Source organism: Lichenostomus cassidix, chromosome Z, assembly GCF_008360975.1.
Source record: "Lichenostomus cassidix isolate B80296 chromosome Z, HeHo_3.0, whole genome shotgun sequence".
In the NCBI taxonomy this organism is placed as follows: Eukaryota; Metazoa; Chordata; class Aves; order Passeriformes; family Meliphagidae; genus Lichenostomus; species Lichenostomus cassidix.
The window spans coordinates 9979323-10051411 of NC_139511.1; the positions used below are offsets into that span (position 1 = coordinate 9979323).

The following is a 72089-nucleotide window of genomic DNA, read 5'->3' on the forward strand; positions in this document are numbered from 1 at the left end:
GTGAAGGTTTAGTTTCTAGCTGAAGATCTAGTGGTAGCTCTGGTCTTCTGGGAACCCAGTAGACAGGGCTAGCTCAGGCAGTTTTAAGGCTAGGTTATATCCAGGTGGGAACACCTGGCTCTTCTCTCTTGGGTAGAGCATCTCACAATGGGATGAGATAAGTCTATGAGTCACACGGTGGGTTTTTGATGGCTCATTGCCTGTCATGCGGGGTGGGTCGTTAGCAAGTGATAATAGCTAACGGATGGCCCATTGCCTGTCATCTGGAGTGGGTGATAGCAGCTAATGGCTCACAGCTGGTGGTAATAGAATACTTAACTACATCAATATTGCAACCTAGGACATTATCTACCCCTTATTCTATTACCATTTATACAGTTTTTACTTAAGATAAGGTCTCTTTGTGGTACACAATAGGTTTCTCCATTTGCCTTCATTACTTACTAAGTATAATTAGGTTTTTGGGCAAAAACCACTTTACGGATGGGTTTGCCTTTGCCTGAGGTGGGATTAATCTAAACAGTCTTTCTTAAGAAACTTCTTACGTGTATTACAGGGACTTTATCTCTATTTACTGTGTGCAAAGGTTTGGATTCGGCAGGACTGGCTCGATTGATAGAACTCTTTGTGTTAACCATTTAGGTGGCCTTTGCTAAGTTCAGTTTTCAATTTTTGAAGGTTTTCTCGCCAAGTGCCTTTAAAGTTGTTTTAAGTAGTTCGTTGTACCGTTCAACTTTCCCGGCAGCTGGTGTATGATAGGGGATGTGGTATATCTATTTAATTCTGTGGTTTTTAGCTTAGGTGCTTATGAGGCCATTCTTGAAATGGGTTCTATTGTTAGATTTGATTTTCTCAGGGGTACCATGTCTCTACAGGACTTGCTTTTTTAGACTCAAGATGGTGTTTTGGGCAGTAGCATGAGGCACAGGGTAGGTTTCTAACCATCTCGTGGTTGCTTCTACCATGGTTAACACGTAGTGCTTTCTTTGGCGGGTTTGGGGAAGTGTGATGTAGTCAACTTGCCATACTTCCCCATACCTGTACTTTGACTATCGTTTACTATACCACAGAGGCTTCACTCGCTTGGCTTGTTTGATTGCAGCGCAAGTCTCACAGCTGTGGATGACCTGTGAGATGTTGTTTATGGTCAAGTCTACCCTTCGGTCACGAGCTCACTTGTATGTTGCATCTCTCTCTTGATGACTAGAGGCATCATGGGCCCAACGAGCTAGAAATAATTTTCTTTTGTGCTGCTAGTTTAGATCTACTTGTGACACTTTTACCTTGGCAGCTCGGTTTACTTGCTCGTTGTTACGATGTTCTTTATTAGCTTGACTCTTAGGTACATGTGCATCTACGTGTCGAACTTTCACGGTCAGCTTTTCTGCTCGGGCGGCGATGTTCTGCTAAATTTTAGCGGCTCAGATGGGTTTTCCTCTGCGCTGCCAGTTAGCTTTTCTCTAGCGATCTAACCATTCCTACAGTGCATTGGCTACCATCCAGGAGTCGGTGTAGAGATAGAGCTTTGGCCATTTCTCTCGTTTAGCAATATCCAAAGCCAGCTGGATGGCTTTAAGCTTTGCAACTTGACTCGATCTACTTTGTCTCTCGGTAGCCTGTATAGCTTGTTGTGTGGGGCTCTATACTGCAGCTTTCTATTTTTGATCTGCGCCTACAATTTGGCAGGACCTATCGGTGAAGAGGGCATAGCGTCTTTCACTCTCTGGCAGCTCGTTATACGGGGGTGCTTCCTCGGCACGTGCTACTTGCTCTTCTGCTTTTTCTGAAGATAATTTAAAAGTCTCACTTTTAGGCTAGTTTGTTATGATTTCTAGAATTTCAGGGCGATTCGGGTTTCCAATACGGGCGCGCTGTGTGATGAGGGTAATCCATTTGCTCCACGTAGCATCAGTGGCATGGTGGGTAGAGGGAACCCTTCTCTTGAACATCCACCCCAGCACTGGCAGTCGGGGTGCAAGGAGAAGTTGTGTTTCTGTGCCGATCACCTCTGAGGCGGCTTGGACTCTTTCATAAGCTGTTAAGATTTCTTTTTCGGTGGGAGTGTAGTTGACTTCAGACCTTCTGTAACTTCGACTCTAGAATCTCAGTGGTCGACCTCGGGTTTTACCAGGCACCTTCTGCCAAAGGCTCCAGGATAGACCATGGCTCCCGGCTGCAGAGTAAAGCACATTCTTTACCTCTGGTCTTGTCTTGACTGGTCTAAGGGCTACCGCATGAGCGATTTCTTGTTTGATTTGGGTGAAGGCTTGCTGCTGTTTAGGGTTCCAGTGGAAATTGTTCTTTTTGCGGGTTATGAGGTAGAGAGGACTCACGATCTGGCTGTACTCAGGGATGTGCATTCTCCAAAAGCCTATGGCGCCTAGGAAAGCTTGCGTCTCTTTCTTGTTGGTTGGTGGAGACATCGTGATGATCTTATTGATGACCTCAGAAGGAATCTGACGCTGTCCGTCTTGCTACTTTACTCTCAGGAACTGGATCTCTTGGGTAGGTCTTTTGACTTTGCTTTTCTTGATGGCGAAACCGGCTTCCAGGAGAATTTTGATGATTTTTTCACCTTTCTCAAATACTTCCGTTGCTGTGTCCCCCCACACAATGATGTCATCAATATACTGCAGATGTTCTGGAGCCTCACTCTTTTCCAGTGCAGCCTGGATCAGTCCATGGCAGATGGTGGGACTGTGCTTCCACCTCTGGGGCAGTTGGTTCTATGTGTACTGCACACCTCTTCAGGTGAAAGCAAACTGAGGCCTGCACTCTGCTGCCAGAGGAATGGAGAAAAAGGCATTGGCAATATCAATGGTCGCATACCACTTTGCTGCCTTGGATTCTAGCTCATACTGAAGTTCCAACATGTCCGGTACAGCAGCACTCAGTGGTGGTGTGACTTTATTCAGGCTCCGGTAATCCACTGTCAGTCTCCATTTTTCACTGGACTTACGCACTGGCCATATGGGGCTGTTAAAGGGTGAGTGAGCCTTGCTGACCACCCCTTGGCTCTCCAGTTCTCGAATCATCTTATGGATGGGGGCCACAGAGTCTCTGTCAGTGCGGTATTGCCGGCGGTGCACTGTTGCTGTAGCAATTGGTACTTGCTGTTCTTCAATTTTTAGTAGTCCTACAGCAGACGGGTTATCTGAGAGACCGGGCAGGGTATTTAGTTGTTTTATGTCTTCCATCTTTACAGCTGCTATCTCAAAAGCTCAGCGATGTCTCTTTGGGTCTTTGAAATATCTACTCTTGAGATAATCTATGCTGAGGATGCATGGGGCGTCTGGACCAGTTACAATGGGGTGTTTCTGCCACTCGTTTCCAGTTAAACTCACTTCAGCTTCCAGTACAGTCAGCTGCTGGGATCCTCTTGTCACCCTAGAAATGGAAATGGATTCGGTCTCCACATACCTGGATGGCATCAGGGTGCACTGAGCACCGGTGTCAACCAAAGCCGTGTATTTTTGTGGGTCAGACGTGCCAGGCCATCGGATTCACACAGTCCAATAGATCCGATTATCCCTTTCCTCTACCTGGCTAGAGGCAGGGCTCTTCTAATCTTGTTTTTGGTGTACGATGTTCTTCTCTTGTAAATGTGTTCTTGAGGTCCCTTCAAGGGGATCAGTCATATTATCACTTCTATTTTGTCTGGAGTTTTGTCTACAAGAGACTGGGGCAGTGTTGTATCTAGATGAGCCTCCTGAAATGGATGTTTCCTTTTTCAATTTACGTACCCGGGCTGCTAAGGTGGAGGTGGGTTTCCTATCCCACTTCCTCATGTCTTCCTCATGCTCTTGAAGGAAAAACCAGAGGTCATGTCGTGGAGTTTGTTTTTTTTCCCTGACTGGAGTACGTCTGCTCCTGATGGCAGAGACTCGGGTTGGTTTTGGTGTGGCATGGAAAAATCTTTCTGTGAGCTCTTTCTTTAGTTTCTGATGGCTCTCTTCAATCAATCTCCGGACTTGCTCGGCCAGGTTTGTTTCTACCGATGAGACCTGGGTGCGTAGTGGAGCGGTGACAGTGTCCTCATAAATTCTCAGTTTGTTTGTTAACACGCTCACCTGGTCTTCACCTTCCTTCCACTGCAGTGTTGCCAGGTAACGAGAGTATATCTCTGGTCCGAGCCGCGCGAATCTTAGCCACATTTGTGAAGTGCACTGGACGTTATTTGGGTTCTTGGGGAATCTCTTGTTGTCTGAGAAAATGATCTCTAGCACGGCCAATTCCCTCAGGCATCGGATACCTTGTTCTATTGTGTTCTATTTTCTTTGGTGCATCTGGAGGTCTTCTTTGCAGAGGTATCTGTCTCGTATACTCGCTAGCAATCGCCGCCAGAGGCTGAGGGTTTCCTGGGTTTTCCCAATCTCCTGGTCAATAACCACATCCTGGGACAGGGATCCCAGTTGCCTGGCCTCACTTCCGTCCAGAATGGTGTCATTAGCGGCGGCATCTCAGATGCGGAGCAGCCAGGTTAAGATGGACTCGTTTGCCTGCCGGGTGAATTCCCTCCGTAGGTCACGCAGCTCCCCCAGGGATAGAGAGCGAGTGATGATCTCCGGCTCTGTCTCTTCTGCTGGGTGAGATGGTCCTGCCGCATCCTCATCAGTCGCTGTGCGGACTGATTTGTTCTTGGATTTTTTTTTCTGGACGGGGGCAACTGCTACAGGCTTCGGCTGTTCTGATTTGGTAATGGTCTGTGTTGAGACGTCCACTGCCCTTTTGGTTCTCTTCCTCTTTCCTGCTGATTTGCTTTGTTTCTCCTCCTCAAGAAGACAAGATATTGTTTTGATCTTTAGCATGAGGTACACAGTGCTGGTCAAAGAAAACAGAACTAACAAAAAGATTATGCCATCCCTAGCATCCAGAGAGAACTCAATATCTTCAAAAACAGCTGTGCCTGACCTGAAAGGCTGGAAGAAACCGCTCTCTCCTCCTAGCCCCAGAGGGTGGGTGCGATTGCCAAGGAGGTCCCAGACGTTGCAGCTCAGGTTAGGCCAGGCAGACAACGTCGAGTATATATTCTGGATGGTATTCATTGCCTCATAGGTTACTATGCAATAGGCATAATAAACCAATAGAGCAATTCTCATGCTATTCCCTGGTCGCAACAGGAGCAATATGACGGGTAGATAGTTTCCCATTTGAGGGAAGATATAGAGGGTAAGATACATTACCCACATAGACAGGCTGAGCATCATGGTGATAAGATGTTCTGAGTTTCCCCAGGTCGAGCCCCACGTTGGGCGCCAAAATATGTGTTGGTTTGAAAACAAACCAGTGGGAGATCACAAGTCAAGATTGAAATTAAAAATAAGTGAAATAATACAAGGAAAAGCACTGACAAAGTCAGATACAACCTAACACCCTGTTAGGGTGGTAGTAGCAGTCTAACTGAAGTAGTCTAGTTGAAGTGGTGATCTTGTGAAGGTTTAGTCTCCAGCTGAAGATCCAGTGGTAGCTCTCATCCTCTGGGAACCCAGTAGACAGGGCTAGCTCAGGCAGTTTTAAGGCTAGGTTATATCCAGGTGGGAACACCTGGCTCCTCTCTCTTGGGTAGAGCATCTCACAATGGGATGAGATAAGTCCATGAGTCACACGGTGGGTTCTTGATGGCCCATTGCCTGTCATGCGGGGTGGGTCGTTAGCAAGTGATAATAGCTAACGGATGGCCCATTGCCTGTCATCTGGAGTGGGTGATAGCAGCTAATGGCCCACAGCTGGTGGTAATAGAATACTTAACTACATCAATATTGCAACCTAGGACACACCCTCATCCTCCTGAGATCTTCGCGTGACTGAAGGAGCACCCAGCATTGCCTGCGCAGTTTCCTCTGCTTTGCTGTTGGGATCTTGGGCTTATCTCAGTTTCCCGTTGCCAGTCGTTTATTATTAATAAACTAATTAAGCATAAATGGTGTCTTGTCGCTTATCACAGAATTTAACAATTTTATAAAAAAACAATTTTATACAGAGAATTTTGACATATATGTAAACATGCATGCCTGCATGCATAATAATTTAACTAGAATAAAAGTATGATTTTCAGCTAATTTCTGCTGTATACCAAATATAAACTGTTCTGCTTGCTGGGGTTTTAAAGGTATGAGTAAACAGCAGTCAAAAATCAGTGCATCAGCCTATTTATTTTTTTCCTAACATGTAATTTTCTAACTGAAGCCACTTACTTCAGTGCAATATGCTTGGTTGTATACTAAATCACATTTACTCTGTGAAAACTTTTGTGCTAATTGTAGAAATAACTTCCACTACTAAACTTCACTAGTGTATGTAGTAGTACAGCAGCCCGAGGCTGCTGATCCCGAGTCCCAAAACATAGAGCTCCATCCCGTACAAGCGGATGTCTCTCAAGATAACATCTCCTGGGACTCGGAGGAGGCCGGGCTGTAGGCTGTGCTCTTCCTCCCTCCAGAAGTTTGTGTTAAGTTTATTGGTTCTAAGTTTGCTATCCCCTCCCCTGCTCCTCCCCTGTTGCCGCCTACCCCCAGAATGTTCTGTTGCTGCCCCGCTCCCATTGGTTCTGTGTACTCCCCGCCCCAGTTATATCTGATTTGCCCCTGATGATGTATTCCCTTCCCCGGTTGGTCCCGCCCCTGATCTCCGCCCCGGGAAACCCCGTGGCCCCCCTTAAAAGGTTCTGTCCCGCCTGTGCTGGGGGCTGCTCAGCACAGCAACCCTGTTGCTAGGGAACCCTCTCGTGCCTCGCACCTGGACTCCCTGCTGAGTTGCCTCGAGGGCTCGAGTGACGCACCTCCCCCGCCTGCTTTTCATCAATAAACTGGTGCCTTGCTCGCCTTCACCTGACTGGGACTCCTTTTACTCCGAGGGCATCCGGCCCAATTCGTCGAACTCGCGCGGCTGGCACTGGCCATTGCGCCGGGGTCTCCTCTCCCAATCGGGTGACCCTGAGGCAAACCCCACTGCCGCCCGGCTGCGGCTCGGAGAACCTGGACCGCCTGCCCGGGGAGCCTGCGAGGTCCTTCCCAGACCACGCCGGAGCCCCGAGAAGCCCGTAAGGGACCAGGCGCACGAAGCGGACTCTTTAAACATTATTAAGTGTAAAGGATCAGGATGGAAGCAGTGCTAGATATTTTGCTGAAAATGCCAAAGATTCACAGGATATCCCTTGTGGAAGGGATCCACAAGGTCATCAAGTCCAACTCTTAAGTAAATGGCCCATACAGGGATTGAACACATAACCTTGGATTTATTAGCACCATGCTCTGAGAACTGGTTGTCACTTTTTGAAATAAATGTGTATAGCCTATGTGAGAGAGACCAATCTGATTTTTATTTATGCCTCAAAATGTGTTATACATGAGGTGAAAAATTACTTTAGGAGTGGTGTAGGTGCTGGGAGCTCTGTCCCCGGGAAGGCTTCGCCTGACAGCCGATCAGGGCAGAGGAAGTTTCCATTACTGCTCTGCAAGCGATCCCCCCTTGCAGGTGGGGCAGAGCCCCGGATGGCCGGGAAAAAACGCGTGGAAAAACTGCGCGGGAAGTCACACTATAGTATAGAGCGCCAAGCATATCAAAGCACTGAACTACGACACAACCACCACCATTTACTTTGGGTTCCTTGGAGGGAGCGGGGCTCGCCTGGAGTGGCAGCTCGGCTCCCTTCTCTCCCTCGCCTCTTTCTCCCTGCGCTGCTGCTTCTCCCCTGGCTCCTTCCCTGCCTGCCCCTGCCCTGCCCTGCCCTGCCCTGCCCTGCCCTGCCCTGCCCTGCCCTGCCCTGCCCTGCCCTGCTGCGCCGCTTCCCCGAGGCAGCTCCGTGGCTGCGACACCATCGTGCTCTGCTGTTTGCTCCACGGAGCAGCGCCGCCGCCCCTCCCGCCGTGCCCCGAGCCTGGCAGCCGCAGCTGCTCCCCGGCTGTGCCCGGAGCCACGGCAGTCTATTCCTGTTCTCTTCCTGTTCTATTCTTCGCCTACGAGAGGGACACGCAGCTGCTGCTGTTTGGAAATCGCGCCCAGCCGCCACGGGAGCCACACAGACACCTCGCAGCTCGCAGCGCTCACACTCACTCCATCTGCCAAACTCACCAACGGGGCGCCCGGGCTGCAGCGGTAACGATCTGTCCAGTATTCTCCTTCGCCCTCTTGTCTCTCTTTTTTCCCTCTTTGTTCCTTTGTCTGCCCCTTTTGGTAGGAACACTTAGCCATCCTTATCACTAAACAGTATTCACATATAATATTGCCGCCTTTGCGCTCTTTGTTTTCGTCCGAGAAATCTACTAAGAATGCTTCCGAACTCCCCCTTTTTATAGCGGGACGGGACACGATGTCTCTGTAAAGAAACAGATCTGAAAATGTATCATCTCTCGGTGACGTGAGTGGTAAAACCTATTTATCCAAGGTTATAAGAGTAAATATGCATGCAAACTATACTTTTTGCAGAGATTGATTTAAAAAGACTCTGTTTATAGCAGGGGTTTAAAAGGTGACCAAAAGCCAGAAGCAGTGGTTTGAGCACATCAGATTTTAAACAATTATAATGTAATGAAAGAATGCCATTTAAAATGGTCTGAAGTAAGTAAAAATACAGTTTGTAGTACTAATTAAGTAGGCAGTGTTTCAAATAGAAGATAGTTTCTCAGCATTTATCTGTACTCAGTAGATGTAAAAAAGTATGCAGCTTTTGCCGTGTGATAGATGAATAAGCTGTGTACTCCCCAAGTACATAAGAACAAAACATACGGGCAAACAATAATTGCTTCTTTTGTATTTCAACAGGTGATTCCACTTTCAAAATAACCAAATTATCTGATTTTAAGCTCAGTTATAAAAGCAAAACAAAACAAATATGAATAGCCTTTTAGGATGAAACCTCCCTTTCCAACTTTATACACAAAGTGAAATTTTACAGCTTGATCAAAAAATTACGAAAACAGGAGGATTATAATGGAATTAGTGATAGAGCCTTAATTATTTAAATACTAGTAGTTTATAGCCATGATGCAAAATGCCCTGGAGAAAACATACAGGAAACCCCAAATGAAAGAACCAGCCCTCAACCCTCCCCCTCCAACCAAACCTGAAACAAAAAGCCCCAGGATTCAGCAGTCCCAGAAAGAAAATCTTAGGATTCTGGGATTTATTCTTGATGAAAAGGAAAAAATATTATCCTCTATACAACAGGGAAAACATTAGAAACAAAACCATAAAGGTATATAAAAAAATATTTCACTCATTCCTTCCTCATTGGTCATTGAGACATATGGCTGATGAAGAGCTCTGCTGGTGCAAAGCAGCTGTGTAAAGATTTTCTCAAGGGACATCTCAGGAACTCGATTGAAAGAGTGTAATAAGAAATTTGCTATAAAATAAAGCTTAAAATTGTTCTCAATTCAATCTCTTGATCTTATTCTCAAACTCATAGGAATAAGAATAAAGATAACCATCCAGAAGGATGTTGGGTTTAATGATGAACACTCACCAAGAAAAGAAAAAAAAATCCATGCTTTCCTTATTTTTCCCCTAATTTTATGTCATTAATTTGGTGGTATTTTTATCACAGACAAATATTTACTCAAGTTTGATTACTGTTTTGGTGTGCATATTTCCTAAAAATGAATACAGTGAGCACCAATTTCCCCAAGACAGAAGAACAGCTCCAGAAATGAGGTATCTGAACATTAAATTTATTTTCAGAATATTTTCCTTTCAATTTTTTTTGTGCTTCTGGGCTTTCAGAAACAGTGATACTATCTAATTGTATGATTTAAAAAAATCCAATTTCATTGATCTTACAATTCTACCAAACATTTTTCCTTTGAGGATCTTATACTCCCTCACAGTCTTATGGAAATGTGTCAGGTTACTAAAATTAATAATGTATTCTACAGGGAATCTGTATTCCTGGTTGAAAATTTAGAGTCTTGACACCATTGAATACTTATTATATGAGAAGAAAGCATTATCTCAGAATTTCCTGAGATACATACAAAAGTTAATTTTCCCCTTGATGTCAGAGCTGAGCACACAGTTTTTCAGTAACTTGATAAATGAAATTACTAGCAAGTCTGACTGCAGAACATTCATTCCCTGGCTGTTCTGTTGTTATACTCTATGGCATATTTCTCTCATGCAAGAACAGAATGTGACACACAAGAAATGCCAGCAGAAAACTTATATTGGTAACAGAAAAGGTAAATAGAACCATATCAGCTTTAATGTCAAAGTGGACTGTCAGAGTGATCCAGGTGGAATGGCCAGGATCCATATGAGAAATGCAGATTTATTCCTACAGTAATGTTGTGGATCTTTTTTAAAATTATTTTGGTCTTTAACTCTGTGTCTAAACTTTGTCTGAAATGGCAGAAAATGTTCCATGACTTCCTGGGATACAGTGGTCAGAGAATTTGGCCATAAAATGGTTTTATATGTGCTAATATTGTCAGACAAATGCTTGATAAAGAGGGAGTCCACCAGACTAACTGAATGCTTGTGAGTTAAAACATTTCCCACTTAAAGACACCTATGAAACTCATAGGAAAGATAAATGTGCCTAATATAGAACTATAGAGGAAATAAAATCTGTCCAGAGAGGTCTGGTCAGTGAGTTTTGGAGAATTCTCTAAGAAGAATAGAAGTAAATAAAGGAACCAGGTAGATTGTAATGACTGTTCACCTCTTAATACCACATAATGTTTAAAGTTTTAAGAGATATTTGGGTATTATTAATATGATAATGCTACACATACTATAATAAAAGGAGTCCCTGAATACTGACTTCTTATTTTACTTATTTTAACTGATTTTAATTAAACCATGTATTTATACACGCACACATACACACTGCCCCATATATATGTGTTCATATCTATTAATAATACAGGTTACAGATTTTTCTATAATAGTTACAGCTGATGAGACAAGTCTTGAATGTTTTTTCCCAATCTGAACAGAATTTTCAGAAAAATATCCCAAAACCCTAAACTGGAGGTTACAGAAAGAGAGCAGTAAAAAACAAGGAAATGTGACATGTTGAAACTTAACTTAACCTAAGTAAAAAGGAGAAAGTAAACTAATGTGCCATATTAACTTCTCAGGAGATTTAGCTTGAAAAGCAAGCTATATTACCAAAATTTATCCAGTAAAAATATTTACATTAATTGTTTTAAGGTAAATACCAAGTTACACCATGACAAACATTCCAAAATTCCATTCAAAACAATAGTAGTTAGATGTCTTCAAGTGGAAGTGCTATTTTTATTCAATCTCCCTTTCTTTCTTGTCATGGCTAAATTCTGCCATTGAAAAAATTCATTCCTAAATTTTATTTTTTGAGGGCTAATCTAAATTACCAAGATTTTATTTTGCCTCATTGATATGCAAAACTGTTGATGAGGATGAGACATCTTGGAGAGAATTAGCAAATAATAGAGGGGATATACCAAGTTGAACAAAAGAAATTCAGTGAGTCATAACCTCTGTAAGTTGATCAACTTTGCAGTAAAGAAGCTTGAAAAAGTGAAATGAGGTGAAAATACTTGGTTTGTCTTCTCCACTAAAGACCTATTACAAAGATACTGATGTTAGAGGTCAAGCCTGTTCAAGAAAGCAGTTACAATCCTAGGTACTTGTATGGTCAATTTAATAGTGTATTGATAGTCTTCACATTTATTTCCAAACAAAATAATTGAAATTTTGATTATGGAAAACAAAGTCAAGTGTTGAAATACATCACTGTTAGTAATTTTGTCCACCTGGAAAGCTGTTTCTAGGTTTGGGGTTTTTTAACAATTACTTCATAGAAAAGATCACAGAAAAATTTTGGATTGCTAATACATAGGTAGTTTTTCCTTCTGAATATGTAATACATACCTCTTCATTCCTACTGTGAAATTACTCTCCAATATATCTGTCACTTCTGGAAGTCAGTTAGACATACAACTAACAACACATTTGTAGAGATGTACCTACTACTGTTTTCAAGCTTCAGGTACGTCAACTTCATAGTATTTGTTGTCCCTCAGATCTTTACTCATGTACTTACTTTAGTTAAGTACCTCAATTTAATATTTTCCAAACCTTCTAAAATATTTCTTGAGCTTACTTTTTTTTTGGTTCCTCTATCAAATTTTTTCTCTGTCAGATTTACCATTTTGCTGTATTTACAACTAAAGAAATTTTATCATTCAACAAAGCTAAGCTCTAATTCTAACTCTTTACTGACTTCAGGTAATTACTTACTTAGTCCAAGATTTTTTAATCTAATCTCCAAACCAGTTTGAGGAGTTATATTACATTGAACTCACTCCACTGAAGTTGTTTTGATGCACCTGTTTTTTCTTTCTGCATTTGACTAACCTGATTGCTTTTACTCTAGCCAAGATTCCATTTTCCTCAGTGACATATCACAGCATAAAAAAACCATACTTCTCTACATCTCAGTGATTTTGTGCACGGAGACAGAAGTATCCCAGAAATGTCTAAGAGGTAGCATTTTGCTGCAGTCTACAACTGACTTCAGCAGAGCTAGTGTCTCACTCAACATAATTTTAAAAATATATAAAAAATTTTAATTTTAAATGCAGTATTTAACATGTCTTAGTAATATTTTTGAAAATGACAGTGTTGGAAGCATATATATCCCTTGTCTGCCCTGATTATAGTTCTAAAGTATAAGTGAGCAATAATCCCATTTTTCTACTATTTCTGGTGTTGATCTCTAAAATCGTACCAAACAATATTAACAGGACAGCAACATTACTTACCTATATGCTCATTCTGTATGCTTTTACATGTAATATGTCAAGAAATACAATCTAAAAAATCTCTGGTAGACATAATTTTAAAGATGAGTGGAAATACAAAATGAATGGGAAATACAAAATATTTCTGTTTATGGAGGCCCTGCAGTATCCCAGGATTCCTTTGGTCAAATTTTATTTACATGTCTCATTAGCAATAGCTTTATATTTCAAGCTGCATTACTCATTCTAATAGTTTCACAGTGTTGTCTGTTCTCTGTAATGCTCTTTTATAATGTAAATTATACTTTATAAGCAATATGTCTTTTTCATGATATATTTACTCTATTGCTTTCCTATTAGACTTTTTATAGCTTTCATAATACAAGCTAGAATATTTTAAATGGTCACAAATCTTTGTAGTAGCTGGCAACACAGGAAGTATCTTTCTACCTTTCAGTGACTGACATAAATTCAGTTACTTATATATTACATGAGAATTAAAACCAAGGACTGGACTAGAATATTGTAAGAGACCATCCAATGCACTAGAATGAGACTTTAGCAAGTCCATTACACATTCTACTATAAATTTCTTCTAGATGACATCTAAACTACAATGAATTTAGAAATGTCAGATATTATTCTTGCTGGTTTTTTATCCCAGTTCTGAGGACAAAATGCCTCTTTTGTGATCCTGGGTATATAATAATTGCATTAATTGATTCTTGCATATTCATTGCATCAGACTACAAGAAGTTACTTGTGGAGTGCAATACCCATGTTCTTATGCTAACTTAAAAGTTATGCCAAAGAAGAACTAGCAACACAGGAAAATAAACTGAAAACAGGATTTGAAATTGGTTTTGTGCGAATATTTGAGATAAAGGAAATGTTGATTCATAGAATCAAATGTCTCTAGGGCATATGAATTACGTTGCAAGAACAGTGCATGCAACTGAAGATTGTAACTCTTTTATGCTGGATATTTTAACATTCAGAGATGAATAGGAATCATGCTTATTCGATATAAAATAAAACTGATTCCATGCCAATGAGGTGTATTATTCTAGCTCACTATTCATTCAAAATGCTGATAAAACCTATAAGCCCAGGGGATTGAAAGAGCTCAAGAAATTGATATTGGTAAAAAGAAAATAAAATTGAAGATAAAGAAACTCATTTTTGCTTGTAGTTCAACAAGAAATTGTACTGCTTTCAAATGAACCTAAGAGAACAAGGTGATTTCACCTTCAGGAGGTAATTGTGGATTTCGGAGCTTCCTGAAATCATGCTCACCATGCAAACCACTTTCCTTATTGTATCACAAAGAAGTCAAATTTGTTTTTACTATCCCTAGGCATTGCTACTGAGACCTCTGTTTAGTCTAATATGTTCTCATTTATAAATACAGGTGTATTTTGTATGCACATTTAAAGAGCCTGGGCAGTTTTTGATATAGGTACCTCTGCAAATAAGTTAATGCTACTCCTCAACTTCTTAAAGGACAAATCATGATAATTTATATTAGTGTGAATGATGTGCTAACAGTTTGCCAAGTTATGCTTTTAGTACATGTCACGGTTTAGAACACTGGCCAAATGCCAGGCACCCAGGACAGCTGCTCACTCGTTCTTCCCTACCACAGCTGGGCAGAGAGGGAAAAATTAACACAAGGGTTCATGAGTTGAGATAAGGAACCGGGTGGAAACCCTCCAAGGACAAAACAGGCTTAACTTAGTTGCAAAGTGAATTTATTACTAACACTCAGAGGAGGACAATGAGAAGTAAAATAAACCCTTTAATACACCATTCCAGCCTGCAACCCCTCCCTTCTTCCTACTAATAGCACAGGAGGACAGGACGTGGGGGTTTTGGTCAGTTCATCACCAAGGTCTTTCTTCTGCTGCTTAAGGAGACGAATCCTTCCCCTGCTGGTGTCTCCCACGGGAGACAGTTCTCTGTGGACTCATCCAGCGTGGGTCCATCTCATGATGCACACACATGCTGCTGCAATGGGAGCTCCTCCCATGGGCAGACAGTCCTCCTGAAACTGCCACGGTGTGGGTCACTATCCACAGGGTGCAGACCTCCAAGGCCAGGCTGTTCCATCTTGGGAGCAAGGCCTCTCTCTCCATTGTGTCTCCCACCAGATCACAGCCTCCTCCAGGCATCCACCTGCTCTGGTGTGGGCACCTCCCCATGGGCTGTGAGTGAATCTCTGCATCCCCCATGGTCCCCATGGGCTGCAGGAGCACAGCTGCTTCACTATGGTCTCACCACAGCCAGCAGAGGAAACTTGGCTCCAGCGCCTGGAGCACCTCCTGCCTCACCTTCTCCACTGACCTTGCTGTCTCCATGCTGTTTTCCCCTCACATGTTCTCACCTACCCCTCCTTCTGTGGCTAGAAAGAGCTGAGTGTGCCCATTGTTTTGATTTCTTCTTAAATATGTTATCACAGAGGCGTTACCACCATCTCTAATTGGCCCAGCCTTGGCCACTGGCATGGCCATCTTCAGAGACATCAGCGACTGGCTCTGCTGGACATGGTGCTCCTCACAGGCGCAATCTTTGTGCCCCCGTTCCCCACCAAAAACTGGGCCAAGCAAAACCAACACAGTACATCAGTGTAAAAGTAATAATAAATGTATTAAATTCTCCATGGAACTGGACTGGGATTTAAGGGGAGCACACAGTTGATTCTTTCTCAAGACAATCCATTCCAATTCAATTCAGGAATTAATAATTTCTGTTACATTACTAGTTTTCTACTAAATGAACATCTGGGCTCTTGCACATTTTTGTGCACAATTCTTGTCCATTCACAGCTGAGGCATACAGTCATATGGCTATTTTTGTACATGTGTAATTTCAAAAATTGAGATTGTAATGGCATTGCAATTTTGGAAGGGCATAAAAGCTTTTATGGAAAATATGGAAATAGGAAGTCGTCTTATGGTTATGTGGGTTTGCACTTCTAAGATAAAAATACATGTTTTTTTTCCATATATGCCTGAGAGAGTTGAGTATGTGAGCTTGTTAATTAGGAAAAATTATTTCTTGATCTTAAAGATTTGTTAATATTTTCAGTCATATGTCCCATTTCTAGTTACTTGTGCTAATTTTATTTTAGTAGGAATTCCATTTTCATTAAAAGAATTTCCTCTACATTACACCAATGTGACTTGAGAAAAAATATTTCCTTTATATAGAGGTAGAGAGGCATTTATTTAATGTATAGAGCTACAATTTTGTTTTCATGCAAAAGAGAGACAATTAGAGATAAAGCAAGACTTTCACTTTTATGTAACATTCCAATTATGCCAAGTAGTATTCCCTTGGATGTCTTGTGCCTAGGAAGCAGCAAGAGGTCACTACTTACTTGACATCTGAATTTATTTTAGGTTTTCTTTCCACAAGAACAATTTATTGCTCAGGATTTATGCTGAAGATGGCCTTTTTTCTTTGAAAGATGAGATATTAGTATAATATCTCATTCTTTTATCTGTTAAAAAAGGAAATACTCTGTGTTATCATCTGATTTTGTAACTGAGTAGAATTTAAGTTTGGACTGTTTTCTGGTCCAACTGATGTTTAAAAAGTGAAGACAAGATGCCAAGGGCACTTGATTAAAGGAGCATAGGCATAATATTTCTATGTATCAGATACAGACATTTAAAACCACTTGCTCTACCACTTTGCAGTTAATTATGAAACTGAGGTATGGCGTTATGGACAAATTTTAAAACACACTCTTTCTCTGAAAAGAATTGGTTTCATATTTCCTGTTGACTTCCAAAGTACAGGTCTTTGGGCAATTTTTTATAAACACAGAACATTTAGAACATCTACAAAGAAAGCTGCAGTATCAATTAATTGAGTATGAGCTGTGTGTGAAATTGCTCACTATAACTCACTAGAATGCCTGAGACAAACTAGAGAAAATTATAGATGAAAGGGCATCTATTCAATAATGGTAAATTTTTGTCATATTTTATTTGCATTAGGAAGTGTAATATGAGTAACGCAGTCCTCTTTTTTTCATGCTTAACTTGAATTGTTCTGTTTGGAGTTTTTCTGTTTGCTGGGAGACTTTTACTTACAACAGATTTGACTGGGCTGAGCACATGCTTAGGCTGAAATATGTGCTACTGCCAAATAGCTTTGGTGTTTTAGAATTATTCAATTACTTTGGTCAACAGCTAAACTAATATATATATGTGTATATTACAAATCTAAGATAAGTAAGCGAGTTCTGAATTCCTGTTCACATTATTCTATTCCTATTTTTTACCATTAAATAGTAGCCATTAGTTCAAAACACTATTTAAAATCTTTCTCGAAAAATATGGAAATTATATTATTGTATTTTAGGTAGGATTTTTTATTTTTTTCTGAACCAGTTACTTATTTCTTCACAAAGTATTAAATGGAAATAAAGGTTGAAAGTGTACACAGTAAAATGAAGCAATGGAAGAAATGTGTTTTGGAAATTACAAGATTAGTAAATACTTAGGGAAATGTTTTGATTATATTTAACAGTATTGAAAAGTCAAACACATTCCCACCTTTATAGCTGTTCACAGATATCTATTACTTCTACTAGATAAAAGAGAAGGTTGCAATGTAGAAAAACAGAAAAATTAGTCCCTCAACTCCTTATTCAGTTCTAGACTGGAAGGTTGGAATGAGCATGAACAAATCCATTTATTTGTATCCATGCTTTGTATTACTTGTCACAAGCTTTCCCGATCACACATACTACATTGCTTTGTTGAGTCTGCAGCTATCTGATTTTTGTTAATCTTGATCTCTCTGTTCTGCCCCTGCCTGTCACGTGTGTGTATTTGTTCTGCTCCTTGTCAAGAGTCAGGTTTTGTTTGAATCATCCCTCTCTCCTTGTCCCTGCCTTGATCCCATGCCACATGTTCCAGCACAACTTACACTGGATGTGAAAAACCTATGTTGGATGGAAATCTTTTATTTTTCAAGTTTCTTCCTCTGTTTTGCATCTACAAATTTTTTATTAAATGGGTTTTTTTCTTTTTATTTTTTTGCAACACAGTAGAAGGGTCTATGTAAATACCCCACAAATCTACAGCTGCATGCCAGCTACCACGGTGTTAATTGTTTTTAAATTTGTACCACTCCCTCTGCACTCTGGAGTGTCTTTGATGTTTCTGTTTAATTATCTTCCTTCTATTTGCCTAACATGTTCTGATTAATAGACTGACTGGGGGTGAACAGCTAAGTCACTATTTCACTGGCTGACATAAAATTATATCAGACCTCAAATAACAAACTGCCTGCAGATTTCCAAGAGCTTCTGATTGGATTAAATGTTTCCATAGTTTTTCAACTATAAGAATGAAATTACTCTATGTTATTTTATGCTCAAAGATCTCTGATGAAAAGACTGTTTCAAAGGGCAACAGCTATTGGACTAAAGGTCTAAGAGCAGTCAATTTGTTTGTTCATTTGTTTGTTTAAATGAATGGGCACTGCAACAATCAGAGGATGAGAATAAATGAATCATAGAGGGAAATAAGGACTATGACATGTGGATACTTAGGAAGAAAACCTTAGATTTGGTAGATTTGCAGGAGAGATTGGAAAAGGCCTTCATCTGTTTTGAGGCTTGCCCTCCTGAACATGGTTGCATATTGTAAGGGCGAGCAAGTAATAATGCATCATTAGAAGATGAGACTGAGTTTCACTGTAAGCTGTTTAGGAGGACAGTAATGGGAAGATAATATCACAGTTAAAGAACAAGCTGAAATTCTAAGAGCTGTATAAACAGGAGATGAGGTCAGCACCAAAGTTGAAGCCAAAGGAAGTTAGAAATGAGACAGGTGCACTTCAGAATGTTTGCACTTCAGTAGGAGTATTGCTGTTTCTTAGGCATTCATATTGGAGAATATGAGGAAGAAAATTTCCATAAGAAGACAACAAGAGAAGTAAACCAATTCATTCTTCAGAGATGTAGAACAAAAGTTGTATTGATGTTTAAAATTTTAATAAGATAACATGAACAAAGCTCCTTATGATGTCATATGTGTGCAAGCAAAGTCATACTCTGGAAGAAGCTAGAAGGAAAAATGGATAGCAAATAAAGACACATTCAAATCTGGCAATTGCTAAAATGAAATGCGCCACTCTTTCTTTGAAGGTAATATTTACCATATAGGTAAGGATTTAGGTTCTACTGCTATTCCTGGAACAGTAATCAGGACTTAATATGTGTTCACTCCTGAAAATGTCAGTTTTTCCTTTTAATTAGAATTGAACAGAATTAACAGAATTGAACAGCTTCTAACATGCAGGATAGAAGTCGATGAAGCTCTGGCATTTATAGTGCTTGAGGATTCTCCAGGCATTTGTTTATCTTTTTCTGCTTAAAATTAGTTTTCACTAGTCCACAAGTAACATTCTCCGATCAATTTAGAGATCTGAATTAGACCAATAGCTATGAGGAAGAGAAGTTTTCTCTTCTGAAGGAGTTGTCCTCCACAACAACAGCACATATTTTTGGCTGTAACACAGTGAATGTGTCTTAAAAGCCATTTGAAGGCCATTTGCACTGAAAGGCCTATTTAAAGGGATGTGGCCATATTGACACCTTTTTCTTTGTAAAACTAATGCAGTTTTAGAGGGAAAAGTTTTATTGTCAGCATGTTATCTTGTGTTGGAACTACACTTTATCAAATTATTTAATCACAACAACACTACCTTAAAAAAGGGTAAAGGAGGATTTTGAAAATGAGATGCTTGCTTTGAAAGATTGACTGGACTCAGTCACATTTACTAGCATTCTACTGGGTCAAGGAAACATTTGTAGAGATTACACTGGAAACTTCATAGCTACCTATTGCATTATTCTTGCCAGCTGTAGTTTTTTTTCTTAATCATGCCAGAATGGACAGTAAAAATGAGCAGCAGCACTGGAAAACCTAATGCATTTTAATATATGTAAACATTTTACCTAGCATATTAACTACATACTGCAGATGCAGATTTTGAAACTAATGTTATGAAACAAACAAATTAATCTTTATACTTTCTGTTGAAAAACCTCTTGATCAGTAGAACCACTGGCATTAATGAATAAGCTAACATTCTTTGCTATGCTGAGCATTGCTAATGCTGTGGTTGCAGGCCATAGTTAATCTCACCTCAATAATTTATCTGGTACTCTGACTTAAATGTAACACACAAGAAGAAATGGTAGTAATTCTTAAGGATTAGGTCTTCTCAAACAGCCAAATATCTGTGTATCACAACCCTTGGTCATGTCAATATGAAATCAGTGACTGGAAGCAACTTAATGTGATTAAACTGATCCCTCTGAGGTCAAACCTTTGCACCTTGTGATTCACAGCATCTGAGGGGAGGAGGATTAAAGGAGAGCATAGTCTGAATGGCAGGTGAAATGCTGGCAGTCTGGAATTATGTTGTCAGTCAGCTGAAGGAAAGTTAAGTTGCATCAGAAGGAGCAGTTGTGTTTATTTTTCACTACTGTAGCAATGCCTTGTTTCATCAACTACAAACTTTAAGAGTATGACAGTGTCGCTGTCTGTTGGGTTCCGGGCGGACCCCGACCCGGCTAGCAAGGGCCGACTCGGGCGACACTGGTCACTGGTGTGCAGAGAGCGCGGCTCCCGGCGAGCGAATGCCGCGGCGCGGTGGAGACAACAAGCAGAGACAAAAGGCTGCGAGATTGGGGTCTCCCAAGACTCTCTTTAATGAGTAAGGGACGGAATTGAAACCAAGAGAGGTACGGGAGAGGGCCCCGAAAGCGCTGTGACAAAGGGTTAAGAGGCAGGGGAAAGAGGGGAGGAGCAAGGGATCAGGAACAATGGGGGAACATCAAAGGGGAGACCATAGTAGCAGACGGCAAATAAATTTTTAAAGGAGTGGGTAGCAACACGACAACCAGTAGTAAACTGAGGGATACAGAACCTTCTGGACGAAAGGGAAGGAACGACAAACTTCAATCCTAACTTATAAAACTTGAGAACTTTCTGGGAGGAGAGAACTAGACCTCGGTGCCGCTTGCTGAATCCTCCCACGAGGAGGAGTCTTCCGGCGTGGTCTCTTCTTGATTGACAGCGGCAACGGAGATCTGACCCTCCGCATGACAGGATAGATGAGACTTTCTAAAATATGATTTTTTTCTTTTACTTTTGTAGGCAGAACAACAAAATATTCAGCGTTACTCTTACACTGACATTTCTGCTTTATCCTGCTGCTATGGGTATGACTTGAATCCAACTAACACAGAAGGGTTTACTGCTCTTTTTTAAAATGACATATCGACTTGTGTTCTGATGGGCGAACTGTGCAATTCTTCAGTTATTTTAGCAGATATGAGAATATAAATCAATGAAGTCCATCTTGGTTTTGGTTTTATAATCCAGTATAAATTCAGTAGGAAAGAAAGAAAAAAAAAGGCAGTATGCCATTATGACACAGCGATGGCTTTCTGTCAGCTTGGCATTGCTTTGATATTGAATAATACCTTTTATTTGGCTGCTAAAATTATTTATTTAAGAAAGTGAAATAAAGCCTGGCAGACATTGTTAGACTCACCTTGAGCAGTGCCAGACGTAAGCACAGTTGCTCATATTTACAGACCAGAATATATAAGACAATAAGAGTCTCATTGATAATTTCAAAACCCATCTGCTCCATCTTAAATTAGTGGATAATAAATGTATCTGAACTGTAACTTTTTAATAAAGCTTCATTCTCTTTCTTTATTATGTATTTCATAATATATTCTAGAGTTTCTTGGAAACAGAACATTTAAGATTTTATGGGAATATTCTGCTATATCATACAAAAAAATACCTTAAGACTACATTTTAACTGAATTCTCTTTAACCTAAGGAAAAGTTGGCTTGCCAGGAGTCAATTAAAACCATTGCATGTATATTTATGCATATTCATCTATATGTATAACTCTAAATTCAGAATCCGATGGCTGCACATTAATGTGCATGTACAGGCTCTGAACTTAGGAGCAAACAGCAATATGCTGGTGGCTTGAAATTTCAGTTTTCCTTTGCTAAGCAAGAAAACCCTGTGCACAGCATAGCATGTTTGAAGAAAGAAACAGATAATGACACATTTACATATAGATTCACCAGGTCAGCATGCTTCCCAGCATTATTACAACTTCAGCAAAAGCAAGTAATCTTTTATGTTGTCTGAGAATGTGGCTCATTACTGGGCTGAAGTCTGTGATGTATCAATATAGGGAGAGTTAAACAGGAATCCCCCCCAAAGAAACTAATTCCTGAAAGTATATTTGACAAATACAGTGTGCATGCTGAATCCATATCAGACTATCCTGCAAGGCAGAATGAACTCAGAACCTTTAAGGCCATTCAGGATCTCCAAGATTCTGAATGCCAGATCTGCCTAAAACTACAAAGTCCTATTCTTACAAGACTAACAAAAACTAATGTGAAATACAGCATATAGCAAATGTAGCAAGATACAGGGAGGGTTAATGTGGTGGTTTTGCCCATGTTAAACTAAATTACACTACACTGCCAGATTTCTCAGCACATCCATGAAGCATCATTCTGAAGGTTGCATAGCAGAGGGATTATAGAGACAGACGTTAATCTGTTTGAAGAATAGGCAATTACAAATGCATTAATTTTAAGTGTATTTTAAATAAAGCAAATAAAATGATTGTGAACATTCATTAACTGTAGTTTTGCTTTGATATTTGTTATGAATATATTATAGATACATACATACAATAATCTGTAAAGATTTAATTACATGTTTGATAAATAGAAAATTTGCACTACAATTATTTGTGTAACTTTAGGATAAAGTGAGATAAATAATAATTTTCTGTTTTCATGACAATCACGTGTTCCATAGTTAAACACTTCTTTTCACCTTGAAATTAAGTAAAATAACAAAAACAGTTTGATACATAAAACAAACAAACCCAGGTATCTGGAGAATTTTCCACTAGGCAGATACCAAACAATGCAATGAAGTACAGTACTGCGACAAAAAAACATCAATCAAAAATGCTTGTAAGAGAACTTGAAATGGCACAAGTACTAAGTGGAATGCTAGACTACACTTAATAACCTTACTGAATGATAAAGACTGCTGCTGAGAACAGCTCACTTCTAAGGATCAAGCCAACAATTTTTTTCCTAGTTTTGCATTGTTATTTGTGTATTTGGAGCTTGTATTACTACTTGTTCCCCTGGCTCTGCACTTCAGTGTGTTGCATATATGCATGCCACAGTTTATATCAGACTAATAATCTTGTTTACTTGTGTTACAGAGGAAAAACTGATATTATTGTGATGTTCATAAGGTACCTGTGACCTCACCAGTGCCCAATACAGAGGAAGAATCACTTCGCTGGTCCTGCTGGCCACACTATTGCTGATACAAGCCAGGATTCCATTGGCCTCTTGGCCACCTGGGCACACACTGACTTATGTTCAGTGGCTGAAAACTGATACCCCCATGTCCTTTTCTGCCAGGCAGCTTTCCAGCCACGCTACCCCAAGCCTTAAAGCTAACATTCTTTTTCCAGTAAGAAATTTATGATTACATTTTTGAGTAAATTGTTCCAATTGTGACTGCATTCCAAGTATGCATTTCTTGAAACAAAAAATATGTATTAGGCAAAAATGCGTAAGTTTTTTTCTATGACATTTGGAATAGTCAGAATATGGCCTCCCTGCTTTGAGTCAGTAATGAGTCGTACCACTTTCATCATGTGTTCACTGACTTCAGAGACAGAAGTAACAGAGCTTAGGAAAGAATTTTGGAACTCTATTTCCATGTATTGGTGCTGGATTAACAATAAAGAGTATACTAACAAGAGAAAACAGCAATCCAAAAAATAAAGCCATTTAGAGGAACCAGGCTCTAAGTATATGTGCCCAGCAAGAAATTTTAAATGAACCAGACTGACAACCACTCATTCCTTCTTCTCCCTTAGAGTGAAGAATTAATTAATCAGATTACTGTACCTCAGGAGGTTTCTATAGAATGTGATTTTCTCACTCTTAACCTTTTCCTTGATAAGCTAACAAGAGTGAGCTTGTTTGAAGTCTGTTATTACATGTATGACAAAAGGAAAAAAGTTGCTCATCATGAATCTAAGTCAGAGAGTAGGAATTAGGGTTTGAAGGGAACAAACATAGGAAATGTGCAAATCCACATCGATGTCTATACAGACAATTGTATGACAGGAATACTACTAAAAAATAGTTCAGGAAGACTTCCAGAATTTCCACTCTTGGATAACACATTTGACTTTTCTTTGGCCTTGAGACTTTTAATTTTTTTTTGGGAAAAAACCAGTGAAGTGCAGACACTGTAACTGGACTCAATATTCCTATAATATCCATGTAAAACCCATATAGATATACAGACCTATATAGATAAATGTAGATCTGGATATATAGATATAGATATATAGATGGAGATGGAGATGTAGATGGAGATACAGATATAGATATATAGATATAGAAATAGATATATATGGATACATACATTAGATACAGATATATTTAACACAGAGGTAATAAAAATTCTACTTCAATTAGAATATTTCCCCATGAAAAAGGTATCATTCCTTCATTCATTCACTCCCAATCAAAGTTTTGGCCACAATGATACACATATTTACTATACATTTTACTTTAATAAGTACATCTGGTTTGTTGTTTTGGTTTTTTTTTTTGTCAGAATCATTATAGCAGCACTTAGGAGAAAGTCTTGGGAGCATCTGTTATTGAGAGGCTGGACAAGAAGCAGTGGTGTGTGCTTGATGCCATGAACGACAGCCTTGTCCTGGCCCACACAGGCGGAAGCTCGAGGGAGGGGATTCTTGCCTGAGATCCCACCTGGGCTACTACATCCAGCTCTGGGTCCTCAGCACAAGAAGGACATAGACCTGCTTAAATGGGTCTGAAGGAGGGCCACAAACATGATCCAAGGGCTGGAGCATTTCTGATATGAAGAAAGTCTGAGAGGGTCAGGATTGTTCAGCCTGGAGAAATGAAGGCTCCAGGGAGACCTTACAGGAGCCTGCCAGTACCTAATGGGACCTACAAGAGAGCTCAAGAGTGAGTTTTTACAAAAGCATCTAGGGATATAGACAAGGGCTAATAGCTTTAATCTGAAAAAGAGTAGGTTTAGATTAGATATTAGGAAGAAATACCTTACTGTGCATGTGGTCGAGGCACTGGAACGGGTTACCCAGGGAAGCTGTGGATGTCCCATCCCTGAAAGTGTTCAAGGAAAGGTTTGATTGGACTTTGAAGCAGCTGGTTTTTAAGGTCCCTTCCAATCCAAACAGTTCTGTAAGTCTTCATACTGCTACACTGTGCTACATTTTTCTGCTTGACTAATTTACTTTCCCATCTATTATATTGTACCTCAGTTTACAAAAAACTCTGTTTGTATGTTAGTAATCATCACTATTTACAATTTAATGAATCAGTATTTATTATGTAAACATTTTCCAGTAAAAATGTTATTAATACTTTTCTACTAGTGGTGGACCAAGAAGTAATCTTACCAAGTTGTTCAATATACACTGCTAACCAGACTTTATTCCACATATTTCACCAAAAGGATTTTGTATTGTTCAACTCACTGCATCCAAATGGAATTATTCAAAGTCAGAGATTGAGTGCAATGCCCCAAATTTGCAGTTGTATTCAAAGGAGACACTAAGGTGGAGTGATTAGACTTAGGTTTCATAAGTACATGTTAATTGACATTAATTATATTAACTCCTCTTAATTATTTTTTAATCAAACCCTGTACCAGCTGCTCCATTATTTTCTTCAAGATCGATAGCAGGCTGACAGGCCTATAATTAACCATATCTATCCCCAGTTTAATTTACCTTTTCTAAATATTGACATAGCATTAGCTTCCTACTACTATTAAGAATTTTCAGTCTTCCAAAGCCTACATAAAACTGGTATGAATAAGTGTACTTATTTAAAAATGCTACATGCTAATAAGTGCAACTTAATGTGCTTGAGTTAGCAGCAGAATTAGAGATTTTATTGTCATTACCATGTATATACTGCATCTAGCTATTCCTGAAATACAGACATACTAGCTGAACACTTTTGCCTTCTCTGTTGCCAGCATTGTTGCTGGCAATGCTAGGATGTCCTGCTGTGAGTGTTCAGTGTCATGCAGAGGATTCTTTAGTGCATGTAAACATGTCAATGAAGGCCAGAGACTTGCACTTGAACGTGCAAGTTCATACGGCAAGAAGTGTAAAAATTTGCAATATTGAGTCCAGAAGCCATGTAATACTACTGCATTATCACTTTGTTTTACCTGGGCATTAGCAGTTAAGAGTAGTGAGTAGTGAAGTTAAGACACAAGTACAAATTTTGATAGTACAGACTGGGTTGTGAAAGGAAATTAAACTGTCTTCTGAACCTGGAAGTAAGTATTTGCCTGTCTTTGCCCTTTACCACTGAAGAAAAGGTTTATTAGCTAAAAAATCATAGAATCACAGACTATCTTGAGCTGGAAGGGACCCACAAGGATCATCAAGTTGAAGTCTTGTAGGTCTACAGTTTCTGTGTTCAGGCTGACATGACTAAGCATGCAGACAGTGGAATTTATTCCGCTTAATATTGTGATTAGTTGGGGTGTGTGTGTTTTGTCTGTGTGTTCATTGGCTATTTCTTCTACTTATGAATTTCTACAGTTCACATTTTATCATCACTATCAATTTTCTTTTTCCTTCCCATCACTGGCTATATTGTAAGGATTTGCTTTTGCTTTTTGGTGGAGGCTTCTATTTCAGTTTAAATTTTTTTTTTAAATATTATTTAATTATTTTTTTCACTCATGGAATAGCAAAATTCCATGAATGAAAATATAGTAAAATTTTTATTCATAAATTGAACTATATATTGTCCTACCTGCTTCTGTACAAAGCTGTTTCTAAGTCTGGCCATACTTTTTAAGTATCAGTTATGTTTATTAGTAGTTTGGGATTTCAAACATAACACATCTAATCAGGTGGGTTTTATTCCTTTGATCATACTATCTTTTCGTGTCACAGTATCCAATGTCACATTCCCACGTGTCAGAAACAATGATCTGTTAGAAAACTGAAGATAACTTCTAGAAATAGCTGTATCATTCTACAGTTACCTTATCTGGTACTTGTTATGTATTATAAAATGAAGGCATAGTTATCCAACATTGTTTACTTCAGAGTTTTCAATGTCTCAGAATTAATTAGTACAACATTTCAGATAGAAAATCCATCCTTCTTCTCTTTTGTTCATTTAATCTATATTGATTTTAACAGTGCAATAATGTGAATCCCACAAGTTTCAGTACTACCAATTAAGGCAAATTTATGCTCACAAACATGCAGTTCTAATTCTTCCTGTTTATCACCTACACTCTAGGCACAGGGATATAGACAACTGCAATTTTCTTCAAGCATCTTGGTGGCTTGAGTAATTTTATTCTTGACACCTTGATTTTATGCTAAGTTTACTCTTCTTTATTCACATGTGCCATTAGCTTTATATATCTCTGAATAATTAATTTAACTTTTCTTCTAGTTGGTTATCATACCACTCAAAAATAAGTCTGTGAGGCTTTGCTCATGAGCAAAAATTAATCAGTTTAGCATAGGACAAAGAGTTCCTATTTGATGGGACAGCAGGAGATTAATGTATTAAAAAAGTAAATGGAAAACTTACAATTGTGAGGAATTATGAAGTGAGAAAAGCTGCTCAAACATTTAAGGAAGGCAGGAAATTTCTGATTTCTATGTATAACTAATTATATGTGCAAATATTTTGTAATGTGTGGAGTCCACTGATACTGCTATTGTAGTAAAGAAACAGAAGAGGTGATGTTATGCAGAATGTCCTATTAATTCTAAACCAATAGAGAATTCTGAAGTTGCATTTTCAATGCAATCAATTCCATTAGCCTTAATCTTCTACAGGACACAGATTCACTCCAAAGGGCAATGTACAGTGCTGTGAATTAGGTGGTTCAGGTCTGTGGTGGTTTTGATTGGCCCAAAACATCAGTAAAGTATTTTTTAACATCTAGGAGAAATTTGGACCCCTCAGAAGCTGTTGTGGTAGGCCTGGGGAGGTGTCTGAGGGGTGGGGAGTGGCACAAAGATGGCTCCTGTGTGTCTTGTGTGAAAGTTCTGGAAGTTTTTCATCAAGTCCAGCAGAGCCAATCTCTGATGGCTCTGAAGGTGATGGACACGCTGCTGGCCAAGGCTGGGCCAATTAGAGGTGTTAGTTACACCTCTGTGAAAACATATTTAAGAAGAAATCAAAACAAGGTAGGCATGCACTTCTTTGTAGTTAGAGGAGGAGGAGGAGGTAAAAATATGTGAGGGGAAAACAGCATGGAGACACCAATGTCAGTGTAGAAGGTGGGGGAGGAGGTGCTCCAGGCACCAGAGCTGAAAACCCTCTGCTAGCCATGGTGAAGACCATGGGCGGAGCAGGAGGTTCCCTCTGCAGCCCATGGCGTCCTCAGGGGTGCAGAAATCCACCCACAGCCCGTGGGGAGGTGCCCACGCCAGAGGAGCAGGTGGATGCCTGGAGAAAGCTGTGATCCAGTTTGGAGTCTCATCAAAGAGTTAAAACTGCAAAGGCCTTGCAAGGGAGAGAAAGGCCTTGCTCCTGGCATGGAAGCAGCCTGGCCTCAGCTCAGAAGAGTCTGCACAGCACCTTACAGACAAGGAGACCCATGTTGCAGCAGAATTTGGGTGGGATGTTGCTCGTGAGATTGGACCCACGCCAAAGAAGTTCCCAGAGGACTGTCTCTCGTGGGAGGGACCCCATGGCTAAGTAGAGAACCTCTTTTCCTGATTGGACTGACCAGAAAACCCCTACCCTGCCCCCTGTCTGTGTTGCTGGTTTGGAAAGAGGGAAGAGGGGTGAGCAGAGAGACTGCTGCTTAAGAGGGAGAGGGTGAGAACAGGAAAACTGTCTGGAGAGAGAGAGAGGTAAGTAGAGATAAAGAGTACTTGTAGTAAAAAAATTGTGGTGATGCTCTGTCGACCTGCTCTGTGGACTGAGAAAATACCCCACACCCTGCCCCCTACACGAGCAGTTGGTTAAAAAGAGGAAAGGGGGTGAATACTAAGGGTTCATAAGAGGGAGGGGGGGAGTAAACAAAATAATGTATGAAAAGTTTATTTTTGCATTGCATTTATCCTCCAACTCTGTTAAGTAATTAAATCACTTTTCGCAACTTTAAGTTTAGAGCCTGTCTGCCCTTTTGTTCCATGCATCCTCCTACCAGTGCCCTGTCTCACTTAACACATGAAATTGGTGTGTGTTTTTTACAGTTTTTTTTTTTTTGCAGCAAGAAAGAGTCGAGGTGCCTGGTGTTTAGTCAGAGCCACACCCCAACAAGGTCTTAACTGGGAGATGCTACTATTCCAATTTAAAACAACTAATAAAAAATACTTCAGTTTCCTCTGAAAAAAACTACTTGTCAATGTCCAGTTTTGGTAGTGTGAAATGCTTTAGTTGGACACTTAAGAAACACATTTGTTTTTGCTGATTGATAAGTAATTATCCTCAGATATATGTATCCAATTCAGATATTAATAAATGCAAATTTTAGTGCTGATCTGTTCAAATTTTTTGCCATAACTACTGTTGAATATTTTTTTCATTATGCATTTCTGCAGGCATAGTTAAACTCTGTGATTGAAAACAAATTCATTAAATACTTTGGATAATATGCATGGAGCGTTTAAAATGTTCACTCAACTCGAACTATAACCTTTAGAAAACTTATATTCTTTTACTGTCTTGTTTATTGTTGTCTTTCAATTTATCAGGCACCAACTAATACTTTTGTTTACTAATAAGAATCGAACCCCAGGTTTCTTTTACTTCCTGTTGGCTTTTTTTCCCCAAGACGAGAACATTCTGGCAAAGCTGAGGTACTGACTTGAGCTACCACTACAGGGCAGAGTTGCATCCCTCTTGTACTCCTGGTTTGATTTTTTTTTTCCACTTCTGGAAACATCTCACAACATACAAATTTTCCTGGTTTGGCAGCATTCCAGTAACATCCATGTTCTCACAACAGCTTTTTGTGTTAGCAGACAGGATTGATTTTCCTGCTATGACAAAAGGTCATTAGCATTCATGGCTGTATATTGCTTTCTGATTAAATCCTGTGCCAGAACATCCCTGACTGCAGCAGCAGAACTTCCGTCAAGTGCACCACTTCTATTGCTATCCTCTCAAAACAACACAACTTTGAGCAGATAACAGAGGTTTGTGATGAGTAATATATTTATGGAGCTTTGTAGGAGATGAAAAATTGCTTATATAAACTGGCCTTAGTGGCTACTGTAAAACAGTCTAATTATTGCACTCTTAGAGTGACTATAATTAATGTCGTCTCCAAAGATATTAATATTTCAACTTGCAGATTGTAAATTTGCTGCACAACGTGGTGGTTTAATGTGCAGGGTGTGCCATAACTCACTGCTAATCTTTCAGTACTGTATCTTTAAACCACCGGTTTGTAATAAATTGCAGCTGTAAAACTCTAGGTTTGAACTTAGCTTTAGTCGAAAACTAGTAATTTAAAACCAGAAGTAATCTAATGCAAAAAAATTAAAACAAACAAGCAGAAGTAGATACCATCTCTATTGGTAGCAATTATAAACAAGAGCAAGGTTGTTTCACACAGACCTTCAAAATTTTAACTGTGTTTCAATGGAATTTAAAGAAGCAGAGAACATAATGTTTCCTAATTGAATATTATAAAAATTTTTAAGTGGAAAAGTCTAATAAAGTATGAATTGCTATAAATTTACATACCCTCTCTTCTATCTTTGCAAGGTGTGTAGTGCAGGCCACTTTGTCAAAGAATGTGTGCTAGCCTTGAACTACCTAACACAGTCAAGGCAGAGTTGAGTAAGCTACAAAAGAGATTAACATGCATTTGCCTTGAAAGGGATTTGTGCTGCAAATGAATGTCCTTCCTTGACTTATACCTAGTCTGCTTAAAGATTTTGAAGAATTCTATGAAGAATTTTAATAAGTCTCTCCTGTAAATATATTGTTTTAAGATTTTAAGGCCCAGATAGAATGGGACTTAGCAAGGGATACGAAAAAGAGTAAGGTATTCTGTGAGTACATGATTCAGAAAAGAAGGGCCAAGGAGACTCTCCCTCCCTGAAAAATGAGAAGGGAGCAACAGAAGTGGCAGCAGGAGGAGTGGCTGCAGCAGGAGAAGAAGCAGCTGGCAGATCAACTCTGCTTGCAGAGTCAGGACAAGACCCTGGCACAGCAGCATCCTAAGCCCCAGGAGCAGCACAAGCATGCTCAAGCATACATTTCATCAAAGTGGGATTCATTCCAGTGGGACCTACAGGTACTGCCTTTGGAACATTCAACAAGCCTGTACAGTGTAGACCCTCACCTCTGCTAATTGGTTCTTTGAAGAGTCAGTCCAGCCGAAGCTGGCAAAGCCTTGCTTGCCTTGGTCACTCAGTGTCTTTGGGTCAACACTTTGCTGGAGGAGCAGAATTTGATGCTGCAGAAGTGCTCAGAGCAAGGGAAGCTGACAGCTGAGTGTGCTGCATTCCACAACCAAGAGCAGATGATGGAGGAGTGTCTGAAGCACAAGATGGAGCAATCCCAGAAAATGGTCTTGACCATGATGAGATTGGCCAAAGTACTAGAGCAGAGCTCCTTCCTGTAGCCTCCAGTACCACGTGGGAGGCTCCAAGGATGTGTCCTGCCCACAGGGGAGACATCCAGCGCTGCCTCTGGATGTAAAGTCAGAGATATGACTCAAGGTGATGAGTTCCAGGCACAGCCTCCACCAATGTGTCTCAGAGGTACCACAAGACAGCAAGCATTTTTAGCTACTTTATGTTCCTACATCTCCTTTCTAGTCTCAGACAAAGTAAAACCAAACTGCATTCACCTTAAAAGGCTGCTTATGCTTGTTCTACGTCTTCTTCCCTGCTATTTGCAATCTAAAAACCCAGAGTCCTCCATCTTCATTTTCATTAACTCCTTGGGTTGTCCTGAAATCTCACTTCTTCACTCATGTTCTTTTGGGTTAAGAATGCACCTTCAGGATTCCTTCCATCATTGTGCGCTCTGGCAGGATTCCATGACCACTAATAACATAGATGTGTAGAGTATTTGGTATATACTGCACTCAGCACCCCTCTGGGAATATTAACTTTAGATTCAGTTGTCACAACCATTTCAGTGCTTGTGTTCCACACTGAGCAGTGCAACTCTGAGGAAATCTGCAGAAGAGTTCATTAATAGTTCAGACCAATAGGCAGTGTAATACATTAAAATGTTCTATTTCTCTGATCATTAAAGCTTAATTTACACTTTTGAAAGCAATTAAGACTAATATTTTAAAACCCTTTTTAGAGTGGCACCATTTAAGCTGGTTGTCCTGCTCTGCTGTCTTTTGTAAGAAGAATGAAATTTCTTTGTTGGATTGCAAATGATTGTGTAGATAAAAGAATTTCTGATAAAATAGACAAAAAAGTGTAGAATTTTTAAGTCCTCTCTTACAACTTGAAATATTTTCCTCATTTTTTTCTGAAATTAAAGCAAATTGCCATTAAATGAACAAGCATCACTTGGCCACAGAAATGAACAAGACTGAAGGTAAAAAATGCAAAGAGAAAAAGATGTAGAGACAAAGGTTTTCTTATTTTTGGTGGGCTTAACTAAGAGTCCCCTTCCTTTCAGTTCATAAAAATTGTCATAGTTTATTTGTAGCCTGTAATTTTCCCAACCTTAAAAATGCCCCTCAAAAGTGATAGGGAAAAAAATAGGGAAAAACAGTAATATAGAAATTAGTTATGTTAGCATTTGCCTACATGATTTTCATCGAGAGCTCAGAAATATTCTTCCACATAAAAAGCATCTTCAGAGATGAAGATTTGTCTTTTCCTGATGTGAGAAATTTCACAGTGTATACACCACAAAATCTATTCAAATGTTTCTGCGACAAGGATTTTTCTCTTTCTAATCAGAGGGGTTAAAACTAAAATGTTGGCAAAAAGAAAATGTTACTTCAGAAAAGTGTTAACGAGTTTTGCCTTCTGCATAACTACCATTTATTTTACATTAGCTAGATGTTTATGAAGTACTATAAATATACCATTTTAGCCCAAATAGCCCTATATTCTCATCCAGCTCTGGGATGAATGGAGCTCACAGGTTGGGGCTGTAGCACCAGGGGCAACAAAGGAATGACAGCAGAAGCAAGGACAGATGGCTCCTGACAGCTTGTCTCATATTCATAGATAACATCCTTAGCTGGCTGGGGGTGCTCCTCTCTTGAATGGGAGAAGACAGCTCTTCTAAATTCTGGCTTCACGATGTCCCAATCCTCTCCTATCAGCCCCTGCTTCCCTGTTGTGTCCTTGCCCAGGCAGGGATGCCCTTGGAGGTTCATCTGTGGGTCCCACTCAGACCATGAGGTTAGGCTTCAGGGGGGCCCCCATGCACCCCACAGGGTACCACGGACGAGTGCCAGCCCACCGCTCTCTGAAGCCCATCCTTCCCTGAAGGATGGCTAGGGACACTTCCCTCCGTGACGACATCCCTCCGGAGGCTCCCAGGACCAGGCCAGAGCGCATGGCTGTGGGGCTGCGGAGGTGTTCCCGCCAGACGCTGGGAGGGGCAGCGCAATCGCTATGGCAACCTGGAACACCGCAGCGTGCAGTGCCGGGAGGGGCCGGCGGCAGCTCCGTGCTCCGGGGCCCGCGGGCTCCTCCCTGCCCTTCCTCCCCTGCCCTTCCTCCGGCATCCGGGGCCATCGGAAGATACTGGGTTTCTGGGTCCAGGGATTGGAAACCATGGTGAGTGTGATGCAGCCCCAAGGCAAGACTGTCGTCTCCAAAGTGGATGCACAGGGATCTCTGTTGGGAGACCAGAAGGTTGGAGGCTCTGCATGGCCAGAGCTCAGGAGGGGCTGTTCTCACTGCTGTTTCTGAAGTGGGAAATATGTGCTGTGGTTCCCCTGCATTTCATGTGCCAATTCCCAAAGAGCATGAGCAGGAGGAGGAGGGCTGTGCTGTTGTTCATGAAACAGGGTGTTCTCAAGAAACCGCCTCTGGCCTTAGCGTGTTTCGGGAAGGCGCAAGCCAGAGCTGCTTGGTGTTCTAATGAGGGAATTTATCTTTCTCCCTAGGATACCAATGGCAGGAAGATTTCAACAGGTGTGTACACTCGTGTGCTTTCCTTCTCTGTGTGTAAATGCTTTGATACCCTGGAAGTGCATGGGACAGAGGAGGGGGACACTGAGCAAAGGTGGCAGCCCTGGCTGTTGCAATCCTTGTCTGGAATCTGCAGCTGAGTGCATTGTGTCCTTCCTGAGCTAGAGATGCTTACCTGCCTCTCCCATCAAAGCCATTTGCTTATTGAGGTCCTGTGTTCCTTTCCTGGGATCTTTCCCAAGTCCAAGGAAAAATCTGTTAATTTATTTTATTTCTCCTCCCCTAATCCATAACTGCTTATTTGAAGGCCTCTTGGAGCCCTGATGCAGAAGCAGAGCTTTTGGGGTTTCCCAGGAGCTCTGAGACACTGTGGTGAGAGAGCTCATGCACACCAAATGCTTCTTGTGGCCAGGGAATGACTGAATATGAATCAGCTGGCTCACTTGGTAAAGACATCCCATTGCCGGCTAAGTGAAGCTTAGTGTTTCATTCTCCAAATACTAGTTCAAGTCCTGAAGTTCTCCTTAACGTGGCAAGGAAGGTGTTTGCTGATGAGGCTGGAGATCAAAACTTTATTCTTTGAGAATTTCAAAAGTGCAAGGTTTACTGGGATTGGGAGCTTTTCTGCCTGTGGTTTTTGAGATTGGCAGCTGCAAGAACAGCATCCTGATACTGTTCCTCAAAGAGCTAAGAAAGAGAGAGCACAGGGAGTTAGAAATGTGTAAGAGCACATTTCTAAGAGCAGCCAGGTCAGCCCAGCCGGGGATACTGAGAAGGTTGCCAGAAGGGACAGCAATAGCCTGGGAGAGAGAGGTTAGTTTCTAATGCCCTTGGCAGAGGAAATGTCATGTCTGTAGTGGTGCGTAGGCTTGCTAATGGGCTCTCTGTCAATGAGGACCAGAACGTGGCTGATACAGAAGTGTTATAGTCTGCCCTTAAGGAAGCTTGGGAGTATCTGAACTCTGGCCATGACTCAGTTGCCTTTGGACAGGGACTGATTCCCAACAAAGACACTGTTCCCAGCCACAGTTTGGAGGCATGTTTCTCGAGGGTTTCAAGGGTAGATGTTTCCCAAAGACAGCTATTCCAGTGGGAACTGCAGGGAAGAAGAAGGAGGAAGAGGTCCAGTGTCTTTACAGAAAGCCTCTGCTCTGGGCACTGATTCAAAGCTGATTCTCTAAACACAGAAGGAAGAGGGTCACAGCAAAAAAAACTTGTCTTTGGAGAGTATGAGCCCCGTTGGTCCGATGACCAGCTGACAAAGTGGCAGCTTGGAAGGTATTGCATTCTTTGTACGTCTGTAGCTCCAGTTGCCAGCCCTGCTGCCCCTGCAGTGGGGAGAACAGGGTCCCCTTGTGTGCAGGATCCCCTTGCAGGTGGGTATGTGACTGCTTCTCCTTGCAGAATGCGTGGATCTCAGAACAGTGACAAACTGAAAGAAGACCCTTGGTCCAAACCTTGTCCTTCAGCTAGGCACCGCCTCACGAGTGAGGCCAGGACGAGTAAAGATGACGGGCTGACATTGGAAGATGAGGAGCTTCTGGATTTGGAGCGACGGCTTCCCATGAAGTCCAGCCCTGCCACAAACAAGAAGCACATTCCTGCCAGCCAACTCCCAGACAAAGAGGACGCAACAGCTAAAGCTGACCCACTGAAGGATGAGGAGGAGGACTGGCTGAGTGCTGCCTTGGCTCGCAAGAAAGCTCAAGCACAGACCAAAGCTCAGGAGAGAAAGGCCCAGCCTTTGGAGGTCCGAGGCAAAGGGCTGGATCGCCATTCGCCCGTCAGGTAAAGGCATAGTCAATGGCTCCAGGTCTCCCATCTGCTCCACTTGTAGCTGCTCCAGGAGGACTCAGAAATCTTCAGTTTAGATACAGGAAATTAATAAATAAGCACTGTCCTTTTTCAGGCTGGGGTTATAAAGAAGGGCTTTCTGCCATTGTCCCATCACAGCTCTGAGCTCTTCTACTATTTGCACATGTGGCTCTAGATTCCATGGATCTAGTGTCAATGGATCAGCACACTCACGAGCTTCCCCATCCTCCTTGTTCCTGCCTCCATTCCCCTTCATTCCTGCCAGTTGCAGGCAAAGCACTTCTTGTGGTTGAATTCACATGGACACAGGTTCAGACTCACGCCATCCAAATGGGACTCAGCAGTGAATTGCAGACAAAGTGCTGTGTGTTGTGGGCAAAGGTATATTAGCTGGGCCTGCTGCTGCCCAGGGGCAGGAGATGGATACGGCAACAAGGAATGCCACTTATGGAGGTTTTGAGGTGTCTGTGCTCCCTCTGAAGCAAAAAAGCTGAATCCTGCCACAGTCAAGTGGGACAGGCTGTCAGCCATCAGGCAGGAGTGGGTTTTGGGGGTAAAGGTCTCATCTTTCATCCCCTCCTTCGCTCTTTCCCATTGGATGCTTTTCACTTGAAGCCAGACAGCTGCCTTCACAGGAGTACCACAGCAGGCAGCTGTGCCCAAACACAAGGCAGCCAGCACCAACGACTCAAGGTAAGGCGTCCTTCACCTTGCAGGCATCCTTAATGGGAGAGGTGTCCTGCAGAAAGCAGCTACATATGTGAGATGGGGAATGGGGAGAGTAGGTAGCTTCCAGTGATCCCTTTGAAATGGAACTTGCATAAGTGAGAGGGAAGGCAGCTTGGAAGTATCATCAGGCTCTTGTCTATTTGATCCCAGGGGGACAGCCAAGCTTTAAACTGAAAGAAATGCCAGCTAAGTGAATGCCTCTGCACCTCTCCCTGAACTGTGAGGCCGCTGAGCATTTCTCGTGTCTCTGTGCCCATGCAGGCAGCCAGACCATCGGCTGAGCGCTGTGAGAGAATCCTCAGCAAAGCCATCGGTATCTGCAAAAACAGATCCCTTCCAAGAGGCAAGACCCCCAGGTGTGTGTCATGTGATTGTACAATTTGGGCAGCCAGAGGCAGAGAGGCTCCCCCTGCACTGTAGAAAAACCCCAATAAGATCCATGAGCCACAGCAACACCCCAACCATGGGAATGCTGTCTGGGTTGTGATCAGCCATCCCTGAAGCAAGCTGCCTAGCTGCAGGATCAGAGTATTCCCATTTTGTGATGGGGTGGGGATATGGTGCTGGGGTGCATTGAGCTCACGAGGGGCCCATCAGGACAGAGGAGATTACCCTTTGGAGACACTAAGTCAGGAAAATGCCCGTGGCCATCATCCTAATCACTTCCTGTCTGGTTTGCAGATGATCCTGTTAAACCTGCCAGAGCTTTCCAGCCGTCTGCAGGCAGCACTTTGAGAGGCCAGTGCCCCTGCTCACAGGCCAGCAAGAAGTGAGTGTCTTTCAGACATGGCATCTCACTCTTGGGGATCTCTCTGTGCTCCCCAAGTTCTTCTCATCTGCCTTTCCTTGGCTTCTCCACCTCATTCCCTGCCCCAACACCAGCTGTCTAGGAAGACAGGTAACCTGCAGTGCCTTTGGGAACTAGTGGCCCAGAGCCTGAAGCTTTCCAGCGAGAGCTGGGTGGCCCTGAGCTCTGTACATCTGTGAATATCCCCTGTAAAACAGGTGCTTGCTAAGTAGAGCAATCTCAACGCTGCTCTATTTTATCCCAGGGCTATTTTCTCTTCATTTTTCTGTGTTGTACAATGTGGCTTCTGTGCTGTGCCTTTTTAGTCCCCTCCACCTGCCCCTGCCTGGTCTGCCTGTCCTCAAAGTGTCCTTGCTGAGCTCATGTGTGGTGCTGCTAACCCCTGGACTTATGTCACAGGTCTGTCCTAAAGACTGACTTCTTCAGCAAACTCTTTGAGGAGGGCATTGAATTTTTAGAGGTGAGGCCGAATTTCCCAAGACAGCCTGAGTGTCCCAAGGGCTGGGGCTGAGGTAGACCAAGGTTTCTCCTGGTCTCACCTCATTCAACTCAGCAATGCGGGCCAGGGATGAGCTGTAAAGCTGTTTCTAGACAACAGAGGGGGAATTAGAGCTTTAACAGCTACGGCAGCTTTTGCTTGGTCTTGGAAGCCTCCATTTCTCATTCAGTTGGGTCTCCTTACCCTGCCCTGGTGGCAGGATGCACTGTCACCCAGAGCACTCAGTCTTCCCCTTGAGCCTGGCCCTGGAGAAGACAGACCAGCCTGCCTACGCCTGAGATAGGAGCTGCTCCTGGAGAGAAGGGATGCAGATCAGCACTGGGGTTGCATGGGAGAGAAGGGTAGAGAAGGGGCTGCAGTAGGCTGAGTGTTTCAGGGTGAAGAGGAAATGTGCTTTACCTCCCTGAAAGCGTCCCTGAATCCCCACAGTTTGCCGCAGCTGACACACATCTCCAGGATTCAAAAGGCTGTTTCGCAGCACTCTTTCAACTCCAGACCCTTGTGTCACAGCTGGAGAGACAGGTGAGCCTATTGCCTCTTGGCTGGGGAACCATGGGTGACCAAGGAAGAGCAGAAGGGACCATTTCTGCTCCAAATAGTGTCAGGACGACAGGGCAGAGAGAAGAAACCTTGCTGTCCAGAGACACCTATGTCTTCTAAGTGCTGCTTTAGGAACTCTATCCCTAGGGTGGCACAAGGACCTTCTTTGTGCGTTTCTGGCAGGTCCGCACCATGGAAGTGCACCAGACACAGCAAGAGCACTTACTGGATTTTCTCCATCAGTGGCACCAGGAGGACCTGGGTCCCATCACACATGGCCACAGGTAGCAGCCACTACTCCTGCCACACACAGCCTGCGCTCCCCTCCACTGTCAGCTCCTTTCCTCCAGCCCTGTCCATCTCCCCTGGGGTGAGAATGCTGGGGAACTTCCCAGTCCATCCCCGAAAGGGGGCACAGAGCCACATCAGTGTGGGCCTGGTGGTTGCAGAGAGCAGCTCCATGGGTGAGCCAAGGTGGGGACCAGCAGTGGCTGACAAGAAGAAGGGGCCAATCCCACTGCCAACATGTCCCCATTGTGTTGCCTATGCCAGGAAAGCAACACTTTTTCCTTGCTGTGATCTCTTGGGGAGGAGCCAGAAGAATGTGGTAGAGAACAAAGACAGGCAGCAGGAGGACAGGTTGCACCTGGAGAGGGAACAGCCGACAGCTCAGTTCCCGTTGAAGAGCCAGGACACAGCCCCAGCACAGCAGAATCCCAAGTGCCAGGAGCAGGACAGGCTGCTCAAGGGTATGTTTTGTTGACGTGGGATTCATTCCAATAGGACCTAAAGGTATAATCTCTGGAACATTACACAAGCACAGTGTAGACCACACCTCTCGTAATGACTTGACTGGAGAGTCAGTCCAGCTGTCACCAAAATTGGTAGAATAAACTCCTTAACACCAATTTAGCATTAAGAAGCAGGCATTCTTTATTCAGCGCTGGACGTGCATGGGATATGTCCACCTATCACGCATACCAAGTAAGAAAAACTCTTTATATACTATATTTTACTTGCATACTCATTGGTTTTCCCAGAAGAAACACATATTTGATAATAATTTCCCCAAATCAAATAATGTATTTTCCCTCCCACTGGTGCACGTGTCCTCCTGTCTTAGGGGTCCCTTGGGTGGTCTTTTGTGGTCACCAACCCCAAAGTTGTTGCTGAGCGCTCGATGAAATTGGTGTTACTTCCCAAATACAGAGACGAGTTGGTATAACCAGTCCAGTTCTTTGTTTTTGAGACACTTGGTCAACTGAGTGTCCTTTCTTGTTCCTCCTCTTGGTTATGTTTAACATGATTTTTGAGAATAAGCACTGTGTTTTCCATTAGTTAAGCAAATATTTCTTAATCTGGTTACACAGTTGAGGCTGGCAAAGCCTTGCTTGCCTTGGTCACTCAACATCTCAGGGCCTACCCTAGATAAAATACAGTCCTGGGGATGTGCAGAAGACACAAAAAAGCAGTTTTCCCATTAATATTGTGTGGATGTACTGAGGATATCCCAGCTCCTGCTGCTTATGGCCCTGCTGCTGCCTCTTCCCAGAGCTCCAGGACTGGCAGTCACAGCAGCAGAGGGACATGAAGGAGGAGCAGAAGCAATTCCAGGAGATGATTGGTAAACTGGAGGCCAGGGTGAGGGAGCAGACTCAGCTGCTGGAGCAGGTGAGTCCTACCTGCATCCACTGCCAAGGTCAGCCCTCCCATGTGGGTATGGAGCATATCTTGCCCACTGGAGGTCCCTGGCCTGAGGCCTGGGAGTGGCACATGCCTCTCGTCTGTGTCCAAACCCAGGAGCGCTGGAAGACTATGGTAGAAAAAGACAGAGCAGAATCACTGCAGCGCTCACTGGAGGAGCAGCAAAAATTCATGATGCAGCAGCTCTCCACAGCACGAGAAGAGATGGAGAAGGCAAAGGTGAGGCCAGGCAAACACCTCCAAGTGTTTTTCCCATGGGTCATCAGCCTGTGCAGTGCTGCACTGCAGCGTGAGGTGGAGGACAAAGCTGGGGGTTGGGCTGCAGCCTCCTTCACTTGCCCTCAAACTTCTTCTTCCCACACCTGGCAGCATGGGGAATCGCAATCTGATTGACCCTCTAGCACAGAAATGCCAGAGGCTTCTGTGTGCTTGAATTGTGCACACTGATTTTGAGGAGCCCAGAGCCAGAGCCCTCCTTGCATAATTCTGGCCAAACACAATGGGCTGGAATCTGCCTTTCGAAGTTGTGTGTGGTTTAGAGGCAGCAGTGGGTTAAAAGGGATGTGGCTTTTAAGGATGTTGGGACTTACGGCTTCATCTCTCCCCGTCTTGCCATGCTCTCCCCGTCTTGCCATGCTCTCCAGAAAACGTGGCTGGAGGAGAAGATTTTGTTGCTGCAGAAGTGCTCAGAGCGAGGCAAGCGGACAGCTGAGTGGGCTGCATTCCACAATCAAGAGCGGCTGATAGAGGTGTGTCTGGAGCACAATATGGCACAATACCAGAAAATGGACTTGGCCATGATGATATTGACCAAGGTACCAGAGCAGAGCTCATTCCTGTAGCCTCCAGCACCACCTGGGAGGCTCCTGCTCAAAGGATGTGTCCTGCTCACAGGGGAGACAATCAGTGCTGCCTCCAGCTGTAAAGTCAGAGATATCACTAAGGGTGGTGAGAACCAGGCTGTTCCAGGCACAGCATCTACCAGCGTGTCTGGACGTCAACAAAAGCATCAGTTACTTCTGTCTCTCTCCTGTGCCTGTGAGGAGTTTGGCAGTCAGAGCAAAAGCAGCTGTGTCTGTTTTAATTCAGCAGAGAGGAAATGTCCCTATTCCACAGGGATGCGTCCACAGTCACTTCTGCTTCTGCCTCAGGTTGTGCAGAGGGAATGTGGGGTACAGACAGTGCAGCAGAACTCCTTTTTTAAGGGCTACTGAGGTGAAAAATAGCCATTCAGGATGAAACTTTCCACTGCTGACAAACTGCTGAGCCATGAGCACACTTTAGGTTGTCCTAATGTAGTGATGAGCCCTGGCCACCAAGGGTGGATGAAAGAGGGCACTGCTCAAGTACCTGGTGGTGTTACTTTGACCCTCAAACTGGCCTGCAGGAGAAGTTCAGAAAGGGCAGATCTCACTCATCTACTTGGAAGACAAGAGACAGTGTCCAGAATAGGACAGGTAAAGCTTTGGATTCGCCTGTGCCCATCCTAGGAGCAGGCAGACCTGAAGTTACAGGGCCAAAATCTGAGAGCCAAGCAGGAGCAGCTGGAGAGGTACAAGGAGCAGCTTCAGAGGGACAAGAAGCAGATGGAGAGGGACAAGGAGAAGCTGGAAAAGTCCTGGCAGGAGCTTCGCCTGAAGAAGGAGAAGGTGGAGAGAGCCAAACAGCACATCCAGCAGAGGGAGAAGGAGCTTAAAAGCATGACTGAGGTAAGCATAGCATTTGTGCTGCAATTCACAGCTGTACAGAAGCCGGGAGCAAGGCTGGGGCTTCACACTCCTCACGAAGTCATGAATCCTAATCCTGAGCTGGGAATATGTGCAAACGGGTCTTTCCCCTGGGCAGTGGCAGTCTCTGTTCCCAGTCTGCCCAGCTACTCTGCCTTGCAGCACTCATGCCGGAAGTATGAGGAAGGGGAGCGAGCCCTGTGGGAGGCACGCTGGATAGAGTCTGAACACCAGGACAGGCTCAGGACTGTGCAGAGACAGATGGAGCAGCTGAGGCAGCATCGAGAGCTTCTGCACCAGGCAAATACCCCCTACTTTCCATTCTCAGCCTGCAGCTAGGGGCCTGAACCTTTGCCAACAGCTTCCCTTTCTCCTGGGCATGGGGCAGGATCGGCTGAGCATGGCTCAGCAGAGGAGGCAGCTTGAACAACTGCGCAATGAGGTCTCACGTGAGAACCAGAAGATGCTGCTGACTGAAGACCAGGGCTTCTGTGCCCCTAAGGATGGTGTCTCCTGCACACAGTGTAAGACTTCTTGTGTGCTGCTGATGGGAAGGGATGTGTGGGAAGCAGATGTGTTTGTATTCTACTTCTCAAAAGAGATGTTTCCTGGGGGCTGCTTTATACCTGTGTATAAAACTAGCTGTGAGTTTGCCTCCTCATCTTGTGCAGGAGCTCATCTAAGCTCTCTGAGCCAGGCCAGTGCTCTGAGGGTGTAGGAAAGGAGAAGCTGGTGGGTTAAAGCCCATTGGCACTGAAGTCTGGGGAGGGCTCTGCTGCCCACACACATGGGCAGCAAAAAAAAGGGGTTGCTCTGTTGTCACCATCTGCAATCCCTCCAACAGCAATGGCATTACCCAGTCAGGCATCTTTTGCAGGCAGGATGCACCCTCAGCACTGTCTGTGGGGAAGCAGGGACAATACAGCCAGTTCCATTGCATTCAGTGCTATGCTACAGATGCTGAAACACAAAGCCCAGATGGTGAGGTGGTGGGATGTGGGGGCTGGAATGCACTTAGAAACAGCTGGTGGGAGCAGGGCTGGGTGAAGTGTGACTTGAGCCTGATATACACAGGGTGGGATGTTTCCTAAAGTCATTCTGGAGCTGTTGGGATGGGCAGGCTTACAGTAGATGTGGGCAGCTAGAGGAGTGATAAGCGAAACAAGGAGAGATGGCTCCTCACAGCTTGTCTTACATTCACGAATAATTCATCCTTAACTGGTTGGGTTTGTCCCTCTCCTAACCCATACCTGGGTGGTATGGCAATCAGTCAGCTCTGCCTGACTCTGGCTTTGTGATGTCCCAATCCTCTCCTATCAGCCCCTGCTGCCCTGTTGTGTCCTTGCCCAGGCAGGGATACTCTTGGAGGTTCATCTGTGGGTCCCACTCAGACCATGAGATTCTTCAGGGCGCCCCCATGCACCCCACAGGGTACCACAGATGAGTGCCAGCCCGCTGCTCCCTGCATCAGGGACAGTTTGGGACACTTCCCTCAGTCACAAGCACCATCCTGGACAGTGCCCCTGTTTGTGTCATTCTCTCATACCTATCCCCTCCCTCTATCCCTCTCTTCTCAGGACCATGATTTCTTGGAAGATGAGCGCATCTTCCTTGATTCCTTGAAGAAAGCGCCCCGTCCATGACATCACCCCCATGCACTGCCGGGGGAGCTGCCATCCCCACACACTAACAAGGGATGATGTGCCCTCCAATAAAGGAAATAAAATAAAAATAAATACTTTCGGTTCTCAGCTTCTCTTTCCAAACACTTTCAGAGAGCTCCATAATTCACTGTTAATCACTCAATATTGTACAGATGGACCTGGAAAAGCTGGAAAAGTCACCCATGGGAACATCACGAGGTTTAACACGGCCAAGTGCTGATGCTGCACCTGGGTCTGGGCAACCCCTGGTGCCACCTGTCCATCCCGCTATGAAAAGGGGGAGTTGGGAAGGACTCTTTTTAATAGATTTCTCAGACAAAAAACTAAAGCACAAACGCAGCAATATTATATCTGAGAATTGTTTATTGATAAAGAAGGGTAACTGTTCCTACCAAAAGGGGCAGACAAAGGAACAAAGAGGGAAAAAGAGAGACAAGAGGGCGAAGGAGAATACTGGACAGATCGTTACCGCTGCAGCCCGGGCGCCCCGTTGGTGAGTTTGGCAGATGGAGTGAGTGTGAGCGCTGCGAGCTGCGAGGTGTCTGTGTGGCTCCCGTGGCGGCTGGGCGCGATTTCCAAACAGCAGCAGCTGCGTGTTCCTCTCGTAGGCGAATAGAACAGGAACAGGAAGAGAACAGGAATAGGCTGCCGTGGCTCCGGGCACAGCCGGGGAGCAGCTGCGGCTGGCACGGCGCGGTGGCTGCGGCTGTGTGCAGGTAGTGCAGGGGCGGCAGCTCCGTGGAGCAAACAGCAGAGCACGATGGTGTCGCGGCCACGGAGCTGCCTCGGGGAAGCGGCGCAGCAGGGCAGGGCAGGGCAGGGCAGGGAAGGAGCCAGGGGAGAAGCAGCAGCGCAGGGAGAAAGAGGCGAGGGAGAGAAGGGAGCCGAGCTGACCCTCCAGGCGAGCCCCGCTCCCTCCAAGGAACCCAAAGCAAATGGCGGCGGATGTGTGGCAGTTCAGTAGCTCGTGTGCGCTAGGTCTCCTCCACAGCCCGATTTTCCGCGCATTCTTTCCCGGCCATCCGGGGATTTGCCCCACAGGCAGGGAGGGATCGCTTGCAGCGCAGTCGTGGAGGGAAGCTCACTGTGCCCTGATCGGCTGTCAGGCGAAGTCTGCCGGGGGACAGAGCTCCCAACACGTATCCTGCCTCTAAAGTAATTTGTCACTGGAAGAGCGTTTAGCTAGGCAGATGTCAGAGTCCAGTACTCTCTTACTAGATCCCATTAGATATTCCACATGTGGAAAGTGTCATCACTAATACAATTTTACTGATTTGAAGATACTTGATATTACATGGGATTTCTGATTTTACAGAATGGTACAAAAAACCCACGATAAAACCATGAAATACTGTTAGCAAATATAGCAATTGTAAGGCACAGTTGAGATACCATACCAGTGTGACTCCCATTACCCTTCCCTGTTGGCTACTCACCATCACAACTCTGAGTGACTTCATTCTCAGGGAAGGCATGCCAGCTGAAAGAATGGTTGAAACCAGTTGAAGCCCATTGCTTTCTTTAAAATTCTTTTTTAGTCTTCTGGATTTTATGCTCTGTCACATATTTGACTGTTTGGCTCAGTCACATATTCACTCCTCATATGCTGGGCTGGCTAATTAGGGAGACATTTATGCTCATAATGAACTCAGTGAGAATAATTTACACCACTGATCCCCTCAACTGTCGTAGAGATAGTTGATGTCACACAGGACATCTGACTTATTGGAGTGGTAAAAAAAATAAATCGCAAAACACAATACAGTTACAAGGTACACAAAAGCTTTTACCTGAAAAAAGGTCACTTTTTGGTCCCTTTTCTTTTGAGAGAAAATGAGGGGGGTTCGTTTGTTTCTGGGTTTTGGGTTTTTTTGTCACAGCTGTGTTGCCACACCCTGCATTTCCCCTTGAGCTCAAAGAGCATCTCCCTTTAAGCTTTAAAAGATTTGAAGATTTTGTTTTGTTTAAGCACCAACCCAAACAATTTGTTTAGCATCTGCTCAGAATGAGTCCCTCCTCTTCTCTCCACAGCTTTGCCAATATTTTGAGCTGGCTCTGTAATGTGCCATGGCAATGCCTGCATGCCTTGATCCTAGACTTTCTTTTTAAATCCTTGAGGAAAAATGGGAAAAAAAATGCCTGTGTTGTGACCTGAAGAATTTGTGTTCTCTTTAGTGTGTTGAAGAAAACTGCCTTGGATTTTAAAATGGAATGAAAAGGATTTTAATTAGTTAGAGGCGTATCCACTCCAAAGCTGGCTTGTTGAGCTCAAGTCAGTTCTGACAACGGCGGGCACAAGGATGTGGTGAGCAACACGACTCACTCCCAGGCTTGTGAGGAAAAACTATTTATTAATTAACAACCAAAGACCCGAAGTATTGAGATAAGCTCACTACTTCTTGCGACGAGCCAGACCTGAAAACAGCGAGCTTGATGCTGGGCACTCTCCCTTGCAAATCTGAAAGGGCAGAGGACCAGGTGCAAAGCACCGGGTCACTTTACATCCTCACTTATTACACCCCATTGGTCCATTTCGGATCCTTTGTCTCATTGGCTCGTTTGTCCAAACATGATTGGCTCATTTTCTATGGTGCGTTCCTGTCCAGTCGTTGTCTAGATGTCTCTCGTGGTTGGTTGTTGTCCAGTCTTGAGGTTGTCCGCGTTCTTGAGGACATCACCCTTTTCTGTTGGGATATTCTAGAAACATCTTCTTTTATATGGCTGCTTTCATGCATATTCATGAAATGAATGTGTTTAACTGTTTCACTTAGTACAGCATCTTGCTGCCTAGTAACTAATATAAGTAATATAAAGAATATGAATTGGCTTAACTTTATAATTTAAGCTTATAAACTCATTAACATATATTTACCTCATAAACATAATTAATGTTATTGAACTTAAACTCATTTGTAACAGTTGAGCTCAAGTCAGTTCTAGTTACAGAATTCTGCAAAAGGGAGTGATGTCTAGTTATAGTTGTCCTTAAATGTCAGTGTCCCGTATGTCAGAGTGCAAAGTGCAGCCTACAACAGCCTTTACAGAAATACAGAAGGGATCCTGAATTCTGGCAGGACTTTGGATGAATGGATGTCAGGGACAATCAGAGAAAAAACTTGTAACTGGCTGGAAAGGCCAAAGGAAGAAGTGAACTCCAGAGCTGGGAGCATGTGGAGGAAGAGATGTCTCATACAGTCGTAACCTCAAACTCTGCCTGAGAGTTTCTTGCTTCCCAAATAATACGTACTCAGCTCTAGCTTGTACATCAGGAATGTTTGTTGGACAAACACGTAATTAAATAACAGCATGTCCTTCCTCCTTTCCCTTTCTGATATTTCTGGACTGTTATTTATTTGAGACATTCTTGCTGGGCCAAGAGGTAGCAAAGTTGAAATCCAGAAAATAAAAAAGCTGTTCCTCTCATCCCAGCTTCTTCATGTATCATTCAAATCTTCATTGTCTTTCTGAAGACAGACACTAGACAACAGAATGGCAGAGCTAGGGTGTGGCCCTTTGTGACAGTGGCCCATTGTGATGCAGTGCCCACATCAGAAACAGAGGCCATTGTGACATAGGGCCCTGTCCTGATAATGAGGGTTTTTAGGGAGCAGAGAGCCCTGGGATTCCCAGTCCTAGGAGAGCACTTCTCACAGGAGGTAGCAAATCTCCAGGACATTATCGACAGGTCTGCGCCAGAAGACGCCAAAGACAATCAAAGAGGAGAAGCAGCCGGCAGCACTGCCGGAACAGGCAAGTGACATGTCTGCATCAGCTTCCCTGAGCAGGGATGCAGGTGCAGGGACAGGCCACCAGCAACAAGGGGAACAGCAGGACCCAGGGCTGACAGTGCGCATTGAGTGCTACCAAAGCACTTCGTGGCTGTCGGGGCACAGGTCTGTTTTGAAGGAGGTCATCGTGTCCTTCAAGAGGAGGCCTACAGAGGAGCCGGGCAGGAGCTTCGAGCCCACGGCTCCCTGGAAGCCACCCTTCCCCAGCAGCAGGATGGCCTGCAGGGCAGAGAGCCACGGAGCCAAGGACAGGGTTCCCCCCTAAGGTGCTCTGGGGGACTCCATAAAGCACCTGGTCAGGTGAGTGCCCAGGCCAGAATGGGACGGCCTGAGCCAGGACGGGAGAGGGCCACAAGCCTCCCATGGACAATTGGCTACACTGCACCACAGCAGCCACAGGTGACACATAGGAGGTTCACTGAGGGCAACATAAACAATACAGTGATACTGGAGCAGCTTGGAGCCCAAGCTCCAACCAGCAAGCCAGTGGCCTTGACTAAGGAGCAAGAGTGCGAAGGCACCATTGGTCGAGAGCTGTGTGAGAAAGAGCACTGGGAAGATACCCATGATGCTGAGTTCTCTGAGGAGGAGGAATGTGAGGAAGAGCAGTAGGAAGATGCTCTTGATGTTGAGCTGTGTGAAGAAGAGCAGTGGGAAGATGGCCTTGATTCTGAGCTGTCTGAGGAGGAGGAATGGGAAGACACAACAGACACAGAGCTGTCCCAAGAGACAGATGATGTTGGGTCATCTCCTGTCAATTACCAGGTCAATGCCATGGACCTGGAGGACAGCCCTGGTCCCAAGGAAGGTCCCAGCTGCCCCACAGATGAAGGAACAATAGCAAGTGCCACACAGGAAGGATCTCAGGACAAGAAACATCCATTGGATGAAGACATGGAAGTAGAAGATAGCACAGCCATTGTCATCCTAGCAGCTCAGGAAGAGCCCTCTCTGGTGGGGGAGCAGGCAGCAGCTCACCCAGATCCAGGCCAGGCCCACTCCTACACAATCCCTTTCTCTATATTCCTGGATGCCCTGTTTGAAGGGAACCAGATGTGGCACACGAAGGCGATGAATGTTTTAAAGTCCTTAATTGCTGCCCAAGGCAAAGGAGAACAAAAGAGGCAGCACCCAACAGGCTGCAAACAGGCTCTGCCAGAGGCAGCCCAGTCTGCCAGGGCTGATGGCCTGGGCAAGGACCAACCTGTGAAACATGGTCCTGGCCAGCAGCTGGAAGAAGGAGAGCCGGACATGGAACTGAGCGTGAAGGAAGCAACAGAAGCAGGAACACCTGCAGGACCTGCCGTCAGATCTCCTTCGCCCACAGTCATCAATGCCCTGGCTCGAGAGAGACGGACATCTTTCTTCAAGAGCTCCCCAAGGGCTCTGCCCAGGGGGTTCACTGCAACACCCAGGACAGGAGAGCACGAAGAGCAGCAGCCCACGGCCCGTGCACTGGATGTGGACACAGCCCAGTTTATGTTCCATGAGTTCATGAGCAAGGTTGCAGTAGTGAACCACAGACTCAGAGTGATAGAACTGCAGCAGTACCTGGAAATGGTCAGGAATCCAAGACGGGAAGTGAGGGTGGAACTTCCACAGCACAGCCTCACAGCTGATGGCTCAGCTATCCTGGACACAGTCCAGGACATCACAAACGAGATCCTAGACAGGACTCTGAGTGTGATCCAGGGATCTGAGGAGCACATGGATGAACAGAGGGATGTGGAACACAGCCCTGACGAAGGGATGAGAGTGACAGCCTCAGAAGAAAGGACAGAGAGCCCAGGACATACTGTGCACAGTCCCCAAGCTGATGCTCCAGTATTCCTGGATGCGAAGGATTACTACCGGACAGAGGTCGTTAAGAAGGCTGTGCTTATGGTCCAGAAACCCTTTGAGTACCCAGAGGAGCAGCAGGACCAGGCACTAAGCCAGGAGGAATCAACAGCAGCAGAAAGACCTGAAGGACACCCCAAAAGCCTTCCTGCACAGAGAGTCATCAACACACCAGCTCAATGGAGATGGCTGAAGTTTGTCTGGAGAACACTGAAGGCTCTGCCCTTAGCCTCCACTGCCACCTATGGCAAAATAAAGAAGGAGAAGAAGCACCCAACAGCTGATGCCACAGATGTGCTGGACACAGCCCAGTGTAATAGGAGTGATGTCCTAGACAAGGCTACACTTGAGGTCCAGGGATCCAGCCAGCGAACTGTGGAACAGCAGGACATGGAACACAACAGGGGTGTGCCATCAGCAGTAAGACCCAGTGCAGCAGGGGCAGACAGTCGAGCACAGGAGACACACAGTCCCCCAGCTGCTGCTGTGGTCTGGCTGGATGCAAAGGACCTCATCCGGACTGAGGTCATTAAGAATGCCTTTCTTATGGTTCAGGAACCATTTGAATACCCCGAAGAAAGCAGGAGCAGGAAGGAAGCATGGATGGGGCAAGGGAAGCCAGAGGCAGAGCAGCAGAGACAGAGAGCCCTGCACTTGCCCTGCAAAGCCCCACAGTCCATGACCGATCCCTGCTGGACACAGGAGTCCATCAGGAGTCGGGTGCCCTTCCCTTCTAGATCTGTTTCTCTTGTAGGGCTGTAACGGATAATGACCCATTGATATATATATATATAGACATATATGTACATATCTACACTTTTATATATACCCGCTTATAATACCTTTTTAGATATACCCATTTATATATACACATATGTACACATACATACATATATACTTATATATATTTATATATTAACACACACATATATCTATATGTATAGACATATATAGCATGTGTAAAAGTTCATTACAGCACATAGGTTATGTAAGCATAATTTTTGAATATGGTACTAGTATGTGAAGCTTGTCTGCACTGTCTACAAATTTGTCTATTGCAAGAATAGTGTTCTTATGTAGCTAAAACTCAGTTCCTTCACCCCCACTCAACTTCAGAAATGTCCCACATAGCAGAAACACAGTTGGAATAATATAGGAACTTTTTCAATAAATGGGTGTTTTCTGAATGTTATGAAGTCTGCAGCAGCTTTTTTCACGCCAGTGTACAAGAATCTGGGTATTGCTTAGATGACACAGACAAGGGTGTTTGTACTGTCCCTGTAAGTTTCCTTCAGGAGGAAGCCTCAGTACTGTTCCATTCCCTTTCCTGAACTGAGCCTTCTCAGTAGTGTTCAATGCAATTCATATCTATAGCAAGGTAAAGGATTTTTCTGGTAAATCTGTAGGGCTGGGATAATTAACCAAGACTACCACCTCACATAACCCCACATATTTCAAAGAAATACAAAAGAAATAGCTCTGTTTACAATTCTGAATATATTTTTTAATAAGAGACAAACCACTACTTCATTAATCATTTTGTTCCAACCATTACAGAAATTTACAATACTTCATCTTCATCCAGAAATGTGTTTCTTCATGCTCCCTTACCTGGTAAATGAAGTTGCCATCTCCCTCCTATTCAAATGTGGTTTTATTTTTCATTCAGCAGAAAAATCAGAAGGGAATGAAAACATTACCACCACAAACCCAGTATTTTAAAATAAAGGAGATTTTTTATTTCATTAATAAATACCATTTTGTTTCTTTCATTAATAAATACCATAACCTTATTGGTCTGGGTTTGTATTGGGTCTTCATTGGTTTGTTTGTTGGCGTGGATTTCTTTTTCCTATGTAGTGGCTTAGCACCAAACAGGAGACTTCCTATGTTTAGGCCACCTCTGTAACAATACAATCCTGAGTGTTTGACTTACTGTGAACTTGGAAACCAAGTTTATAAACAGTTTCAAACGGCAGAGAGTTCCATCTGGAAACACCATGGCATTAAACTAGGAAGACATGGAAATAATAAATTAAACCTCACTGTTCCATTTTTTTGAGCTCAGGGAAGGAAACTTAAGCAAAGAGATTACAGATTTAGCATAACCATTTACAGTTTTAAGAAACAGAAAAAAATAGATTTGCACCAATACAGAAAGAAAAATTCTAACCCCTCAGGTTTTAAATGTTGAAATTCAACACAATAATTTTTCATCATAGTATTGGGGTTTTATGCTTATTTAGACAAGACAGAATTGAATTTATAGCTGAATTGTGCGAGGGAAAGCTAAACTTTTTTTCAGGTCCAAACACTTCAAAAGAAGTAGCAGGATTAGAACACACTAGCAGAGTTAAGAATATGAATTCAAGTTTTATCTTGTATGTCATCAAACTTGCTTGATCAAAATTTAGTTCGTGAGCCTTTTTTCCGAGTTACAGTTTTGTCACTGCATAGCAGAGTTCAATAATAGTATTACGGCAAACGCTGTTTTGAGTATACTCATTCTTCCAAAGTCTTTCCCACAATGAATATATCTTTGTCCCATCCCGCCTTAAAAGGGGAGTCCAGGGAGGATGCTTTTTGATACATTTCTCAGACGAAAATAAAGCGCAAGCGCGGCAATAATTACATCTGACATCTGTTTATTGATAAAGAAAAAACAGTGGTCCTACCGAAGGGGGATAGAAGAGGGAGCAGAGGGGGAAAGAGAGACGGAAGAGAGAAACAGCAGACAGGGACAGAGAGAAACATCAGACAGGGACAGAGAGAAAACAGCAGACAGGGACAGAGAGGAACAGCAGTCAGGGACAGAGAGAAACAAACAGCAGACAGGGACGGAGGGAAACAAACAGCAGAAAAGGACGGAGGGAAACAGCAGACAGGGACGCAGAGAAACAAACAGCAGACAGGGACGGAGAGGAACAAACAGCAGACAGGCGCAGCGCTCCCGCTCAGCCCGGGCGCCCCACGGTGTCTGCGAGGCACAGCGAACGTGCTGCTGCGAGCTGGAGTTAGCCTGCGCGGCTCTTGGCAGCGGCTGGGCGCCATTTCCCAACAGCAGCAGCTGCGGGTCCCTTCCCTGGGCGAACAACAGCCTGCCGTGGCTACGGGCACAGGCGGGGAGCAGCTGCGGCTGCCAGGCTCGGGGCACGGCGGGAGGGGCGGCGGCGCTGCTCCGTGGAGCAAACAGCAGAGCACGATGGTGTCGCGGCCATGGAGCTGCTTCGGGGAAGCGGCGCAGCAGGGCAGGGCAGGGCAGGGAAGGAGCCAGGGGAGAAGCAGCAGCGCAGGGAGAAAGAGGCGAGGGAGAGAAGGGAGCCGAGCTGACCCTCCAGGCGAGCCCCGCTCCCTCCAAGGAACCCAAAGCAAATGGCGGCAGATGTGTGGCAGTTCAGTAGCTCGTGTGCGCTAGGCCTCCTCCACAGCCCGATTTCCCGCGCATTCTTTCCCGGCCATCCGAGGATTTGCTCTGATCGGCTGTCAGGCGAAGCCTACCGGGGTCAGGTCTCCCAGCCTGTATTCTGCCCCTAAAGTAGTTTTTCACCTCATAACATATGTTGAGGCATTAAAAAAAGCCAGATTGGTGTCTCTCACCACCCCAAGCTGGGGATGAACAGATGGAGAGCAGCCCTGCCCAGAAAGGCTTGGGTGTGCTGTGGGTGAGAGCTGGACATGAGCCAGCCATGGACACTGCCAGCCCAGAAAGCCAAGTGTGTCCTGGGCTGCATCGAAAGCCCTGTGGGCAGCAGGGCAGGGAGGTGATTCTGCCCCTCTGCCCTGCTCTAGTGAGACCCAACCTGCAGAGCTGCCTTAGCTCTGGGGTCCCAGCACAGGAAGGACTTGGAGAGAGCCCAGAGGAGGCACAGGGGTGATCAGACGGATGGAGCACCTCTGCTGTGAGGAAAGGCTGAGACAATTGGGATTGTTCCACCTGAAGAAGAATTAGGGCTACCTAATTGTGGCCTTCTAGTACCTGAAGAAAGGCCACGAGAAAGATGAACAGAGCCTTTATACAGGAGCATGCAGTGACAGGACACAGGAGAGTGGCTTCAAACAAGTAGACAGTAGGTTTAGATAAGCTATTAGGAATTCTTTACTGTGAGGGTGGTGAGGCTCTGGTACAGGTTGTTCAGAGAAGTTTTGAATACCCCATCCCCAGAAGTGCTCAAGGCCAGCCATAGATAAAGATATGAGCAATCTAGTCTAGTGGAATGTTTCCCTGCCCATTACAGGGGTTTTGGAACTAGATTTTTAAGGTTCTCCAATCCAAGCCTTTCTTGTGACTCTGTAATGAGTATAACATCACTTGCTTTCAGAAAAGTTCTCTGGGCATTTAAAGTCGGAAAGCAAACTAGAATGCAGAGTTAGAGGGATGAGAGCAATATTATATTGCATTTATTTATTTATTTGACTTTTTTGGGTGATGCATTTTATATCCTGTAGGCTTACATTTTTATGCTGCTCTGTCTAGCCTTGTTATTACATAGTGGAGACTAACAAATAAGGATGTTATGTATTTTAGTTCCTTTTTTATAGAATGGTAGGAAGAAATACATTAATAATTGTCATCAGTAAAGGAATTTGAACATTCAGTTGCAGTTTCATTAACACTGTTTACAAAGGCATGAGGATCTGATCATGTGTAACGTTTCATTTGCCTTATCTAAAGAAAACAAGATTAATTTTCATATACTTAGAAAAAATTTATTATATGAAATAATGGACACAAAACTGTAGGTTCATACCAGTCTTGTCATTTAGTCATGTTAGTCATAAAGCTTTCTTGACTTTTGTGACACATTTTTAAAGGCATTTTTTAAAAATTGAATCTAAATATTAACCTGACAATGTTTTTACATTTATTCTTAACAACTATACTTTTTATTCTGGAATTGACTCAACGGAGGAAGGAAAAGCTTCTAAAGTGCCATTTTAATGCATTTTGTTATGACTCAGGCAACCTACAACAGTGAACTTCTTTCCTCCCATCCTCTGCAAGTATATTTCACCTCTTTCACACTGACCTCTGAAGAAGGGAGTCTTTGTATCCCAAAGGTCAATCACATTCAGAAATCTGTTCACGTGTTAGTAAATTATTCACTTCTAGAACTTTCTCTGTCCGCTGAAGACATTAATATGTCTGTCATTCAAGTCAAGTTCAAAACTTCGTCCCTTTAATAAATCAAGTGGATTACTTTCTTTCAAATATGTTTATTTTTCAGTAAATATACATGTGTTTTATCCATATCTTTAATATTTTAGTGTGCTTTCTGCTGTTGTTTACATAGGTGTTTAGAAAAATATTCTATTTCAAACACCTTGGATTTTATGCCATTTCCGTCATGGATATCTAAAATATTTACTTGTAGTGCAGCATTTCCCAGGAGTTTTTCCCTGTTACGTGTCTGGTTTTCAGCACCCTTATACTTACTCATATCTTTCATAATAGTTCCAGAGATTATGGATAATAATCCATAAATATTCTAAGGAATGGTTGACCAACTGGAAGCATAGCTTTGGAATATTAAAAGCAAGGGACTAGGACATTGAAAAACAAAAAAAAAGCTTAAGAGGGAAGGTTAAGAAATCAGAGCTGAGCTTGGCTTAGCTCAGCTTATTTTAGCTTCACTTCTCTTACCTTCTCTTAGATTTCTTTTTGCTGCACTTAAAATAGCGTATATTCTTCAAGCCAGTGACATGCAGCATCAGCAGTGTGATGTCTTAAGCAATGCAGGGATAATTCTCATGAGCTTTGGAACCTCTGACAAATGGTCAAGGACTGATAGGAAAGATTGGTACAAAATGAAGGATACCTTGAGAGCAGAGGAGTAGATGGAGCTGATGAGAAAAGACAAACTTCCATAGATGCGTTTGAGTTAAATACGCAGTAACAGATGATTATCTAGAATATTCAGCAATCTATATTGCAAATGCAAGTGATTTCTTAAACCAACTTTTCTGACATTTCTCTAAGGCTTCTTTATGGCCCTGCTCTATAAGATTTCTTTCCATGGGTTTAGCTTTTGCTGTATGACTGGTCTTATATCAAATATTTAAAGTGAAACGTATGCTAAATGATATTGTTGGTGCTTGGGGTTAAGTACTAAAAGTACTTATTCTGTATATATATTCTGAGCAATTGACATCTATGGAAAGTAGTAGTAATATCAGTGGATCTGGTTTTTATAAATGTTTAATTTTTGATGCTAATGCATTTGGAAAACAGATAATGTGACTAATTTATTTCCTGATTTTCATTACTTCCTTAAAAATGAAAGTCAGGAGATACAAAGAACAAGGCTTCACAATGTGAAGTTTTAAAAATTTATTAATAAAAAAACAACATGGTATGCCTACAATACAAAGTTGCAGTGCTGGGTGTGTGGCTGGTCTGGCCAGGGTTACACCTCCCAGGGCATGTGCAGCTTCTTTTATACCCTCCAAGTGTCAATCAGGAGGCCTGGATACATTTGTCCAATCATGGGTTCTACGGTTCCTGGCCCACCCCTTTGCGCGCCCATTCAGGGCAGTCTGACCTGCGTCCTCCCCCATGGAGCATGCTCATTTGTGAGATTGGGACAGTGAGATGCGCCTACACTGGCATCCTGCTTGACACTTTACAGAGATCTTTCTAGAAAGTGTTCGTTGATCTTTGTTGGCCATCTTGTGCCTATTTTCATATTATATCCAGCAAACATCATTAATTAAATATCACAACAGAAAACCAGAGTATTTATAACAACAATAACCAGAGCCTGGTGACATCTTGTTAGACCTCTTCAAAACTTATTAAACATAACTAGAGTAACTTATCAACTTGACAACAGTAATCAGAACATTATAACATACTTGTCAACTCATTAAATATCACCATAGTAATTAACTAATCAACTCATTAACATTATCAATACACCAAAGTCAGCCTCACTTTTGCCATTTATAACAGGAAAGAAGAAACATATCATAAAAACCCACACGTAAATGTCGCTATCTTTCCTCATTTTGTTGTTCAAAATTATACCTTTTTTTTAATTTGGAACAGGGGTATTTTATATATATGTAAATATATATACATATACAATTTTGGAGGGACAGTTACACAGGTAAGAAATAGCTGGGCAAGGAAGGTATAACTGAATAGTGTGTGAGTTTGAAAATGGAGTGAAAATGTTGAATTAATCCAAATTTATGGTGGTTGTTGGTGATTGTTGTTTTCTGTGTTTGATGTATTGCAGTCTATTGAAGAAAATAAAAAAATGCAAAACCTAAGCAGAAATTCTAACAAGTCATATATATTAACAGCTTCAATCTTGATCGTTTATACTTTGCATTTCAATTTGCAATTGCTAGGAGTATCCAAGAACTGTGTATTATATGTACACTTCTGTCAAAATTTATTCAAAAGCTGCTTGAATAAAAACAACAAGCATTTTGCAAGAGAATTTTGGAGACTATAAATAGATGATATGCAAAAATCATTATCAGCAGAAGAGATAAATTGGTGACTGGCTATCCAGCAGTGGCCCAGAAAAATCCGCTTGTTTGAGAATGCCAGGTTCAGGAAAGGCATGTGAAAAATCTTGCCGGTGCTTACCTCTGACTCCTGCTCCTCTTACAAAAAAATTATTAAAGTGAAAGCCTACTTTCCTTTGCCTGGTTGAAAACTGAAAATCTCTTCTGGCTATTAATTTGGGGGAAACTAGAAAGAAAGTTGGTATTCAAAGTATTGAAATTGGTACTTAGAGGTATTTTGGGAAATAGGAAATAAAACCATTGCTTTACAACTATTTGAAGGGGAACTGTCAAAAAAATTACTACCAGGGACAGAGATGTTGCAGAAGCAAGCAAGTTCATGAGCTTCCAAATTTCTTGGCAAATTGGCCATGAACATTTAAACGTGGGTGAAATCACTCTTTTGTTAACTAATTCTTGAGAAAGAAGGAAAGCTGTTGAACCAAGGCAAAAAAAGCCCTCTGTAACCGTTGAAGCTGTGATATTTAAAGGCACATTAAATTAATTATGAAGAGCCTGATAATGAAAGGCCATATGAAAGACTGATCTTCCTTGTATCTTTCTGGCACAATGACAATTAACAATACATTAAATAGAATATTTGAAACTTGTGAATCAACATTTTTAAACCAGGAAATCATTGCTCAAACAAAAAAAAAAACTCGAAAGACAGCACTCAGATGCGCTGCTGCACTGATCTTTTCAAGCATGGCAATTGACGTAAAAAGAAGGGGATGAGAGAAGAGGGGAAGGGAGGGGAGGGGAGGGGAGGTGTTGCTTCGTGCTCCGTTCATGACGGCACGCCCCAAAGCAACACAGCCCCAAAGCCGCCACTCTGTGCACTCGCTGGACACGCCACACTGGCGGCACATGCTGGAAGGCTGCGGTGTCCGGGAGAACAGTGACGGCCAAGAACGTAGCAGGGATGAAAGAGACATAGGTACTTGAGTTGGGAATCCCAGGGAGTTTATTGAAGGTAGACAAAGGACGGTGAAGGGAAGAGGCGAAGGGGCAGAACGTGGAGGGTGGAGGCAAGCTGGCATCCTGGGCTCAAGAGCCCCGAGGATTGGGTGATGCAAGGTTAAAAGAGGAAGGGAAAGGAGAGTGGTTTGCCTTAGGGAACCAATCAGGGACAGTCTGAAGGGGAAATGACAAGGGTATAAACCAATGAGGGGATAACTAGGGAGGGTACAAATTTAAAAGAACCAATGGGGGGGACCGTGCTGGGGAGAACAATGCTGAACATTCTAGAATCATAACTGAATAGGGAACGGGGATGGGGAAGTGTGCAGGGCCAATGAGGTAACTCCAAAAAGCATATCAGTGTGCCCAGCCACAAGGCGTCCTGGGTGTGAGCCAGCTTGTCACTCTAACTTGAACCTCAACTCACACCCAGGACTCTTCCTCTACCGACACTCTCCTTTGAAGCTGGTTGCCCATGCTGAAATCCCTCATGGCCACAGGGAGGGGAGGGGGGAGGGGAAGAGGAAGGGGAAGGGGAAGGGGAAGGGGAAGGGGAAGGGGAAGGGGAAGGGGAAGGGGAAGGTACTGCATCACACTCCTGTCACGACCAAAAGCCCCACGCAGCAAAGAGAGGCAGATGGCCAAGCCGAAGCACACCAGGTGCTTAGGGGCAGCAAAGCACTGTAGCAGGCAGTGAAGCTCGGGGGATGAGAGCAGGCGAGGAAACATGGTGGAGCAAAGAAATGCAGACTCTCGAATCTTAGGTTCTCCGGGAAAGTATATTAGGCGAAGAAAGGAGGGTGACGAGGACCTTCAGGGATAGTAAGGGGCAGAGAATCCACAGCTCGAGAGCCCTGAACAAAGGGGTTGCAGGGGTTTAAAAGGGAAGGGAGATGGGGAGTGGCTGGCCCCAAAGAGCCAACCAGGGAAGGTCTGAGGGGAGGAGATAGGGAGAGAAAAAAGGGTAGCAACCAGTAACATTAAAACGGGGGAGGGTACAAAATCGGAAAGCCAATGGGGCATTGAACTGGGGAGAATATTCCAGAAAGGGAACCATAGGTAGAACAGGGGCGGGGGAGAGTGTGGGGCCAATGAGCTCTTAACAATGTGAATAACAAATTTCTCAACCTCAGCAGCTTCTGGGCCATCACCCTAACTCAAACAGTCCATGCCACTCACTTAAACCCAAGTGGCCTCATCGACGGGCACTGACCCCTGTGGCTGGTCTCCTGACCAGCTCTAAATGGTGAAGAGCCACTGCAACTGGAAGGGGAAGGGAAAGGGGAGGGAAGGGAAGAGGAAGGGGAGAGGGAAAGGGAAGGGGAAAGGGAAAGGCAAAGGGAAAGGGAAAGGGAAAGGGAAGGGGAAAGGCAAAGGCAAAGGCAAAGGCAAAGGCAAAGGCAAAGGCAAAGGCAAAGGCAAAGGCAAAGGGAAAGGGAAAGGGAAAGGGAAAGGGAAAGGGAAAGGGAAAGGGAAGGCAAGGCAATTGGTTTAAATCTCTCTGTTACATTTCCCTGTCAAAATGGTTGATTGATGAACACCAATATGCTCATTGTCTTCAAGTGTATCTGGAATTATATTTTGAGATGTGGAAATATACACAAGTATGTCTAAACTGAAATCTGTAGCTAAGAAACAAGACAAAACCTTGGAACTGTGTGAAAGAGACCTTTCCTGACTTTTCTCAAATTAAATTAACAGTGTTGACATTTCGATTATCATCACTGAAACTACGTATGAATTCTTTTAGCTGAAACAAATAGAAAATTTCACACATTCCATAGATGCTTTTCATGACTACTTTTTATGTCTTCTTACAAGTTTAAGCAGATGCCTTATCAGAGATGTGCTGAGGTTTCATTCACAATCATAAATGTTAGACACATTTTTAAAATGGAAGGTCAGAACCTGCCTGAAAGGGCAGAATTGGATTTTTCTCTTTCTTAGCAGCCAGTGAGTGAGTAGCTTTAAAAACCATAAACACATAGTTATACCATTTGTACTCTTTTTAAAAGCATCAGAGTCGCATAATATGTCGCTGCGATATTAGCTAAACCATTTGTTTAAAGTGGTTGTATGATTTAAATTTCTTACCCATTAAGAAAATCAGATTTCCAAACATTTATTTGCTTTTCTACTGAAGTCACAGTTCTCCAAAATTACCTTAAAAATGCATGTTTGATGTTATCCTCTCAGGAACATAATAATGTAATTTTTACAAATCAGAATTCAGAATTCACCTTCTCAAATTCTACAAGCTTGTGTCCTAAAAGGAGTGATTTCCATGTGTTTTGTTCCTACAAAGTTTGGAGTAGGAGCAGTTCCCAGATGAGCTTATAGGTACTGAGTTTTGCAGAAGGGAAGAACAGAGTTTAGGGTCCCTTTGATGCATCTGGTGGATCCACCCTTCCTTGGTGGGCTGTTTGCCATATTAAGGAAGACTGCTACTGTCAAGCATGGTTCAGAATTAAAATAAGCTTGAGTTTACCAAAGGATGTGTGGAAAGAAGATAGTTCCATGGAATCACTCACTGGTAGTCCATCAGCATTTTTCCAAAGAAAATAAGCTCTTTGATTCCATGTCTCTTTTCTGACCTGAAACCTTGCAGTGGTGTGTTTCACTGCTATTTCACTTGTTTCAGCCACCACTTACGAGACTGCACTGGCAAGGAAGCAAGTACTAGTTCCATTTGAGCTAATACTTCCCAGCAGGATCAGTGAGTTTTACATAACCTGCAGGTCATATGCAGAGGAGAGCCTGTGTCTGTTATCTGGTGTACCTGTGAGAGACAGCTCTTAAAACAGAGCTGGGTACTGCTGGCAGGTATAAATTTCACACAGGCTATGGATTTCTAACTACATTGACCTGTCAGACACTTTGATACCTTGTTATCAATGAAATTGTCTGTTACTGGGCAATAATAAAAGGCTCTGAAATAGGCTTCAGGAAAAAAATATTAACTGAAAATTGAAATATTTCAGCTGAGAATAATATTTAAAGCAATGTAATTTTTGTTACCAACAAGTCCAAATATTCAGGCATTTGCTCAACAATTAATTATATTACTTCATTATAATCGAGAGGTCTTGTGATTTATGATGTTTAGATTTGGAATTTTATTTTGCAGGTCAACGTAACAGCACAAGAAAAGGAAAGAAAAGGCTAAGGACTATGAAAAGAGCTCATTGTTTCATATGTGTGTATATCTTCAGGTATAAAATGGAATTATTTGGAAAGGAAGAAGTGCTAAAAATGCTAAAGCATGAGGAGAGTCAAGATTTCCCTTGCCTGTACCTTTTAGTAAGATAATAGCACTGAAACAGAAGCATCCTTTTTTTCAGTGAGGAAGTAAATTTCTTGTTTCTTACTAAGTAAATCACATTCTGCTAATAAAAATAAACACAAGCATTGCAGTGGGAACTGCAATCACCATGGGACTGCAGAACATCCTTCAAGAGTTGTTCCATGTTTATAAAAATTGATACGCAAATTCTCCATGGAATCTATAGGGTGAGTTGGAATAAGACACTTCATATTTGAAGTAAGTGGGGAAAATGCTCCAATATCTGTGTATTTTGGGGTTTGGTTGGTTGGTTTGGTTTTTCTTTTTTTTTTTCTCATTTATCTATCTCCTCTCTTGTGCAGTTAGTTTAGAGCAAAATTTCCTTCCAAAATTGTAGCTAGTGCTAAACTGGCAAGTTTAGTTACAGAGAGAGAGGAAAATAGGTTACGGCTAATTTCTCAAGCTTAGTGAACTGATACTCCTCAGTTTTGGATGACTGATCAGGTTTATGATGTGTCATTACTTTCTTTCACACTTTCTGACCCTCTATCAAAATTGTACTTTGCCCTACATCCTGACACGACATCTCCTTAAATAGGCGAGGTATATTTCTGTGGCATTGTGGAAGGATAAATGAGAAGATTGTAATTTATTTTCTGGCCTTAAGAAAGGAGTATTCTGAGAAGTCTACCAGTTGCAGAAGAATTTTTGCAGGCACAATAAAAATGAGTTCTTTGGTGTTTATATATGTGTATATATATATATATATATATATATATATATATATATATATTCTTATTTATTTGGGAAACATCTATCAATATTCTGTGTACAAATTAAGAATAATTTACTTATATTTCTGGACTCCTTTTTGTTTAATATTACTTATTATATAGGTGTCAGTTCTGCTGAGAAAACTGCAAACCTTTTAGGATAATGTCTTCTTAATAAAGACAGAGTGAAAATCATATTAGATTCAGGCTCGTATCTGGACGAATGGGACAGTAGGAGAGACAGATACAACTTTTTAGCTTTTCTCTGCTCTAGCGGCTCTGGCAATAACCTAATGCCTGATCTGTAAAGCCATAACAATTGATCTACATGTAATCATGATAATGTATTATTGTTATTTACACAGGAGGTTATGAGTTAATCACTACAGCTCAAGACTTACAGCTATGAACCATAGCAACATGCTTAATTTTCAGACTCCAAAGTGTATTTTTGAATTGGCATGTGCATCTTCTAATAACAGAAAGAAGTAAATGTTCACATGTGTGGCAAACCTGTAGGTGTAATGCTACTGAAATTCCACATAAGGTGATAAAGAAGTGTTGGTGTCTGCCTTTACAGTGCTACTGAAGCATGCACAAAGTTGTTGTTTCTTGGAGTTGCCAAGCCCAGCAGTCCAACAGAGGTGAGGCAGTTGAAGCTCTAGGTCAGTAAGTCCAGCTGTGAAACTTACTGAGCCCGTGTTCATATCTGTAACATACGTGCATGTATGTGTAATCTATATATGCATGTGTACATGGCCAATCACACAGATAACCACAAAGAAAGAAACCATTCCATTCACCCAGGCACGGATGGTATCAACAGCCTCATCCTATTCTCCTCTCTGTCTGATGAGGGTGAAAACCTAAAAGTACTGTAAATATGCATTAGCAAACATAGATTCGGTACAGGTCTCTTAGGTAACTGATCAAGACAGGCTACCCAGTAAGCTTTGATTGGATCCCCACTCAGCATCTGAATTATTTTGTTGCTCTGTCCTGTGATTGTGCCTCTCTGCCTAGCTTATGTTCAGGTATTAGTGGCCACAGTGGTAGTAGAGAGCTGTGTGCTCTTACGAATTGGACATAAACTGCCTTCCACATATATGATATCAAATATGAAATGCATAAACTGTAGTATAATGTATATTACTTCTGACTTTATTCTGTTAAAATACCAGTATTTTAATTGTCGCTGTTGAGCAGCTAGCAGAGTAATGAAGGCACCAGTTCTCAGTGGCAAGAAGGAATGACCTTTATTGTTTTGATTTCATCACATATATAGAGTTCTCAAAAGTCACCCAGATTGGTCGGTCAGAAGCCTTCCCCCAGGCCTGATTGGCCAGGCCTGCATTGTCCAAGTTCTGAGACACTGTTCCAACAACATCCAAACTTTATCTTTATTTATAAAACACAAGAAAATTTCTCATGGGAAAAACCTGTGCTAGCCACATTTTAACAATTCAGTTTCTAAGAAAGAAACAAGAAAACCCAAAGACATTAAAGAATGTTAGAATTTGTCCCATCAAAAGATTTTCCATGGTTAGAAGGTAACATAAAATTATAATGAAACATTGATAGTTCTCAGAGCTACTTAAAAGCTGAAAGGCTATTGCACTGAAGAAATATATCAGAAAAAAATTAAACCTGTGTTTGCAAAGCAAAAGGGTTTTTTTAATTCAAGAAACACTGGGATTATTTTCTAGAGTAACATTTTTCTTTTAAACATTGCAGAGATAATATGACTTACTTTTGAACAACTTCAGTAATATTTTCAAAATATTTCTATTTTTATCCATTTTGATACAAATTGAAAACTGTGTCTCCATTGCATTAATTCAGCAGCTGAAATAGACTGTAGTAAATTCTGTCTCTATTTTGACGTGACATTAAAATAACCCTTAAATTACAGAGGAACAAGTTTAGTATATTTTAGATTTGTTTTCTGGATTTTATAGGCTTCAGAAAACACGTCTTGTCTTTTCCTTTTGCATCTTGTCCTAGTCTTTGGACATCTACCTGACATCATGGAAGATATATGCCTTTATGTCTAGATCTTCAAAGATATATAAAATATCCACCCCTGTCCTGTACCTCACAAAAAGCAACTTTGAAAATATACAACAATGGGGTTGTTAAGGTCAGGGAAATAATGAAAACAATCTGAGGGCATCACTGTAAGACTGTAGAATAACAGAAACCTTGGTTCATTTAGGTTGGAAAACGCACTTAAGGTCATTTAGCCTAACTGTAAACCCAGCACTGCAGGTCCACCCCTAAACCACGTTCCTGAGAACCACTCCTACATGTCCCTTAAATACCTTCAGAGATGGTGACTTAGCCGCTACCCTGGCTGTTCCAGTGCGTGACCAGTGATGAAAGACAGCCTCCAACCATGACATCACTCACATATTCTCTCTTCACAATCAGCAAGTCCAGTTGGGTGCCTTCCCTACTTAGCTCCCTCACCAGCTGTGTCAGGAAGTTGCCACTCCCTCACTTAAGGAGCCTCCTGAACGATTTCCTCACCAGCAGATAGCTGGTAAATGGAAATCCCCATCAGAACAAAGGCTAGTGCTCATGAGACTTCTCCCAGCTGCTTATTGAATATTTCATCTGTCTCTTCATCCTGGTTGAGTGGTCTGTAGTAGTCACCCACTGTTATATGTGATGTGCTGGCCTTTATGCTGACTCTTATCTGTAAACACTCAATATTGTCATTGCCATTAAGCTCTAGAGAGTCAAAAATCTCCCTAACATACAGGGTTAGTCCCACTACCCTATTCTTTGCCAATCCATTCTGAAGAGTTTATAGCCATCTGTTGCAGCACCCCAGTTGTGTGTTATTTCACCATATCTTCATGATGGTAATTACAGCGTTTGCCAGCTGCAAACTCCTCCAGGTTTTCATCCATTCTTTTGTGCATTGTTGTGAATGCACTTCAGGTGTTTTACTGATCCTGACACCTTTTCTGGGGGATAAGCCCTAATTCCTATGTGACTGTTCTCAAATGCTCCTATGGTTTCTAATACACCAACACTTGAGGTTTTGATGCCATGTCTATCTCCCCTACCTTCACTGAGATTTGTAGGCTGCTGTGTGTGTTAGTAAGGGGACATTTCAAATGTGTACTTGGCACATTGTGGCACAAACCAAAGGGCCATAATAGCAGATCTCAAACACTGATGTACCGCTCCCAGGCTTATCTCTAATGAGACTGATTTTATCCCTTTCCCTTTCAAATCCAGGTTAAACCTCCTTCTATGAGCCCTGATAGCTCCTGCACAAAAATTCTTTGTCCCTTTGAGACAGGTGTACCCCATCTGTCACCAGCAAGCCTGACCCACGATCAAAAAACTCCAAACCTTTCATGTGATACTAGTCATGGAGCCAGACACTGATCTGCTTGGTCTCTGTGCTTCCTCCAACATCATTCCCTGCAGCTGACAGTCAAGAACACTGTTGTGCTCCTGACTCCTTAAACAGTTGTTCCAAGGCCCTGAATCCTCTCTTGATTGTCCTGTGACTCTTTATTGCAACTTCATCTCTGCCTACACAAGAAATCAATAATGGGTAATAACCAAGTAATCAATAATTATCAATAATTATCAATGATAATCCAAGGGCTGTATAAGATTAGGAATTTTTTTGTCATGTCTTGCAACTGGGCCACAGGGAAGTAGCAGACTTTTCTAAGAAGTGGGTCCAGTTTTTATGTTTTGTTATTTCAAAGGACCTTTTTGTAGTTTCCAGGCTTCCTAAGTGAATGGAGTAGGATTTCTCCACTCCTTGTAATGCCTTCTGCCACTTTAATATCCCTTTACTTCTCATATTCATTGCTTTAGCTTTCCTCTGTGCTTTGGAATAATTTCCCTTTGATTCATTTACTCCATCTGCTTGTTTCTTCTATCACATTATCTCGTGATAAAAAATGGACCTGTAGTCTACTTCTTTTCAACTGAAAATGAGTGCTTCAATTGATTTTATAATGTGCTCTATACAACCTGAAACAAATAGAACAGATAAGTAAAAACATAGAGCTCTACATTAAGTACATTGTGTATATTTTAAGGGCTTTCAAATCCTCTATTGTTGTGCAGTTCATTTTGAATTGTGACCAAAAGAAAAAAAGTATGGAAAAAGAGCATCTACTTTGATGAAAGCTATTTCTATTCATTAAGAAAGTCTATGATAGTTTCTTCTTCAGTGCCAGGTTAATCCTGACAGTGTTGTTAAGAAATTGTACACTCTTCTCCATTTATTTCCATGATCTTAATTGATCAATTTAAGAAAGAAATGGCCTTTTATGATAACAGCAAGATAAAAGCCAGTAATTGACTGAAATGCATGGGTCCAGCTATCTAAAACCACTTTCAACTAATGGAAACCTGCATAGAAGGGCTGAAAGTTTCAGCCAGTAACAAAAAAGGTCACATCACTTTTTAAAAATTATTTTTTTAAGGAGGAGTGAAGACAAAATGTCTTTTTATCAATTGAGGGCACTACAACTTAGAAAAAATGGAGACAAGAAACAGTAGCACTAAAAATAATCATAGAATTGCAGAATCACAGAATCATTTCATATTGAAAAGACATCTGAGGCCATCGAGTCCAACCGTTGACAAAACAGCACCACGGCAACTAGACCACAGCCCTAAGTGCTACATCCAGTCCTTAAACTGCTCCAGGGATGGTGAGTCTACCACCTCTCTGGAAAGCCCATTTCAATGCTTGACAAACCTTTTCTTTGAAGAAATTCTTACTGATGTCCTGAACCCACCCTGGCATAGCTTGGCAGCCATTTCCTCTTTTTCCTTTGATGTCTTTAAGCAGAATTCTCTGAGTCTTTGAGCTCTGATTCTTTAAGCAGAATACTCTGTCCTGGTCCCTTACTTTGACCTCTGTTGCAGATGGAACCTGATGGTTTTGTTTCCACCTTTAACCTGTCTTTTAAATGTAAAAAGATGCTGTCTCGTGTGTTAAGCACATGTTACTCGAAGTTTATGGAAAACTTTGGTATTTTATGTCCTGTTTGTCAATTGGCTGAGAAGATGTGGCACCTACTTGGGCACTCAGCTTGGGATTCTGTGCATCCTGAACAAAACTTTGCTTAAAACTGAGTAGGGGGCACCTCCCCAGACAATCACCAGAGACCCCCAAAAGGGCCCACACAGGTGCAGTGATACCTATTTCATAAGCTTGTGCAAGCTAAACAGTTGTGCAATAGGTAGGTGGTAGCTGTGTATTACATAGGTGGGTTTGTGTAGATTTCAATGTGTAAATTCTGTCACCTTTTACTCCTTGGTGTTCTTGATTTGTTGAAAACTTCCACATTGCATTCTGTGCAGAATAAACAGTGTGTCCTTTCTAAACCTGACTTTTTGTATTTAGAGAGTTCCCAAAATGGGCAACACTGTCACTGGATGCCTGAGAGAAGAGTCTGACCCCCATTCTACAACAAGCTCATTTCAGGTCTCTGTAGAGAGTGATAAGGTCTTTTGCAGCTTGTGTTTCGTGTAGATTTCAACCGATGGTGCATAATTATTTATAATGATATAATTATAAAACAGATGCTATTTTTAGAGTTTTCTCTGGTATTACTATGCTGTCAGCACAAGGCTATTTGATGTTCATGCATCAGGAAAGTTCTTCAGTTTTTTCAAGTCAGAATGCAGATTCAGTGGTATGCAACCAACATTTTGATAGCTTTAATGCAGTTGGTAAACCAAGTTCCTGAGGACAAATATGTCTTTTGAATGATAAAAGGAATTTTATTTGCAAACATTTCTAATAGTACTATTTAAGTAAGCGGGCTTGCATAGCTAAATCAAAGGAATTATCTATGTCAGTCCAACTTTTATTTTTCCCCTCAGTCCTAGCAAAAAGACAACTTGACTTAAATAAATGATCTTTTTACTTTTGCAGATGCCTCTCTCCTCTGGGTTTTGGCAGACTAGTGGAAAGAACAGAACAGAATAGAATACGTCATCCCAGGAATTTACTTGTGCCTTACTTGTATTACCCCCTTTTTTGTTTGACGTTCTGTCTGCACTCTCCATTAATAGCCACTTAATTTCATCTCTGCAGATATAAGGCTACAAACATTGCAATAATATCTAATCTAATCTGAGAGTGTTCAGCAAAGAAGCAGAGCTCTCATGATGTGATTCTTTCTCTAATAAAAATGAAACTTAGTCTAGAGTTGTACACATTTTTTTAAATAAAAATACCACTAGCATGCAACAGATGTGGTCCAAAATAAGGTAGTTCCAGACAGCCACGCTGAGTATTATGAAGGTAGTGACATTCATTTCTTACAGAGTATTCAGAAAGTAATGCCATGACCCTCAGCTCAAACTGTCCACACATCTATGTTTCTTCCCAGCTTCCTAGTTGATCTGTGATACTACGGGCAGAGGGAGTGAAAAGTGGAAAAGGATTCTGATCATATTGAACTGCTACAGCTAAAAATAAATGCAGTATTTAAAAAGTGTATCAATGAGAGCATTTAAAGTAATTATACATATGATGGAGAAATCAGCTTTTTTGTTTGTTTGGGAAATCAAAATGTTGAGGATGATGCGGAGGCTGAAGAAAGCATGATTTCAGTAATATTTTCTTTCACGATTGTGACTAATCCTGAAGTGTTTCACTGAAGTAATCCAACGGCTGTGTTTCAGCTGTTTGCCTTCAGGTATATATACTGCTTTTAGCAGATACATTGGGGAATAAAAGAAACAGGCTGACAAATGCATTCTGAGACTTGTCTGTACTAATCAGCTGATGGTCAAATAAGAATTCATGCTTCTCTAAAATGCTTGAAATTTTTATCTCATGGATTTTAAATATTTTATGAAAATAATTTTTAAATGCAATAAAGCACAATGTGGATAAAGTCGATCCAGGGTATAATTTTTTCTATGTGATCATCCCTATAAAAGGAGAAAAAAAGAAGCCTTTAAGTTTTCTAAATATGAATTGCTTTAGAATTCAGCTTGTATTTGGTAAGAGCAAGCCCAAATCTATGTTGTATGAATCTAATTCTTCATTTTATTTATTAACCACACTACAGTAATTTTAGAGAAAATACTACTCTCACAAAAATTTTATTTCTCAATATATAGGCAGATAAAGCCATATATATATATACACACACATATATATACTACGTATATGTATGTATATAGAGTGTATATATATATATACTGCATATATATATATATACATATATATATATATATATGCAGTCTGACTATTACAATGAAACACACCAAAAAAACGTTTTCCCTTTGTTTTGAAGATACAGATGACAATTTTTTTTCAACATTTAGATTATGGGTCTTCATTAGTCCTCAATACTTCAGCCAGCTTATAAAACATTTAGTGAAGGTGTGCCTTTTCATTATGTAATTCATACATATTCTGTTCATTGATAAACACAAATAAAGTATTCTAAAATATACTCTATAAAGAATGAGTTATTAGAAATTAATTCATCCTAATATCAATATTATTTTCCATGTGGATTATGGAGTGTCAAATTTTGCACACACACATATTATGTACATTTGGCTGTATTTCTTTGGCAGTCTTTATTTTCCACTCTTTCATTTAATTTATGAATCAAAAATGTGAGGTGAAGGAAGGGGTTTATTTTTGGTTGGTACTTTACTTGATGCCATGAAAATCAATATTTCTTTGTCACTGACTCCGTTCAAATGTATCTAATTATAGACAAGTTCACCATCCATAGGCCTAGCATGAGGTCAAAAATTACTCAGGCATGTCCAAATGTATCTGGCCAGTTATGTATTACTGTATAAAAATATAGGTCTAAAAATGAGCTCACTTACAGAGATATACCAAAAGTTTTTAATGGGAAAAATCTGTATCAGGCTAAGATACTCTAAAGTTCCTGTAACAGTGTGAAATTAGTTGGTCTTTACATCCAGTATAATGCAGTTGCAACTCAAATTGAAGGTCTCAATGCTTAAGAGAAGTATTGTTCTAAGTGCATATGTGAATTGGCTTCACATGCTTTCATGCTCAGATCAGGCTCTCCAGATCCATTAAAAAATTTAAATATCTTCTGACATTCACAGGGGATTAGAAAACTGCTTCATATTTTATATATTTTTAGTAGCTATCACAGGTGCTTCCTAACAGTCTCTAACAGTCTCTTACAGTTTAGATCTAATCATGAACATATTTTGATAATTTAATTTCAAAACGTGGTGGATATTTGGATGTGTATCTGTCTTACTCAAGAAACAAGAGACCATGCTCTGTTCTCTTCAGAGCTTTCTTCACAGTTTCATTGCACAAATCATGGATGGGGATGTCTTTGCTCTCTCTAACTTACATGTGAAGAATGCAACAGAGCTGAACCAGGAAATAGATAACATTTGTAGTAAACGCATTTTTTTACCGTTAATGATGCCACAAAAATAACATGTATATACTGCTTTGCACAATTAGGAGGACAAACTTAAACCGGGAAAACCATTACACACAAAACCTTCTGTGTCTTTTTCTACTTTGTTGTTGTTGTTGTTGTTGTTGTTGTTGTTTATATTGCCTTCCCACATATATCAGTAACACCTCCATAGGTTTTCTGGAAAATCTACTTTTTGTTGTTGTAATGACCTCAGAGACTTTATCAATCTGTTAAAAGCAGTAATAATCAATTCTGTGACAGTCTTAAAGCAAACTAGGACTAATCAGTCCTGGAAATAAATTATAACATTCAATTTTTCTATCCTTCCTCTTCTAAACAAGAAAGAAAAAACAGACTGGTTAGGACATATGGATGCAGGAAAAAAAAAATACCTGTCAGTTTCTTCTAGTGGTTCTAAGCAATGTTTATATTTTCAAGTACAAACATGGAGACATCTGTGACAACATTATCAAAATGTTTTGAATTGCCAAACCTACTGTTTTTTACTTCTAATGTAATCTCATGACTTTCTTAGGCCCACATATCCATCTTCCAGTTCAGAGTGGGGATTTTTATTAATTTTGTCTTTTTTTCCAATTATGATAAGCAAAATTGAAATAAATAATACAGTGGAATGCAAGTTTTACACAAAGCCTCATTATCTGTTCATTTAATATCATGTAAAAGAGTGACCATAAAGCTTGTAGAATAATTTCACTCTCATATAAATCAGTGGATATCTGTGCAAAAGTTGTAATTGCAGCTGCTGTTGTTGGAACTGCGTATCCTGAAGTGTAAGGTAATGCTATTGCAAATAGAATAGATTTGCATATAATATATACATAACGAATGACAAGAGCAAAATACTGAAATGATTTGAGATTCAGATCAGTACATTAACTCGTTCATCAAATAAAATCACTTGCACACACAAAGAAATCTCCAGCACTTTGTATGACATTGTAATTTCATGCCTCTATAATAATGCCTTGTTAGAAGGAACCTGCTTAAACCTGGGTTATTAATAAAGAGCAATAGCAATCACCCCTGGGTTTTGGCGTATGTTTTGTAATACTTTTGCCTGAGGAATTTGTATTATGCTTGAATGTTCTATATTAATACAAACCATAAATAAAACTGGAAAATATTTCAGCTTTAGAAGAAATAAAATGTTCAAAGAGAGGAAATTATGTTTGTCACTACTTGTTTCCCTATATATTGGATATAGTTTAATAAAACTTAAATGCTAGAGAATATGCTCTCTGTCACTGTTACAGATTGGTTGTTTTAAATTATTTTACATATTTTATTTTAAAAAACGGGCTAGCTATGTAAAGTGTGCTAAAACAAAATAAATCATTTGGCGATGTTTCCCTGATTCCGCACAATGTTCACAGGTACTTAAAAATCAGGTATACATTACAATGGAAATGGTAAGATATCGCTTTGTCTAGAAATGGATGCAAAGATTGCTCTCATTTTTAAAGAGGGAAGAGGATCCTGTAAACTACTGACCTCTCAGCCTTGCCTCTGTGCCTGGGAAGTTCATGGAATAGATCTTCCAAGAAATTGTGCTGAGGCACATCAAAGGCAGGGAGGTGATTCAAGACACGAACATGGCTTCACCAGGGGTAAGTTCTGCTCACCAACCTGGTGGCCTTCTTTGATGGCCTTCTATGACTATATCAGCGGAAGAGGAAAGGGCTATTCACGTCATCAATCTGGCCTTTGACGTGGCTCCCCATGATATCCTTATCTTCAAATTGGATAGACATGGATTTCATGGGTAGACTGCTCAGTGGATAAAAACTTGGTTGGATGGTTACATCCAGGGGGTAGTGATCAACAGCTCAGTGTCCAGATGAAGACCACTAATAACTTGTTTCTCATGGGTGTGTTTTGGGACTTCATTAATGCCATAAATAGTATGATCAACTGCAAGCTCAGCAAATTTGCAGAGGACCGCAGGCTGAACAATGATGTTCACATACCTGAAGGATGCAATGCCATCCAAAGGGACCTGGAC

The 72089-nt window shown here is 42.1% G+C and overlaps 1 protein-coding gene and 1 long non-coding RNA gene across 2 annotated transcripts in view; one reads left to right on the plus strand and one right to left on the minus strand.

The window, feature by feature from the left end:
• Window positions 1–33456: 33456 nt before the first annotated feature.
• On the plus strand, window positions 33457–43551 carry LOC146424363 (fas-binding factor 1 homolog). The gene is made up of 18 exons (XM_085042772.1): window positions 33457–33621; window positions 33954–33981; window positions 35166–35256; window positions 35383–35766; window positions 36784–36878; window positions 37204–37291; window positions 37730–37790; window positions 38259–38351; window positions 38553–38653; window positions 38922–39118; window positions 39922–40040; window positions 40170–40292; window positions 40718–40822; window positions 41564–41782; window positions 41963–42100; window positions 42189–42324; window positions 42645–42781; window positions 43378–43551. The coding sequence occupies exons 1-18, from the start codon at window positions 33457–33459 to the stop codon at window positions 43441–43443; spliced, it is 2346 nt and encodes a 781-aa protein (XP_084898898.1). The 3' UTR covers window positions 43444–43551.
• Window positions 43552–69216: 25665 nt separating this feature from the next.
• LOC146424364 (uncharacterized) overlaps window positions 69217–72089 on the minus strand; it is a 4743-nt gene continuing 1870 nt past the window's right edge. The window contains exons 2-3 of the long non-coding RNA XR_014846800.1: window positions 72055–72089; window positions 69217–71743 (exon numbers count right to left, since the gene is read on the minus strand). The exon at window positions 72055–72089 is cut by the window's right edge and continues 116 nt beyond it. This is a non-coding gene — a long non-coding RNA (uncharacterized LOC146424364). The remainder of the gene's footprint in view (window positions 71744–72054) is intronic.

Coding starts and splice junctions, on each gene's coding strand:
- LOC146424363 (XM_085042772.1), top strand. CDS start 33,457: ATGGCAACCTGGAACACCGCAGCGTGCAGTGCCGGGAGGGGCCGGCGG. Junction 38,352..38,552: donor TGTCACAGCTGGAGAGACAG/GTGAGCCTATTG, acceptor CGTTTCTGGCAG/GTCCGCACCATGGAAGTGCA. Junction 39,119..39,921: donor GCAGGACAGGCTGCTCAAGG/GTATGTTTTGTT, acceptor GCCTCTTCCCAG/AGCTCCAGGACTGGCAGTCA.